Here is a 71,749-nt window from a genome sequence, read left to right on the forward strand (position 1 = left end):
TCCAAGAAGTTGTGCATAAATCCACCCACTGCTCTGAGCTCACTCATGCTCTGCACTAGGGTAGTCTGGCCAGTGTGCGGTGGTTACAAAGGGCTGCATCAGCAGGTGCTATTTCTTACCCAGGCTCCCAGCTGCTGAAGAAGAGTTGGATTTGTGCAATCCTAGCGAACTACTCTTATCCTCAGGCAGACCCGCACAGCCCGGTTGCCTTTGTGTTTCTACCCCTCGCACAGCCAAACATTCTCCTACCAACGAGTTAAGGAATGGGCGAGATTAGCTCTCGCATAACCATTTGCAGATATCAAATACAGGAAAAAGGAGGAAACGAAACATGAAGTTTAGACGACCTCTTGGTGCTCAGCCAAACTTCCTGTCAAGACCTCTCCTTCCTGGAGCGAAGGCTGTTGGGTAGCTCCATGCGGAGGGAGATTGGGTGACTGCAAAAAGCAGCTGAAGGCTGTCTCCGGCAGCCACAGGTCAGGGTGCCATGGCTTCTGGAGACTGCACGCGGCAGAGTTTAGCGTAAAAATACCCTTCAAAGAGTCGATGCTGGGAGTTCAACTTCGGAGCTGATTTTACCTCTGCAACCCGGGAACATACCCAGGTGGGGCTGGGAGGTATGTTTTCTCTGTTCTCTCATTTGCTGCCAACAGATTAAAAAAAGACAAATCCCGGACTTCCCTGGTGCTCCAGTGGTTAAGACACCACGCTCCCAATGCCAGGGGTGGGGCGGGAACTAAGATCCCACATGCTGCGCGTCTAGGCCAAAAAAGAAAAGGAAAAAAAAAATCTCAGCACAAGTTAAGTGATTAGACGTCCTTCCTTGCCTCCGCCTACCGCCTTCTCACCCCTCTCCCAAACAAAGTCTCACTTTATTTCCGTTTGCCCCGGATAAAATCTAGTCCATGTATTATACATCCCCGTTCCACCAGAATGTAGTGCAGCATTTTTTTTTTTTTCTTAATGAAAGATTCCTTAAATTCTGCAGTGCTTTATAAGTTTCGAAAGTAGTCAGCTTGGTATATGACTTCCTTTTAGTGTTTTGGATAGGATACTGAGATGTTTGCAGTTATTACGGTTTTAGGGTCAATTCTCATCCTCAGCTGCTCTGTTAATAAGAGACGATTATTAAAATGAGACTAGCAGTGAGCAGAGGGTTCCTCATGAACCCATCCCCCGAGGGCCAGGCAGAGCTCACAGCTGAGGGTGGCAGGTATACGGGGCTGGCATGGGCCAGAGAGTGGGGCTGGCTCAGCGGCAAAATGGGGCAATGCCAGAAAAAGAGTTTTTATGGAAGAAAATCAGTCCACACCTCACCTTTTGAAAATAAAAGGAAGAGCTAGATATGTTTAGGATTTATGGGGAGAGTTTACGTTTAACTTAGTTTTTTTTTAAAGTTTTGCATTGCTTTTTTAAAAGATATTTTTAAATTTTTATACAATTGCTCAAGGTTACTTTCCATTTACAGCTATTCCAAAATATTGGCTATATATCCCTAGTTGTATAATACATCACTGCGCTTCTCTTACATTCAGTACCTTGTACCCTCTACTCCCCCCTCCCCCGCTCCCCATCGGTACCTATTAGTTTAAGAAGATGTGGTATATATACACAAAAGAATACCAGTCAGCCATAAAAAAAGAATGAAATTTTGCCATTTGCAGTAGCACGGATGAATCTGGAGAGAATTATGCTCAGTGAAATAAGTCAGAGAAAGACAAATACTGTATGATATCACTTGTATGTGGAGTCTAAAATATACATTTCACTTAGTTTGAATATCCCTTTCTTTCAACTGTGAATACAAATCTCCTCTCACATTAGAATTCATTCATCTACAACTCGGCATGGCCAAGAGGAATAGCAACACATGGTAGGAGTTAGTTTATCCAATGAACAAATAATTCATTCACCATCAGGGCTTTTATTCTTTAGGATCCTCTGGGAATATGTGAGTGAAAAACTAAATATGGGAATCAATGTAAAAACTTACCAAGTGTTTATCTCCATAGACACACACATCGGTCATCGTGTGACCCCCTTCCAGGCAAAGTTTTGTGGGGTTGTGAAAAAATGAAGACCCAGTCAAAGTACTTATTTGCTGTCATTTCTTATACATCTTCCACTTCAGATATTTAAACCATTAAGGTATCCTTTGGTCTCTAACTATACAAATAGAGCTTGACCCACCCTTTGCATTAAAAGAGCAAATTATATCCCCAGAAAGAGAATATATATTAGGCAGTACCTGAGATACATTTCATTCTTTCTATAAGATTCCCTGTGGTAGAATGATAATTTTATCAGCTGAAGCAGTGAGTGTTGGTTAAATAAATTGTGGCTCAGTCATGTGATGGACTGTTACCCAGTCACTCAAAATCAGGTTTTTAAAAAGATATTTTTCATGAATTGTAAAAATGCTGATGCTATAATATTATTTTTAAAAACTGGATAATACTGTATATACAAGATAAGTTCCCATTTTGTAATGTGTGTGTATACATATACATATGTAATATAACATATATGTACATATAGATGCAAAAATATAAAAGGAATATGACAAAATACTTAGAGTGGCTGTCTATAAGTTGTAGGATTATGTATGATTTAGAAATTTAGAATATTTTTCCATTCCAACTATCCTACAATGGATATATTTTACTTAAAATTAGGGGAAAAAATCCATGTTTTGAACATTTCAAAGAACTGTAAATCCCAAAGTGTCTAATCTATTTTCTGGAACACTAGTGAAGGTGATTAAAGTAGATGTTGATAAGGCCAGGAAGATAAACTTGATCATTTTTCAAACTATTCCCTTTGGTTTCTCAGCCACATGCTACCCCAAATCTGCAGAGTTGTCTCTAAACAAAAAGCTACTGAAAAGTGCTGGAGAAGCAGCTCGAAGTCTTTTTCCTTTAGTTGGTCAGTGGCATTATCACTGCCAGGAGGTAACTGATGCCCAAGAATAACCTGAAGGTGCTCACTTGCTTACAACTCCATTGAACATCCTCTGTAACTGGTGAACCACCATGTGCTGGCATTGAGGGGATTCCTCCCAGGAAGGCTAGAGATCTCAGACTTGCACTGACAGAGTGGGCTTAGACAGGAACTGCAGGGACCTTGTGGCCCTATGCTCTACTTCAGCTCTACCTGGATCTACACAAAGGATTGCAGAGTGCTGGAAATGGAGACCACAGTGATAAATGTGTGTTAACTCTATGGGAAATAGGAAGACTTTTTTCCCTATGATTTAGATGCCTTTAATAGATAATTAGTCATCTAAAGAAAAACAAGACTGTACTAAATATTCATACTATCTATTTTAACTTTCAAACTGAGGTTTAGAGACCTTAACCATCTTGCCCAAGATCAAACAAAGACATCATTTGTACTCCGTTGCTTTCTGTCATTGACACAAAACACAGTTCCTTTCCTAAAAGTATGTGGAGGGGGAAAAATGTATTGAGTAATTACTCTACTTAGCTGCTTAAACAAATACTTCTTTGTTTAAAAAAAAAGACATTTATTGGGACCCATTACCACATTACCAAGTTACTCATAAATGTAAATATAAAAGTCTACGAAAAAGGATGATGTTGATTCACTTAGAGGGACATGACCTGAGGTCTGATGGACTGGGACAAAGACCACACCAGTTGGGCTTTATGAGAAGTTAGATGGGAAGTGGCTGGCTTTTTATGACAATGGCTTGAGGAGAGAGAACAGTACTACAGGGAAATGTGTGTTTCAAACAGTTATGTGGTTTATGATTTCCATTTGGATTAGGGAAAAAAAATCAATGGACACAGGATAAATAGCTCTAAAAGAGGAAATCAACGGTAACACAATAATACTGGGGACTTTAACACCTCACTTACACCAATGGACAGATCATCCAAACAGAAAATTAATAAGGAAACACAAGCTGTAAATGGCACAATAGACCACGTAGATTTAACTGATATTTATAGGACATTCCATCCAAAAAAAGCAGATTACACTTTCTTCTCAAGTGCATACGGAACATTCTCCAGGATAGATCACATCTTGGGTCACAAATCAAGCCTCAGTAAATTTAAGAAAATTGAAATCATATCAAGCATCTTTTCTGACCACAGTGCTATGAGATTAGAAATCAATTACAGGGGAAAAAACATAAAAAACACAAACACATGAGGTTAAACAATATGTTACTAAATAACCAAGAGATCACTGAAGAAATCAAAGAGGAAATCAAAAAATACTTACAGACAAATGACAATGAAAACATGATGATCCAAAACCTATGGGATGCAGCAAAAGCAGTTCTAAGAGGGAAGTTTGTAGCTATACAAGCCTACCTCAAGAAACAAGAAAAATCTCAAATAAACAATCTAACGTTACACCTAAAGGAATTAGAGAAAGAAGAACAAAGAAAACCCAAAGTTAGCAGAAGGAAAGAAATCATAAAGATCAGAGCAGAAATACATTAAATAGAAACAAAGAAAACAATAGCAAAGATCAATAAAACTAAAAGCTGGTTCTTTGAGAAGATAAACAAAATCGATAAACCCTTAGCCAGACTCATCAAGAAAAAGAGGGAGAGGACTCAAATCAACAAAATTAGAAGTGAAAAAGGAGAAGATACAACAGACACCGCAGAAATACAAAGCATCCTAAGAGACTACTATAAGCAACACTATGCCAATAAAATGGACAACCTGGAAGAAATGGACAAATTCTTACAAAGCTATAACCTTCCAAGACTGAACCTGGAAGGAACACAAAATATGAACAGACCAATCACAAGTAATGAAATTGAAACTGTGATTAAAAATCTTCCAACAAACAAAAGTCCAGGACCAGATGGCTTCACAGGTGAATTCTATCAAACATTTAGAGACGAGCTAACACCCATCCTTCTCAAACTCTTCCAAAAAACTGCAGAGGAAGGAACGCTCCCAAACTCATTCTATGAGGCCACCATCACCCTGATACCAAAACCAGACAAAGATACTACAAAAAAAGAAAATTACAGACCAATATCACTGATGAATATAGATGCAAAAATCCTCAACAAAATACTAGCAAACAGAATCCAACAACATATTAAAAGGATCATACACCATGATCAAGTGGGGTTTATCCCAGGGATGCAAGTATTCTTCAATATAGGCAAATCAATAGATGTGATACACCATATTAACAAATTAAAGAATAAAAACCATATGATCATCTCAATAGATGCAGAAAAAGCTTCTGACAAAATTCAACACCCATGTATGATAAAAACTCTCCAGAAAGTGGGCATAGAGGGAAACTACCTCAACATAATAAAGGCCATATACGACAAACCCACAGCAAACATCATTCTCAATGGTGAAAAACTGAAAGCATTTCCTCTAAGATCAGGAATGAGACAAGGATGTCCACTCTCACCACTATTATTCAACATAGTTATGGAAGTCCTAGCCACGGCAATCAAGGAAGAAAAAGAAATAAAAGGAATACAAATTGGAAAAGAAGTAAAACTGTCACTGTTCGCAGATGATATGATACTATACATAGAGAATCCTAAAGATGCTACCAGAAAACTACTAGAGCTAATCAATGAATTTGGTAAAGTAGCAGGATACAAAATTAATGCACAGAAATCTCTTGCATTCCTATACACTAATGATGAAAAATCTGAAAGAGAAATTAAGGAAACACTCCCATTTACCATTGCAACAAAAAGAATAAAATATCTAGGAATAAACCTACCTAGGGAGACAAAAGACCTGTATGCATAAAACTATGACACTGATGAAAGAAATGAAAGATGATACCAACAGATGGAGAGATATACCATGTTCTTGGATTGGAAGAATCAATATTGTGAAAATGACTATACTACCCAAAGCAATCTTAAGATTCAATGCAATCCCTATCAAATCACCAATGGCATTTTTTACAGAACTAGAACAAAAAATCTTAAAATTTGTATGGAAACACAAAAGACCCCGAATAGGAAAAGTAATCTTGAGGGAAAAAAACGGAGCTGGAGTAATCAGACTCCCTGACTTCAGACTACACTACAAAGCTACAGTAATCAAGACAATATGGTACTGGCACAGAAACAGAAATATAGATCAATGGAACAGGATAGAAAGCCCAGAGATAAACCCATGCACCTATGGTCAACTAATCTATGACAAAGGAGGCAAGGATATACAATGGAGAAAACACAGTCTCTTCAATAAGTGGTGCTGGGAAAACTGGACAGCTACATGTAAAAGAATGGAATTAGAACACTTCCTAACACCATACACAAAAATAGACTCAAAATGAATTCAAGACCTAAATGTAAGACCATGCACTATAAAACTCTTAGAGGAAAACATAGGAAGCACGCTGTTTGACATAAATCACAGCAAGATCTTTTTTGATCCACCTCCTAGAGCCATGGAAATAAAAACAAAAATAAACAAATGGGACCTAATGAAACTTCAAAGCTTTTGCACAGCAAAGGAAACCATAAACAAGACAAAAAGACAACCCTCAGAATGGGAGAATATACTTGCAAATGAATCATTGGACAAAGGATTAATCTCCAAAATATATAAACAGCTCATGCAGCTCAGTATTAAAAAAAAAAAACCCCAATCCAAAAATGGGCAGAAGACCTAAATAGACATTTCTCCAAAGAAGACATACAGATGGCCAAGAAGCACATGAAAAGCTGCTCAACATCACTAATTATTAGAGAAATGCAAATCAAAACTACAATGAGGTATCACCTCACACCAGTTAGAATGGGCATCATCAGAAAATCTACAAACAACAAAAGCTGGAGAGGGTGTAGAGAAAAGGTGACCCTCTTGCACTGTTGGTGGGAATGTAAATTGATACAGCCACTATGGAGAACAGTATGGAGCTTCCTTAAAAAACTAAAAATAGAATTACCACATGACCCAGCAATCCCACTACTGGGCATATACCCAAGAAAACCATAATTCAAAAAGACACATGCACCCCAATGTTCATTGCAGTACTGTTTACAATAGCCAAGTCATGGAAGCAACCTAAATGCCCACTGACAGACGAATTGATAAAGAAGATGTGGTACATATATACAATGGGATATTACTCAGTCATGAAAAGGAATGAAATTGGGTCATTTGTAGTGACATGGAGGGATCTAGAGACTATCATACAGAATGAAGTAAGTCAGAAAGAGAAAGACAAATATCGTATATTAACGCATATATGTGGAACCTAGAAAACTGGTACAGATGAAGCAGTTTGCAGGGCAGAAGTTGAGACACAGATGTAGAGAACAAACGTATGGACACCAAGGGGGGAAAGTGGCTGGGGGTTGGGGGTGGTGGTGTGACGAATTGGGAGATTGGGATTGACATGTATACACTGATGTGTATAAAATGGATGACTAATAAGAAAATAAATAAATAAATAAACATAATAAAAAAAAGAGAAACCATAAAGTGAAAGAAACAATTGCAAAAATGTAAAAAAAAAAAAAAAAGGAGAAACGGCCCTTCCCCACCAAGTATAATATTTTTGTTGGTTCCAGGAATTAATTAATTAATTTGTATTGAAGTATAGTTGATTTACAACGTTGTGTTAGTTTCAGGTGCACAGCAAAGTGATTCAGTTATATATATATATATATATATATTCTTTTTCAGATTCTTTTCCCTTATAGGTTATTACAAAACCCCCAAGTATAATTTTATTCAAGGAAAAGCATACATTAAGAGGAATACTCATTTTTATCTATCCAATAACAAATCGCTATGACTGGACCTGAGCCTTTCCAAAGACCTCAAGCATTACACAGGTTCATGAAACAACGTGCAGATTTTTCCTCCTTGCTCAACAGTATCAATGCTGACCAGGGGAAATGTGCATGTGTGTGTGTGTGTGTGTGTGTGTGTGTGTGTGTGTGTCTACATGGCTAGTGAAGCAAACAACTAACAAAAATTTATTTTAAAAAGCTAACATTTATTAAGTTCTTACAGTGTATCAGAAACTGTACCATGCATATTTTAAAATATTATCTCATCTAATATTCATAAAAACCTATGTAATAGGTATTATTATCCTCTTTTACAGATGGGGAAATTAAGTTATAATGCAATTATCATCATTAGGAATCAATAATGTTTTGAATGTTTATTATATGATAGGCTATACTAAATATTCATATATCTATTTTAATCTTCATAATCACCCTGTTGAAGTAGATACTCTTCTCATGAAGTACGGTTTACAAATAAGCAAGTGGAGGCTTAGAGACCTTAAATGTCATGCCTAATGTCAAATAAACATACATCATTTTTACTATTTATTGCTCTGTCCTTGACATAAAAAATTTAGTCCCCATTAGTCCTAAGCCTATCTCTGAGAAATACATTCCAATACCAGATAGACAAATTTGGGCAAGTTACTTTTCCATTCTTGATAATCAGTGAAAGGCTGGGATAAAGAGGATCCCATGTCTTCAAACTTGCATCTCAGTCTATGTAGGCTGCCCATTTTTCTTTAGTTTCCATAATAATGTGATATACACTATTGTTTGGGACACTGGGAAGTATAGATTCTAGGCGTTAAGGAGAGCCTGATTAAACATGAAGCATTTGGGGGGTTGAATCTTAAGGAGTATGAGTGTAGGGCAAAAATAGAAACATAGCTCTGGTGCACGAAAGAGGTATGATCATCATACGAATAGTTAACTCCCCCTTGCTGGACCCTGTGCTACGGTCTGGATGTCTAATGCTACGTGCTAGACGGTATTAGTATTATGTTCATTTTGCAAAGAAGGGAAGTAAGGCTCAGAGAGAGAGAAGTATCTTGCTCGAGGCACGCAGCTGGTAAGTGGCAAAGAGGATGGGAACATGTAGATGTCTGTCTCTGAGCCCCAGCACTAAACACCCAGCTTAGCATTTCAGAAACTGAACTGAGGGGAAGGCTGCTGGCCGAGGAAGAGAGACTGGGTTTCTATACCAATCCTGTTTCAGCTTCTTCTCATTGTTACCTTCAAAAAGATTTGAGTCAGGAACCAAAAACCATAAGAGGAAGATGAGGATTTATGGAAGAAAATAAAATGGATAAGATGGTAACTGAAGTCAATGAACCATATGTGTGACATAAATTTTTAGCTTGGGAAAAAAGCAGTTCAAGTAATAAAGAATCGGACTTCCCTGGTGGTCTAGTGGTTAAGACTCCACGATTACACTGCAGGGGGCGCAGGTTTGATCCCTGGTGGGGAAGTTCCATATGCCGTGTGGTATGGCCAAAAAAGAAAAAGTCACAGGGCTTTCCGAAATTCTCTACCTTATTATCCTCATTTTCTGATAGAGGAATCCAAAGTACCATTGCACAGATGATGGTCTTGCATTTTATTTAAAGACGTCCCCAGAACTACCAACCTTTAAGGTCAATAAGTTCATCCTTACGGCTGATGGTGAATCACCTGCTGAAAAAAGTTTGAGAAAAACAAGATCATCACTCCGGCAGCTGGGAGGGTCCCATAACTCAAGTTACGCTGACACTTTCATCAAGAGCTCTATGCACTGAGAGCCTGTTTTCTTCCTGTCCTGTGGTCTTTTTAAGGGGATTCCAAAAGCACGACCAATTCCTCTTATTTGTTCTCTCTTGTAAATCATGAGTTGGGAAAGGGTCTGGTATTTTGCAACTGTAACGCAGCCACAAAATCAATGTGAAACGTAAGGTTTTGTGTGTGTGAGCATCTGGGTCCATCTGAGTAGTCGTTCACAATATATTGTGAATCTCTAATAAATACAAACGATAGCTAATATAAAAGACAGCTAAATTGTAGGTATTACTGAATATATTATTTCAAATGCCAATCATATCTTTTATGATTAGTGCTTCTTGTGTCCTGATTATGTAATCTTTGTTCATGTGTTTTTTAAAAGAAGGCTTATTGTTCTACCTTTCCCATGAAGGTCTGTGATCCACCTCAAGCTAATTTTTTGTGTATTGTGTGAGGTGGAGGTCAACGTTCAGTTTTATTCCACATGCAATCAAATTGCCCAGGCACCATTTATATTTATCTGAAAGGACCGTACTTGCCCCACTGAACTGCAGTGGCACCTTTGCTGTCAATCAAGTGACCATAGATCTCTGAGTCTGTGTTTGGACTTTCTCTTTTGTTCCCTTGATCAATTAGTCAATGAAAGCCTTTAGCGTTCACTAGTGAGTTATACTGTTTTTCTGAGGTTGGAAGGAAAAGAAGACCTAAGTTTAACACAGTTTAATATAGTAACTAAATTATAAAGCCACATAAAATTTTAAGAAAAGTTCCTGGGAGGTGAAAACGTATATTGAATACAATAATATCTGATGGACCAAAAAATTATCAGCATGTAAGTATTCTGGTCTTTCCTCACCATATGCACCCTGTAAAACAAATCCTGTATTTGCCTGTTTAGTTTCTCCCACTTTGTCACTTATACAAAGAGTCTTGCTTGTTTGGAAAGTGTCTAAAAAGGTTTATATAATATAAAAGAGAGAAGTCAAAAGTTGTTTGGCTTGTGTGTTGAGAGAGAGTTTAGGTGACCTTTGGAGAGAGAGCGGGCTGCTTGGGAGTAGATTCTGGGTGTAAATGAATTGCGGGTGGTGAAGGAAAGCAATGAAGGGGGCAGATCACCTTTGATGACCCTCAAGAAATGCAAAGAAAGGGTTTTGGTTGCATTACAACTTTTGCTGGTTGTTGAAATGTGTTGAAGTAAATTTGAAGCCATTTAAATTTTATAAGAAAGAAAAAGACAGAGTCACAAGCATATGAGCTGATTTAGGGAATTTGAGCTGCTTTTAGAATTATGCCCATTGACACCTCAACGAAACCCACACGGGCAAGGTAGCCTTGTTTCATGGATATTCCAGACAAGTGCGATTAAATTCTATTGTTTTCCTTACAATAAAAGCAAATTAGTATGTGTTTAAGCAAGTTTAGCTCAATTTTTATAACTTTATGAATTCTATGATTACAAATCAGAAAATGTCGTATATCAGACTGTAACTTGATTTTTGTTACCATCATATTTAAAGGGATTGTAAACCTCTCTTGAACTTCAGAATAAGCTTTTTTCTTCTTTTTTTTTCCAGAAGTGTTATCTAATAGCCTACTATATTTGCCTTAGAGACAAATGCCTCTGAGGATTCTGCTGTTGTAATGCGATCCGCGGAAGCAGTGACAGGAGACTTCTCTCACCAGAATAGCGAGAGTAGGTGTATATGTGTATCTGGGTTGATAGAGGTGAAGAGGAGAGGTTAATTTGCACGGTGGGATTCAATTCCCCTTGGTGAAAACTAGGTCGTGCACTTTTGGGGAAGAACATCTCATTCCGTCCTAAGGAGTTAGGAGAACTCCAGAGCCGGAGAGCACACAGCATGCTGACTTTCATTGAGGTCACTCCCTGGTCACTGTCTTATTGAACTAATCCAGAAGGATGATAGGATGGGGAAGGACTGATGTGTCATTTTGTCAGGGAGGCACCCACGTCCTGTTCCTCGTGCTCTTTTCTGTCTTGGATGGGTGAGAGCGGTGACTGAAGTTGAAGGGTTTATTTTTTATTTTTTGGTAAGAAGTAGCCATTTACTCTAGTACTTTTGGAGTAAGGACTCTGTATTCTGATAAAACTCCATTCAATTTTGCAATTGTTTGCCGAGCCCTCACTGTACGATGCGCTCTGTGTCAAACGGAGGAAGCCACAGTGAGTTGAGTAACTTGACGCAAAAAGTGGCCTTTGGAGAGAGAGAGGGGTGCTTGGGAGTAGATTCTGGGTGTAAATGGATTGGAGCGGAGGGGGAAAAGGAAGGCAATGAAGTGGGGGTGGAGAGTTATGAGTTGGGTCACCTTTGATGATGCTCAAGAAATGCCAAGAAAGGGTTTCGGTCGCGTTGTGATTATTGTTGGCTGTTGAAATGTGTTTAAGCAAATTACCTTACTTCCTTAATCCTCCCAAAATCTCATCCTAGGGAGGTAATTCTACTGACAGAAGAGGGGCCAGAAGCCCATCATCATCATATCCTCTTCCTTCTCGTTATCTTCCTCATCATCACCATCATCATCATCTCATGATTGCTATAGTGTGATCGACATCTACCTTGTGCTGTTCTAAGCGCTTTTCACGTGTTACTTTACTTAACTGTCACGACCTGTCTATCAAGTATATATTTTGATAATAATAGCTACCATAACAGGGAACTCTACCTAATGCACTGTGGCAACCTAAATGGGTGGGAAGTCCAAAAGGGAGGGGATATCTGTGTGAGTATGTTTCACCTTGTTGTGCAGTGGAGGCCAACACAACATTATAAAGCAACCACGCACCAATAAAAATTAATAAAAAAAAATAAACAAGCTCCATTGCCCACTCAGAGAAGAAAAATACTCCAACTCTTATGGTCACTACTCACTCTTAAAAGATTAATTTAGCAAAACTGAATACCCACCACAGCAATGAATGTAATTCAGCGGGAGAGTGGCTTGAGAAAGCTAGCCACGCTGGAAAGCAGGACGTCTTAAATGAATGACAGATCTGAAGATTATTTTCAGATTTGATCAGCATTTTTGAGAAGTAATGATTAGCCAGGGTGGGAAAAATCCAGATCAGTATTAAGTGTTTGCATGTTATAAGGCAGAAGAAGCTAAATCCAAGGCTGGGACTTAATATTCAGCCTCTCACCATCCGCTGTACTCGCCAAAATGGACACACAAGGTCAGACTGTGCTGTAAAACTGGGAGAGTTAATAGTGTTGGTACGTTAAGGCCTCAGTGACGTTGGATCCGTCACAAATAAGAGCATGTATGCCACAACACTATACAATAAAGGAGGTATTATTACTATTCTTCTTCTTCTTCTCACTTTTAAGATGAGTGAGGATATTTAGGAAAAGAGAGGTTGAGTAATTTGCCAATAAACACAGCTGGTACATGTGGATTCAGAATTTGATTCTGAACGATATAGCTACAGAGCCCACACCTTTAAGCACTATTCATTGCTGTGGCAAGGATAACAGTGCACACACCCACACATATACACCTGAAGCTTCTCCTGCATTTGTGCAATGCGACAACTCATTTTCACAGGCGTTATCATAGCTAATCCTCCCCTAATAATAATAATGATGGTCAACCTTTACAGAGCCTGACTTTGTTTCAGCCTCTGCTATAGCATTTCACATCTATTCATTCACTGAATTCTTAAAACAACTCTATGAGATACCTATTCTTATTAGCCCCATTTCACATATGAGGAAACTGAGGCACAGAGACACTAAGTTTCTTGTCCAAGGTCACAGAGCTAAAAGTAGCAGAGCCAGAATTTGAACCCACAAAGTGATATGAACCTGAAGATGCAAGTGTTATTATGCTTATTTTACAGTGGAGGAAACAAATTCGATAAGACTGGATGTGATTTGTTTCCAAAAGGTGGTGTTAATCTATTGTTGCAAAACATTGAATAAACTAGTATGTTATTTTGTAAAAATAATAATAATAGCTACCATATATTGGATGCTTCCTTTGTGCTAGATAGACACTGTGTTGAAATACTTTACATTTATCATTTCATTTATAGTGTGCAATGGTGTGTATACATACTATAGTGACCAAGCAAAGGCTCTAAGAGTCCTGTGTTTCTCTCTGTGATGTCAATTTAAAGGAACCTAATTTATTTATCTGCAACCTTCCTTCACATCCCTCGATTATCCAAACCACAGCACGGTGGTCATTTTTGAAGAATGTGATGTTCTTGGCTTGGTGTCATCCTCAAGAATTTGAGAAACCTTTCCTGCTAAAGACATCAGGAAAAAGGAATTTCAATGCCTATTTGGTAACTAAGCACACAGACGGCAAGATGAGACAGAGAGCCCTGCGCTAAAAGTGCAGAGAGTCTGAGCAATGGTCCAGAACAAGTGAAGCCCTCAGAACGAATGACCAAGGACATTTCCACAATGTTCTCTGCCCGGGCTATTAGGTCACCCCAGGAAAACACACAGGCATTTTGAGGGTGGAAAAGAGCTTTGTGTGTGCCCTCCAGCTGCTCCTTCGCTTTCCTGCAGGCTCTGAAAAAAATCAATGGTGGATGCAGACAAGATATTCTGTTTAGGCCTTTGCTACTGAAAGCGTGGTCCATGGCTCAGCAGCTCTGGCATCACCCACGAGCTTGTTGCAGCATCTGGGGCCCCACCTGAGAGCTACTGGATCCGAATCTGCATTTTATGAAGATTCAAGGTAATTCCTAAGCACATTAAAGTCTGAGAACTTAAGACATATTAGATCACCAAGGAAGGAAAAGGCAAACATCAGTCCCGCCATTCAGAACCCTTTAGTAGCTCTGACTGCCATGAGGATAAGGGTCCAACTCCTTAATGGGGCATTAGACTCAGTCTCCGGGCGCCTCTCCCTCCTCTTCCCTCTTATATTCTCCCCAGACTCAGCTTAGAGCAGCTGTGAGAACCAGCCAGGCTTTCTTTTCGCTCTGTGTGCTGCATATATTTCTGCAAACTGAAATAGGAGCATTCTAAAGCCAAAGGAATATAGTACCACTTAGGAGCAATGAACACACAAAAAAGCTCTCCTGGCCCGTAGGAGCCTGGCGAGTGTGACCGTGGCCAAGTCAGGGTATCAGCTCCGCACACAGCTCAATGTGAGAAGCACTTCTCTTCCCACAAGGGTTCTTGAGTCAGCAACTTTCAACTGATGGCATTTTCCAAGGGACCTTTTTATTTACCCTTGGTTTGACTCTCTGGCAGCAGCTCCAATACCAGAGGATGACAACAGGATGCTCCGGAGCTCTTCTTAGCTCCCCAAAGGTTGTCATGACTCATTGACATGCTGTACTTGCCTTTTCTTCTTCCAATAGGCCTAGTGTTTAGTGTTGGACATGATACGGGTGTCAGCTGTGTTGACAAGAATGTCACAAGCTCTTTCACCAGCCAGCCTGAAGAGCTTCCACATGCCTCAGAATAGAAATGAAGCTTCCTCTTGCAGGAGGGAAGTTACTACCCGAGGCTAAGACTAAGCTTTGATTTTTAAATTGAATTCACATTTTCCCTGTAAGTGGAAAAGAGAGCTGGGTATTCTCATCCCAAATTCTCTGTTACTTCAAGTCCGTATAATTAAACTACCAATTTCCTGATAATAGAGGCATTCACTCACAACTAGTTACAGAGAGAGATGGTTAAGCCTTAAATTTTTCAGACTATCAATAACACACCAGTTATGGCTCACCGTCTCTATATTTTGCCAAAAACTCATTGATTCAACAAATATTTTTAAGGGCCTATATTATGTTCAGAGCACTTTGTTGATCAGAGAGAGGGAAAAAAATTGAGATATTTTCAGGGGAGTGCAGGAACCCATTTGGCACGGATACGAGACTGCAGCTCCAGGAACTGCATTTCATCAGTGCAATCAAAATCACTTAGTCTCGGGCTTCCCTGGTGGCGCAGTGGTTGAGAATCTGCCTGCCAATGCAGGGGACACGGGTTCGAGCCCTGGTCTGGGAAGATCCCACATGCCGCGGAGCAACTAGGCCCGTGTGCCACAACTACTGAGCCTGCGCGTCTGGAGCCTGTGCTCTGCAACAAGAGAGGCCGCGATAGTGAGAGGCCCGCGCACCGCGATGAAGAGTGGCCCCCGCTTGCCGCAACTAGAGAAAGCCCTCGCACAGAAACGAAGACCCAACACCGCCATAAATAAATAAATAAATTTAAAAATAAATAAATAAATCACTCAGTCTCTTGCAGTCTGTACTATAGCAGTAACAATTCCCTATCGTAGAGCTGTAGCAGTCTCCTATTGCTGATTCACAATATTAAGAATTTAGTGGCTTAAAACAATACAAACTTGTTATTGCACAGTTTGGGGGTCAGAAGTCTAAAATGGGTCTCACGGGGTTAAAATCAAGGTGTCAGCTGGGCTACATTCCTTCTGGAGGCCCCAGGGAAGAATTCATTTCCTGTCTCTCCTAGACAGAAAGGCTCTCTTTGGCTCATGGCCTCCTTTCATCTTCAAAGCCTGCGATGGCTAGTTGAATCTTTGTCGCTTGCATCACTTTGACTCTCCTGCCTCCCTTTTTTACTTATAAGGACGCTCGTGATTACAATGGGCCTATGGGGAATCATCCAAGTCAGCTGATCAGCAGCCTTATTTCTTTCTTTTTTTTTTTGTGGTATGCAGGCCTCTCACTCTTGTGGCCTCTCCCGTTGCGGAGCACAGGCTCCGGACGCGCAGGCTCAGCGGCATGTGGGATCTTCCCGGACCAGGGCACAAACTCATGTCCCCTGCATCGGCAGGCAGACTCTCAACCACTGCGCCACCAGGGAAGCCCCAGCAGCCGTATTTCTATCTGCAACCTAAATTGCCCCTCGCTATGCAACATAACATAACTACAGGTTCTGGGCATTAGGATGTGGACATCTTTGGGGGGGGGCACTGTTCTCCCTATCACAGGATCTGATGAAACTCACTGGAGATTTATATATAAGCAAGAACGATAATTTATTACTATCTACTGTGAGAAATGTAACGCTGGGGAAATGGAGTAGGTGGGAATGCCCATATTGGCTGGTGAGCATCTCATTTCCCTGTAGGCAAATTGAGACAGAAAGTCAATTTTTAAATAGAAGATAGCTTGGAGAGCATGAAATCAGAACATCAGATAAAGCTGAATGATTTTAATGGCTGCTGAAATGAATCAGTGAGAGAGAAGCTGTTGGTTGGATCCATCTACGTTATAGAGATGTAACTTCCGTTCATCCATTGGTATTCATTGTACTGGCACGCTAAATGTTTTTAATTTTTAAATTTCATGTGGCAAAATAATTTCTCAAGAAACTCAGTTGTTCTGTTCTTACTGCTTTGCACAAAAATCTGAATGAATGAGACCACTTTTCTCTTACCTCCCTGGAAAGGGCCAGCAGGGCTTTGAATCCCCCGGGTCAGAGATAAGAGATTTTTGTATTTGGCCTAATTGTGGTTTTGTCATACGATAAGCAAAAAGGCAGGAGTTGCCTGAGTGGGAAGTAGCTTCTTCAAGTAGGAGCTAAGGAAAAGAGATTCTTTTTATTTACTTTTGACTTTTATTTTTTTATTTTTGATGGGAAGGACAGAGAGGACCTGTGAGAGAGGGTCAGACTCTCTGAAGGGACGTTTGGATGCTGGGTAAATGCACCCCTAAGAGCTTGGTGAAGGATCCTTGCACCCACGTGTGGCACAGAGTGATGGAACTTCCCAAATTAATAGACTTCAACAGTAAGACTCATGCAGTGACCATGATGGAACAAAAACCAGAAATCTTTCCTCGGACGTTACGTAAGCATCTGGGCTCTTGAGAAAATCTAGGGAGGCAGCAAGGCTCTCTAACACACGACAGATTCTTCTTGCCACTTATTCAGGTAGAGATACCAAGTTAAACTTAATTTAATTTAGAAAAAAATTTAGAAAAATAAGGTAACTTTGTTATGGTAACAGAATTTTGGAGAAAAATTCAATACCAGCCATATAGGATTTTATTTAGGTGTTTTGGCCTTTCCTTATTCAACCGTCCATGTGGAAAAGAAGGCTCCCACAGAAACTAATGAAATGTCAGGCATGAAACACTGAAGGGTCAGCTCTGGGAAGCAGGTGTGAAAAATATAAGACGTGGTTAATGGCTTGAGTTACAAAAGGTAGGAATATATGAAGAATTCTCCCAGAGCAGTTGGTGGGCCATTGTGGATCTCAGAGTAATTGAGGCAGGGGTGAAAGAAGAGACTGAAAATTGGATTGAGACCACAGTAAAGAACACTTTAAATGTTGACTAAGACACTGAACTTTGGACACACTAACTGTCCCCAAACATGGGATAATCTTAGCTGAATGTCTTCCTCTTTTGTAGGATGGCATTCAAATCACACCCCATAAGCCACGTGAACAGTTGGAATTTTAATGAAACACCTAAAACATATGAAGTACAGGACTGGGTCCTGGGGAGGAGGCATCGTGGGGGAAGGAATTCAGAAATAAGTAAGGTCCTCTGGGTCCACAATCTAGTGGGCAAGACAGAATACAAACAACTTAATATTTTTAGTTCTAACGCAGATAACCGTTTACCATTGCACTCATGCGAGACCTCAGATTTTTGTGCAGACCACATTTTTCATCACGAAAAGGGACCAGAGAACAGGTGCAGCTTCCGGTTCTACTCGTCCAGCTGAGAGCATCTTCAGAAAGGAAAAGCAGGAATTGTGTGATAAAGAGAGAGAGGAGGAGGAATAGAGGACAATATTTACTCATTATCTGTCAGGCCAAGGGCACAGGCCCCTCATCCTGACATCTCCGTGGAACAGGCTGACCCTGGGCATCGGGGTTTGCCTGAAGCTGTGGGACTGTCTGTGCCTGGTATTCCTTGAAGCAAAGAGTATTTTCCCCTGGCGCCACAATCCTTTTGTTTTAACTGCCTCTGTCTCTTACAGGTAAAGAGGCTCTTTCAGGGCGTGGTATCTCTGCCACTAACAAACCCCAGGCTACCTATCACAGCAGAAGCAAATAGTAAAATGGCGGGACTCTTCTTCCTTCCCCAAAGCTGGTCTCTGACACCCCTAAAGGAAAGCAAAAGACAGCAAGATTTACTAAAATTTAAGAAACTAATCCCCAGAGGTCGGGGCCCCTCTCTTAGCATCGTGCTTTCACTTGGGCTTTTACTCCAAAGAAGTATCACATCGTGATAGTAGATTTTCAATACGTACATATGTATTTATTATAATAATAAAATACATATATATTTCATTATGGTAAATATACATGACACTATTTTAAACATTTTTTAAGAATATAATTCAGTGGCATTTAGTACTTTTGCAGTAATGTGCAACCGTCACTGCTATCCATATCCAGAACTTTCTCAGCATCCTAAACAGATACTCTGTACACATGAAACAACTCCCCATTTTCCCTCCTCCAGGTACCCTCTATTCTATTTCCTGTCTCCATGAATTTGCCTATTCTAGCTTCCTCATGTAAATGGAATCATACAGATTTGGGGTTTTGTGGGTTAAAAAAAAGTGGGTATCTCTCACATCCCCTGGCGCATGTCCTGGCTTCCCTCCCACACAGGATGGCCCCTTCATCCCTGCACGTCTGCATGGTGACCATACCATTAGGCGCCTTCCTGAAGCTCCTCCTGCTGCTCGTTTCAGCTCAGTTCCTCCCTGCTCTGTACAGAAGCTGATTTCCCCTTTGCTGGCTCTGTCAGCTGAGCTCAAAAGCAGGGTCGCATCTCTGCTCCTGGCACAAATAACTTCTTGTGCAGCCCGGCTGGGTTTGGACGGGCAGCTGCCAGGCTTCTAGTCTCCTACAAGGCTGTCCCGGTCACAAAGGAGCTTTGTGTGTGACCAACGGGTGCCGGGGGGGCCGCTCTGCTGGCTGAAGCGCTAAGTTGTTCCTGGTACTTGCTCTCACTGCCCTTGAGACCTGGGGCCTGGAGGGCACTATGACCTGGCAGATGACCTTCCCCATGAAAAATAAAACTTGCCTCTGCTTCTCCTGCATGGTTCTTGCTTTGTAATTACCTGTGACTTTTTCAGGACTGACCAATCAATAAGGCAGTCTTGGAAAGCCTACCCCTCAGCATTTAGCGACTGGAAAATTCTACTTCCAGATCCCTGAGGGGCCAGGGCAGATTTCCAGTGAGTATTCCTAATTTGAAAAATCTGTCCTCGAATTTTCTTAATTCTAGAGATACTCTTCCAGAACGTGGGCTTCCTTTATCTGTGATTAGATGTGGAATGTGTACATTCAAATTTATAGAATGCCCCACACAACAGTGCATAGGCCGGGCTATTTGCCTCTTCACCTGTTAGTAAAGATGATTTCAAAGTGGCTTCAGAGGGAACTGACCAAACCTTATCGTCCTGGTGCAAAATCTCCTAGTCTCTCTACAAGAATACTTTTCTTGCCTGAGACTCTGTGCAGTCTAGCACCTACTCAGTTTTTCTTCTTGTTGTTTTTCATTTGTTTGTTTGATTTTGACTAATAGACTCTCTGATTTACTTTGCATGACATTTGCCCTTGTTTTAAGATTCTTTCTCTCAGCTTCCTCCTGATTCCTCCTTTAAATATTCCTTAGAAATGCTCTGGCTTGGCCCCTTCTGTGTCATTTCATTCTTCCTCTGTGTCTTGCTAGTGGCACAGTGGCAATTGGACATGGGGTTTTGTGTTAGATACATCTGCTTTCAAAGCCTGACTGTGCTACTTCCTGGCTGTGTGACCTTGGGCAAGTGACTTAACCTCTCTAAGCCACAGATCCCTCCTCTGTGAAATGGGAATAAATGATGTGTTATTCTCGGGGATGTTGAAAATAATCAGGAAAAGTACCTGGCACATAGCAGAGACTCGGCAAACGTTAGCACACATCCCATGCCCTTTCCTTTCTTGATCTAGTTTAGTGTAAGCCCTTCCCAGTCGGCCTTCAGCAGACGTGAATTCCTGAGACAGAACCCCAAATGTCCAGAGCTGTTTCAGGTCTAAGCCAATCTAGGCTCCACACCGGCTGCCCTCAATGGAAGCGGGTGATTGACAGCTACCGTTCACCTGGCTTGTGATCTCGATTCTCACTTAGGTCTTCATCTGAAGAAGCAGCGTCTACGCGGCACCGCCCCTTAACTAACTCCACGCCAGGCTGCGCCAAGGAGGGGGATGTTTCAGAGAGACCCCCGGCAAATAAAGCCAAAAATACCTCTGACATGGTTCCACAATGTCACTTCCATGTTCCTGGAAGTGACAAAGGACAAAGCCAGGGAACCAAAAGGATTGCGGTGCGGGTTTGGTTTTACCGAGCAGAAGGGCCAGGACTGGTTCACCTGCGTGTTGTTACCAGAGCAGGTAACTGGGAGATTCTTTCCCCTAGAGACATTAGGGCGCTGCTGGAGCGCGCTGAAGCTCCCTAGGGGCCGAGGGACGCCGTGCACTCAGCCGTACTGTCAGGGCTTATGTTTCTATTTGTGAAAACTTTCTGTATTGGTTGGCTGCTTCTCGCCAGCCTCCACTGCGATCTGCGTGCTCTGCGCGGCACAGCTGTGATGGGTTTCCAAACCCTTGCTGCAGGCGGACAAGGACGATTAGGTTGAACGGATGCTGGCGGTGGCGTCCTCGGAGTGGGGTTCCGCGGGGAGCAGCCCACTGAGGTCAGAAAGACGCGGCTCGCGCTCCGGGTAAGTTGCAGGTCCCCGCTGGGCCCATTGATTGCAGTGCAGACTTGAATCCAAATTACTAAGGAAGATCATTTCAGGCAATAGCACTGACGCTGAAGACGAATGCTTTGAGCTTTGGGGTTGGACATCTAAGTCCGCCAGGTGTGTGATTATCTCGTTTCGACCCCGGAAAGCGCGGTTCCATCTGGGCCCCCAGCGAGGGGTAGGGTGGGATTTCCGGAGGGAACCGAGGGAGAAGGGAGCACAGCTGCTCCGGCGGTCCCCAGCCCGCATCACCCAGGGCCCGGTGTCGGGGGGAGCGCAGGGGGCCCGAGTGGCTTCCAGCTCGCCTCTTTGGCGTCTCCCCGCGAGCAGCAGGCCGGGGAGTGGCGCTTCGCTTCCCTGGGGAGCTTCTCGGATTGCTGCCGGAGCCCCGGATTTTTTGGTTGGCGCGGGGAGAGGGGGTGGCGGCGTCAGGGCGCCGCTTCCCCCTCCTCGTTCCCTCTTTCGGCCGCTTGGGGGCGCAGTGACCGCGCAACGCGGCTCGGAGCCGCGCCAGAGACGAGACGCCGCGCGGCGCCCACATGGTTTTCCGCCGCTTGGCTAAGCCAGGCGGGGCCGGGGACGCGAGAGCTGCGGGAGGTGCGGGGAGAGGGGGAGGGACGCCAGATAGGCGAGCACAGAGCGGAGACTCGGGGGACCCCAAGGTAGGTCAGGGCAGTGCCGAGTCCCGCCCTCCCCGCCCCGCCCCCGGGAGAAGGTAGGAGGGGGCATCTGGGTAAGGGTGGCGGATTTTTGTGGAGTTGCCTTGCAGGGGGTGGGGGTGGGGACGACCCTGTGCTCGGCTTGGGTCCGAGGGGCGCAGGAGTCGGATCACCAGGCACTTTTGCGCAGGGCGACTCTCAGTAAGCGCGAACCCTGCGCCCTGCGTGGTCCCGGACGCTGGGCTCCGGACTCGGTGGCTTTTCCCGGTTCCACAAAAAGCGCCCACACAGCAGGCGAAGGTCTGCGGAGCAGCACCCGCCTAACACGCCCAAACCTGGTGGCAAGCAACTTTTGGCTGCTTAACTGAACTACGTTAGAGTGCGAAAGCGCCGCGCAAGGTTTCGTCCGGGCGCCAGGTGTGACATCCACCTGCTGAGATTGCAGCGGGGATAGCGCATGCTGCGTTTCACCCTCACCCCGCCTGCCCGTGGCCGCGCGGGAGGTTTGCTACCGACCTCCTGCGAAATTGATGCTGTCGGCTTGGAGAAGGTGGAACACCTTCAGAAGAGGGGTCCTTTAGCCTTAATGGGAACGAAGACTCAAAGGAAAGGGGATATTCAAGAGCTGCCCTGTGTTATGCCAGTGCAATTTGGAAGGATCTTTAAATTGAAGATGTGCAGGCAAAGAGCAAAGGACTGAGGGTCGGCAGACTTGGGTTTCTTAGACCCTGTCCTGAGGCCGAATAGCAGAGGTCTCAGCAAGTCAGGAAACCTCTTTGAACTTCAGTGTGAGAAGCGTGGGGATGGTTCCTGCCCCACCTCACTGGGTGGTTTGGAAGAGAATTGGAAGGAGGGTGGTATTTTGAAAAGTATAAAGTGTGGTTTGTACAAATTAAGCATTGCTGCCCACACCTTTTTCCTGGACACCGACGGAACCTTGCTCATAGCCGAGTTAAGGCAGGAACTTCGCGGCAGTGCGGGCCTTTTCCTTGTTACCTGTCAGAGGGGCGAGATGCGTCTGTTTCTCAATCTCTTGTTGCAGTTCCTCTTCACGGCACAGCCGTCGTGAAACTGCCCAGCACAGTGTGACATCAGGGGAAGGAACTTTGCCTTGTTCATCAGCTCCTTTAGGGCGGGTACAAAGCGGGGGAGGTGCTCGGAGAGTGCACAAAATTTGAAAGTCTTTGTTGCAGCGGCTGGGGGGTCAGATTTGATCGCACGTGTTCTTCAGGAGAACAGGTTTAGCTCCGAAAACATTGTTGGCTTTCTGAAGTCGGAGTTCTTGTTTTCTGACGCGGGGAAAATTCTGTCAGAGCCAAGGATAGACATCCAAGAGTAAGCATTTTAATTCGAATGCTTTTAGAGGAAGCTAGGTAAAGAGCTCCGGAAATGTTTCCCACACAAATCATAGCACATATTAGTAAGGACAAGTTAGAAGAGTTTCTCTTATTACCAAATTTAGATTCATATATCTAATACTGAAAGGAGAGATTCGCTTGGTTGGTTGTGTTACTGTTAAAATTTAAGCAGTCCATTTGAGATAAGCGTGTCCAGCCCTTCCAGAGGCTATAAAAGTGAGCAGTGCTAGAGCCTGTGTGTCATATTTTATCTTTTCATGATACCAAACAAGACCTCTGACTGGCTTTTCCATTTTAACTAAAAGGAGTTGAAAGATGACTCATTTAAGAGCTTGGGAAATAAAACTAGATTGTCTAGGGGCTTCCCTGGTGGCGCAGTGGTTAAGAATCCGCCTGCCAATGCAGGGGACACGGGTTCGAGCCCTGGTCCGGGAGGATCCCACATGCCGCGGAGCAACTAAGCCCGTGCGCTACAACTACTGAGCCTGCGCTCTAGAGCCCGCGAGCCACAACTACTGAAACCCATGTGCCACAACTACTGAAGCCCGTGCGCCTAGAGCCTGTGCTCCGCAACAAGAGAAACCACCGCAATGAGGAGCCTGCGCCCCGCAACAAAGAGTAGCCCCCGCTCACCGCAACTAGAGAAAGCCCGCGTGCAGCAGCGAAGACCCAATGCAGCCAAAAATTAAATAAATGAATAAATAAATAAGTTTATAAAAAAACTAGATTGTCTAATACTTCATAAAATAACACAAAGGATGATAATAAAGCTAACTTTTATAGACTATTGTATGCCAGATTCTGATATGCATGTTACAATCCATTTAGTTCTCACAAAAGTCTGTAAAGAAACTGAAGCACAGAGATGTTGAGTGCCTTGCCCAAGGTCACACAGCTAGTAGTGGAGAATTTCTCTCAGATTGGCATAACAATTACATTTGATTGGTACTCTTGTGTTTGTTTCTTAACTTCTGCGCTGGGTTTTCTCCCACACATACAGGTGGTCAGGAGTGAGACTAAGGGCTCTGGAGCAGGGATTCAGGACCCTGAGCTTGCTGCCAAGTTGCTGTGTGGTCTTTACTTCTTTTTTCTGAGCCTCGGTTTTCTCATCCACAAAATAGTGATAATAATTCCATATTGAGCGAATGCTTTATTTCTCACGTGAACATGGAGCGTGAACTGTGAAAGAAATACTTCTCAGCACATAAAGGAAAGTTTCAGAGTCAAAGTGTTTTTGTCATCGGTTAACAGTAGGCTGGCAGGTGGCAAATGAGTAGAAGCTGGAAGAGACTACACACAATGTGATTTACCCAACAATTATGTTTGAAATTTGTTTTAAAAAATTCTGGAGTTCTGTTTGTGGATCCTTAGCATTACGTTTATTAAAAGAGATAAATGCAGATTAGACCTCAGAGTTTTTCTGGCAAGTAACATTGAATAACACTATTCAGTAATCACAGCCAGCACGTGCTTTTCTCTGGTTGCGTTCAGGTGATGAAAATTGGAGGGTGGAGGGTTGGTTTGTTTGTTTGTTTTTTAATCCTTACATTCTACATCCTTTTATTCCAACAAGCTATAGTGGGTCAGAGAACAACCGAGTCCTGAAAATATATGTAAGTTACTTCCCTATCCTCTCTTTCTTCGTTTGGAAATTGTTCTTAGAAGACAGCTTTTGGGACAGCCAGTTTAAATCTGGTGGGTGAGGAAACTTGAACTTCCGTATATGCTTATATTAAGGGTATTTTAAACAGTACGGTTCAGTTGTCAAATCATTTGAACTGTCCTGTGACCTATGTAAGATCTTTTTGGGGGGAGGTTCTCACTCTTAATTTAGACTGTGGTCTTGTTGGAGATTTGGGCTGAGGGAGGTAACCGTGTCAGTGTTACTGATGTGGCCAGGCTCACAGCAGCCAGTCCGCGCCTGGTGAATTTTGATGATCTGGAGTGATGTTTGGATCCGTGCTATTTAAAGGTCTTCCCTTCACCCCTGTGCTGTTGTAGGTAAGAATGTGGATTTGCAGTGAGACTGCCTGGCTGGGAAACTGGCTCCATTGACTAACCGTGCCTCAATTTCTCATCTGTAAAATAAAGACAGTGTTGTCATATCTACCTCATAGGTTGTTAGGAGGATCAGGTGTGTGTGTGTGTGTGTGTGTGTGTGTGTGTGTGTGTGTGGAAAGCCTAGAACAGTGTCAGGCACATGGTAAATGCCATCTAAGTGTTAGTAATGAACTGATGATGATGAGTGCTATGGAAAAAGAAACAGGGCAGGTACTTCCCTGGTGGTCCAGTGGTTAAGACTCCACGCTTCCACTGCATGGAGCATGGGTTCAATCCCTGGTCAGGGAACTAAGATCCTGCATGCTGTGCAGTGTGGCAAAAAAAAAAAAATGGCAGTAAATGGGGATAGGGTATACTTGTAGGGATGCAGTTTTTAACAGGTTGATAGGGAAATTCTCAACCCAAAGGTAAATTTGAGTAAGACTGGGGGGGTAGGAGGGTGTAGGGGTGTAAAGGGATATAGTGGTGTAAGGTTGCAGAGGGGTATAGAGGGGTAGGGGTACAGAGGTAAATAAGGGGGTCAGAGAGGTAACTTAGGGACACAGACAGATATAGCACATGTTGAAGGTTTTTTTTTTAACTTGGGAATTTTCTTATGGAAAATTTCAACCATTAAGTAGAGAGAACAGTCTATGTGCCCTTCTCCCACCTTCAACAATGATCAAAATGGCCAATTGTGTTTCATCCATATCCCCCCACTGGCACTGTTTTATTTTAAAGCAAATTCAAGAAATTCTATCAATTATTTCTAAATCCTTCTGTATATATTTCTAAAAGATAGGCACTTAACCAAACATGACCATGATACTTAATCTCTTTGACTTTGTTTTCCCATCTCTAAATTGGGACCAGCAGAACCTCCCCTGCAGAGCTTGTGTAAAGATAAGGGTGGACGCTTGGAGCCCTCAGTGTAGACAATCGGTTCCCCATTATTCAGCCATCATGCTGATGGTATTGTCCTTACTCTCCCTTGGGTTTTTTTTCCTACATAGTTCAGTCATGGCATTTTCACTTCTACTTACTCTCTCCCTTCTCCATGCCTACTTTAGGCACATTTATTCCGTACTCCCTTTATCTACTCTCTTTTTCCCCTTTTAGCTTTCAGTGCTTTTGTTCTCAGCCTGACTTACAGCTTGTGCTCCTTTGATCCCTGTGGCACACGAAATACCAGGGCTCTGTAGTCTTCTCAGACCTTTTTGAAGGGAGATGCGTACTTGGCCCATTTCATTTTTTCAACAGCATTATTGAGATTGAGATAGAATTGACATAACATAGAATTCACCCAATTAAAGTGTACAATCCAGTGGTTTTAGTGTCTTCGCAGGTATGTGCCAGGATTCCCACAGTTGGTGTGAGAACATTTAGAACCTCAAAAAGTTACCTTTGACCTGTTACCCCCTATCTTCCCATCCCCCAAAGCAACTGCTAATCCGCTTTCTGTCCTATGGATTTGCCTATCTGGACATTTCATTCATTCATAAATAAATAAATACATAAGAAATATTTTTGTCACTGGCTTCTTTCACTTAGTAGGATGTTTTCAGGGCTCATCCATGCTGTAGCATGCATTAGTACTTCCCTTCTTAGGATGGCTGAATAATTTTACATTATATGGCTGTCATGTACTTTGTTTATCCATTTTTCCATCGATGAACATTTGGGTTGTTTCCACTTTTTAGCTATTATGAATAATACTGCCATTAACATTCATGTAGGTATAGAAACATCAAATCACTGTTTTGTAACGGGAACTAACATAGTGTTGTAGGTCAATTATACTTCAAAAACAAACAAATTTATAGAGAAAGAGATCAGACTTGTGGTTGCCAGTGATGAGGTTGGAGGGGGAGGGGAGGGGGATTGGATGAAGCTAGTCAAAAGGTACAAACTTCCAGCTATAACACAAATAAGTGCTAGCGATGTAATGTACAACATGATTATAATAGAATTAACACGTCTGTATGTTATATATGAACATTGTTAAGAGAGGAAATTCGAAGAGTTCTCATCAGAAGAAAAAACGTTTTTTTCTATTTCTTTGATTTTGTACCTATACGAGAGTATGGATGTTCCCTAAACATACTGTGATCATTGCTTCACAGTGTATGTAAATCAAATCATTATGCTGTAAACCTTAAACTTATACAGGGCTGTGTGTCAATTACATCTCGATTTTTAAAATTCACGTAGAAGTTTTTGTGGTGACATATACTTTCATTTCTCTTGGGTATATAGCCAGGAGCGGAATTGCTTGTTCAAATGGTAACTGGATGTTGAACCATCTGAGGAACTGTCAGACTGTTTTCTTTCAATAATATAGCTCCCCAGTTTATTTTGCCCAAATATGGGAATCTAGCTATCTTTCAAGTGCAGGTACCCACCCTTACTTTGGGTAAATTTTTGTATTAATATTTTTCTAAGCCTTATTTAGTTATCTAATTATATTCATGTATAAGCCTTTTTGTTATTGATGTTTTTTGTTGTTTCTTTTTTTAAAATTATATTTTGGCTGCGTTGGGTCTTCGCTGCTGCGCGCGGGCTTCCTCTAGTTGCGGCGAGAAGGGGCTACTCTTTGTTACAGTGCGTGGGCTTCTCAATGCAGTGGCTTCTCTTGTTGCAGAGCACGGGCTCTAGGTGCGTGGGCTTCAGTAGTTGTGGTGCACGGGCTCAGTAGTTGTGGCTTGCGGACTCTAGAGCACAGGCTCAGTAGTTGTGGTGCATGGCCTCAGTTGCTCAGTGGCACATGGGATCTTCCAGGACCACGGCTTGACCGCGTGTCCCCTGCATTGGCGGAAGGATTCTTAACCACTGCGCCACCAGGGAAGCCCCTGTTATTGATTTTTGAGTAAAGCATTACTTGAGCAGTGGTCCCCAAAGTGGAAGTTATGTACCTTTAGGGTACAAGATGATTCATTGGAAAACAAGAACAAAATGCTGTGTTCTTGCATCTTTTCAATGATGCTTTATAATTATACAATGTATTAGAATATCTATGTATATGTAAGGTTTATAAGTAAATAGTCCTATATTGGAGATGTAAATGCAAAGGTTTTTTTTTTTCCAAGCAGGAAGTCATATAAAGTTCTGGGGACAACTGTTCTAAAGGCATAGGATCAAATATATGGAGCTGTGTGGTTATTAATCCCATGCTTTGTGACAATTTTGATGGGGAAATTCTTAAAATTACTTTGCTAAAGAAATTGAAAATATCCTGCTAATTTCAGCCCAAAGGGAACATGTAAATACCAGTGGAAGGAGCTTTGGATCAGGTGTTGGACTTTTATTTCTATTCTACTCCTGCTGATTACTAATGGTGAGACTTTGGGCAAGTCCCCTAAAGGTCTGCATTTCAGTTCCCAAATTGGCCTAATAACACGCGAAATATCATAAATTTTCATTGTGCAGAACGAGAGTGGTAAGTATGACAGATGCAGTGACCACAGAAAGTTAGTCATCTGCGCATCTTGTGCAACCCTGCAGTTTTCTTAGGCAAATATCTGGGTTTCCTTGAACTTTTCCCTGGCTGGGTCTTCCCCTTCCCACCCCACCCTGCTTTCTGTCCTTCCTCTGTGTTCTTCTGACAACAGACCTTCAAAATGAAGGGTCATTGCCAAAGGTTGACCTGGACGGAGAGGAGTCCTGTGATGCCACCAGCCACCATTGCGGTGTGGCACTGTTTCCTTCCTGGTGCTTTTCGTATGAGAACACAGCGTTCAGCACATGTGCAGTGAAGGTGCAGCTGTTTCAAAACTGCAGTTTACTCTGATTCCTGGCCACTGTCAGGGAAGCTATGGAGTTGCATTATTGGGCATCTTAAAGGTTTCTGTGTGATCCGTGATCGCTTGAGTCTGTAGACATCCTTGGGGGATATTAGCCTTTGCTTAAAGTCAAAGCATGAAGGGAATAGATACAGAAAGATGGGAAGAGGTCCTGGGAACTGTGTTAACCAAAGAGCTCACATGCTGTGGTTAAAGGTCATTTCATTCTCTGCTTGCTTTTGTCTCTCACCTGGCATATGCTCAGTAAGACACCATGAAACTGAGAGAAATGAATTTGACCTCTCACCCTCAACTCTCGTTTGTGATTTCTCTAGCACCCTTTATTCTAAGGAAATGGTTGGCAAGTGTTTTAGGTCGTGATCTCCAGTTTCTTCTACAGGGTGACGTCTGTTCTTGGCTTCCTTTCTTGGGCAACAGAAATAACCAATATAACAACACTTAGGTACTGTTGGTTAGTTTGTTCATTCTTTTATTCATATACTCAATATATTTATTGAGTACCTATGATATGCCCCTGTTCTAGATACTAGGGACAGATCATTGAAGAAAATTAAAAGTTTTTAAAATGCCCTCAAAGATTTTACATTCTAGTGGGTGTTAGTCACTGAGGTTAAATGAAATGAGGGGTTGTGCTGAGGAGTAAGGAGAGAAAGATAGTTGCGAAGGGGGAGAGGAACTACGGGGGAGGGGCAGTTGCCATTATTTTTAGGGTGACCAGGGAGGCCTCACAGAGAAGGTCACATTTAAGATGAGTCTTTGATGCTCCCAGTTATGTATTTAGGTACTAGTGCGGAGGCAGAGAAAATCCTAAATCCTAAACCTGACATGCTTGCTCCTAGCCCTGGAGTACCTTTAAGATTCTTAGGGGTATTAGGAGCTAAAGCCGTCTCCTCGCTACCGTCAAAATGCTGGCTGCTTAAGGTCTGCAAGACTTTTGTCTTGCAGGTCTCTATAGAGGTTCACGGTGAGTCATCCGCCCGTCTTGCAAAGGTTGCATCTTTGCAGCGGCCACTGTACCTCAGCAGTAGCCCTAGTCATGCAGTCATTCTCAATGGGACCAATGACTCCAGTGCTCAGGGACCTTCCAGAATGACTTGGGGTGTTGCGAGTCGAGTCCTGGAGTCTTTCCTTTGTCTCGGACCTTTGCTGCTGCACATGTGTTAACTAGTAATCTGTGTTTACGTTCAGTAGGAAAATCTCAATAGAACTGACAGTAAGCTTCGCAACTGGCTTTCTCCTCCTTTGAAATGTGTTTGGAAATTGATTTTATCTTTGCGCCCCAGCATCTCTGATTCAAGGGAGCTCATTTGTGACAGCGGGAAGGACTTTGAGAAGATGCCAAGCATTCCTTAGATCCATGTTACCTGCTGTCAGTCAGTGCCTGAAATTTATGAATGTGTTTAGTCCCTGTCTCCCCTCCACCAGAATGTAAGCTACTGGAGGTCAGGAAACTTATTTCAGTCACCACTGTTACCCCAGTGCTACCAGAACAAAAACACTGCCAGTCATGTAATAGACGCTCAATGAATATTGGTTTAATTGAATAACAGACTAGAAGCAATGTGGCAATAAGCAACACAACCAGCAACAATATCTTGGTATCTCCTGATTTATCTGCTGCCCCAAAGATCAAGAAATGGAGATGATCTTTCATCTCCAGGGCCTGGACTTTATCTCCAGTCATTGCTCTCTCCTCTGTGTCAGTCTGCATGTCAGAGAAACGCACGCTTCCTAATGAGTGTCCAACCTGGCTTGTCATCCTTTCTCTGCCACTACCCAGCTGTGACCTTAGATATGGCTTTGACTTTCTGTGGGCCTATTCCAGCTCTACAATGTTCTTATTCTATAACCTGGCAAAACCAGCACCTGCCGGCTATTTGTGTGAAGCAAGAACATCTTTCTAGAAGGAAGTAGAACAAGCACCTGCTTATGAAAATTACTTTTTATAAGGAAGTCTGTTTTTGCTCAGTGCAGTTGATTCCATATCTGGGAGGCTCAAAAATAACATCATTCTCTTGAATTGTTAACTTTAAACTGTTTATAAAAACACAGGTATCACTACTGCTTACCATTTGTTTGAGGTTGTGTGTTTTTCATATGATTTCATATCTGTAATCATCTCTCACACACAAAACCAGATATGATGTGCAGAAAATTGAGAATAAAACATGACTGACATAGCTTCATTCTCTTGGAAATAGTGAGATTATCATGGGCTATGGACTCAGAACTAAAATTGGCACTAGTGAAAGAAAAGATCTAGTAAAAGAAAGTCAATCAAAAGCAACATGATTGAAGATGTTCATTGCTGTATATTTTATAATAGTGAAAAACTGAAAAGTTTCATCAATAGGAGTCTGGCTAAGAACTTATGATACATTTGTACCATAAAAAGTGGTAAAATAGTTAAGGTAAAGAATATACACCCTCAATGGGACTTCCCTGGTGGTGCAGTGGTTAAGAATCTGCCTGCAGTGCAGGGGACATGGGTTCGAACCCTGGTCCGGGAAGATCCCACATGCCGCAGAGCAACTAAGCCTGTGCGCCACAACTACTGAGCCTGTGCTCTAGAGCCCGTGAGCCACAACTACTGAGCCTGCACTCTAGAGCTCACGAGCCACAACTACTGAGCCTGTGTGCTGCAACTACTGAAGCCTGCATGCCTAGAGCCCGTGCTCCGCAACAAGAGAAGCCACCTCCCGCGCACCGCAACGAAGAGTAGCCTCCGCTTGCTACAAATAGAGAAAGCCCTCACGCAGCAATGAAGACCCAACACAGCCATAAATAATTTAAAAAAAGAATATATACCCTCAAGACATGTTGATGAGAGAAAAAGAAGGTATGTTTAGAGTGCGTTTAGTATGATCTCGTGTGTATATAAAAAAGAAAATAAGACATATCTTCTGATCTGACATATGTATGTTAACTCATAGGAAAAGGTCTGGATGGAATAAAATGGTTGACGATGTTATTTCTGGGAAAGAAGTAGGATTGGTGGGGGCTTGGTGCAGTGACATTGCTTCACTTTTTACTCCAGGCTTCTGTGTTTTTGGCATTTTATAAAACCATAGTCATGAGTGGGGTTTTTGGTAATTATAACACTCGAAATTACTGGAGAGGAAAAGATGTGCGACAAAGAGAAATTGGGGCACAAAGTGAGATTTGAGGTCGGGAGAAGGAAGATGAAACGCTTCAGGTAGTGAGCGCTGGCCGTTCTCACCAAATCCTGTGATATTTTGTGACTGGTGAGTTGGAGCTTGTGCCGTGTTCTGAGGATGATAGATATACATAGATGTCCTACATCACTCCAAAAACTATGACCTGCAATGGAGGACCCACAAATCAAGAAAACCCAGTTTCCACATTACCTTCTTTTGGTCTCTTTGTAAGCATTGGGTGAGAAAAATTTTGTATCTTTAGGAAACATTGATTCACTTCCATCCCTGGATGAGTAAATCTGCTACCATAATAGAGCAGTTGTATCGACCACAGACGTCTTTCCTCTACCCGTGACTTTATTTCCACTTTGTTGGATTTATTCATTCAGTCTGTAACTTTTATTGAGCCCCCATCTGCCACTCTTAGACAAGGCCCCTGCTCTCCCGGAGCTTCTAGTCAGGGGGCTGGACAGAGATGACAGGAAGTATCAGGAAGTGAGAACTACTGTGATGAAAATTAAGCAAAGTGATGTGAGAAGGCATAACCAGGAAACTACGTTAAGAGAGGTAGTTAGGAAAGACTCCTTTGAGGAAGTCATTCATAAACCCAGGCACGCATAAGAAAGGAAGGAGCCAGATGTGTGATCATTTGAGGGAAGAGTCGTCCAAGCAGAGAGATTACAACGGGGCCCAGAGAGTGGGCAAGAGCGTGTGGGACTCAAGAGTTTGCTGCGTGGTTGGGACTTCCGGAGGTTGGACAGGCGAGAGAGGTCTGCAGGACAGGATCATGTCATGACTGGAGGACAAGGTAAGGATTTTGGATTTTATTCCAGATTTGATGGGAAGCTATGGGGGTGGTCGATTAAGGGAATGATTTAGGTTTATAAAAGATATCTCTGAATAACTTGATTATAAATAGGTGAGAGTGGAAGCACAGAGACCATTGGGAAGATGGCGGGAGATCCAGTGGGAGAAGATGCTGACTTACACTAGGGTGGTGGCTGTAGATATAAGCTTGCTGGTAGGTTAAAGATGGAGAGCCTGGGAAGGTAGGGTCAGTACTGACTCCTACATTCGGGGCTTCAGCAACTAGGGGGTTGCTGAGATGGGGAAAACCAGGCAGGAGCAGATTTGGGGGGGGAAAAATCAGTGTCTATTTTGAATATATCAGGTTGTGATGCCTTCTTGACAAACGTCAAATAAGCAGTAAGATACGCTAGCCCAGAGTTCAGGGGAGGTCAGGAATAGAGATCCATGTGGGAGCCGCCTATATATACTGATGGTGTTTAAAGCCCTGGAACTTTTTTTTTTTTTTTTTGCGATATGCGGGCCTCTCACTGCTGTGGCCTCTCCCGCTGCAGAGCACAGGCTCCGGACGCGCAGGCTCACGGGCCCAGCCGCTCCGCTGCATGTGGGATCTTCCCCGACCGGGGCACGAACCTGTGTCCTCTGCATCAGCAGGCGGACTCTCATCCACTGCGCCACCAGGGAAGCCCAAAGCCCTGGAACGTTATGAGGACCAAAGTCGGAGGCTCAGGGCAGTGTGCCCATGGATTTCACCCTTCCTTTAGGGTCACTGCCCAAGTAGACACCTCCATCTCTAAACCTTCCCCCTGCCAACCTTGCTTTGGCTGTTGAAGGCTGTTTGGAGCTTTACAACGTGAAGGACAGTGGGAGAACATTAGGAAGACACATGTGCTGGGCCTGTAATTAGTGACGAGAGCGCTTCTCATCTGTGTGGCTCTCAACATTGTAATCGCTGCCTAATTTACTAAAGCTAAAGACGGGGCTGAAAAGTGAGTGGACCATTTTAAAGACAGAGTCTAGGTTTGCAGTGCGGTCTTTAGATATTATAAGCCAATCATAAATTCGTATTGCTGTTATAATCTAAGTAAGTATTACAGGCTCATGTAAAGTTATACAAAACAGAAGTTTTTGGTGCTATTGGTTGTTCTCAGTTTCACATGCCACTTGCCTACTTTGTTGAAATACAAACACAAACTAAATAGAAATAAGAAACTATGAACGTGTGTCTTTACTTCCAGATGGCATTCCCATTTTGAGTTGACATTTAATGCATGGGTGTTTTACATTTTTACCTGTTTTTTTATCAGCAGTATCCTTACACGACTTTATCCTGGTATAAAAATAATATTTTTATGCTTTGAAATCCCTTTCCTATCCCAATGTCATATCCCTTACGTTTGCTTCTAGTTTTATGGCTGATTCATTTATTAATTTTTTCCTTTTAAATCCAAGCGGAATTTACTGTGTTGTATAGGACGAAGTAGAAACTTTATTTCTTGTTTCTTTGCTTCCTTAAAAGAATTTGGAGTTAAAAATATGATCGAGCCCTTGTTTATCGTGAATGACTCTTGCTCATTGCAGGTAAGCTCCCCAAGCCCTCTAGCTGACCAGGTGGTGAGTTCAAGGTCCTAATCCAACAGCACAAGGGAATTCACACCAGCCCTGAGCCTCGAAGATGGTGTCACAGTCTGCGGGCCGGCAGGACTCTCCTGTGGACCCCTGGGAAGGAATCAGCAATGACCCTGGCGACATTGATGGTTCGCCCAGCCTCCTGGACACGGACCACCTCTCTTGCACATCAAACATCAGGTTTACGAGGCACAGAGCTGCCTGGATTAACCCCCAGTGTGTGCAGCAACAGCTGCAGGACTCGCCCCCCCAGGTGCCAGCAGTGGGGAACAAAGAGAGCCGTGTTGCCTGGGACGCTGCCTCTCCCTTGGGCCCTTCACCGTTATCTCTTGGGGACTCCGTGGCGGAGACATCATTGTCGAAGGGCACTGTGGACTCCATGGGCAGCTCCTCTGCCCGGGGCTCAGCTGAAAAAGGCGGTGACTTCTCTCTTACTTCAAAGGAAGAACGGGCAGTGCTCCCAGGACGCTGTCCTTGGACGCCTCTGTTCACAAGCTCCAAAACTGACTTGGCTGCCTCCCCGTGTCGTGAGGCTGACGATACTCTTTTCAAGCCTTCCCAGCTGACAGCTTCCACTGATGCAGGTAACTCTGGGGGGGACTGCCCTCCTTCCTGTCTGTTCTCACACCAGCTCTGCCCGGGGCCGAGGCCAGGTGTTCCTCACGAGGGAAAAGCTCCTGGCTTTCCACTTTGCCCACGATCCAGGGCATGGGCTCAGTTCATGCTGTCTTTGGCCCAGCACCATGGGTCACGATGGGTGGAGTCAAGGATACCCCTTCTCCTTAGACTGCAGGGAAATGTCATCTTAGCTCAACTTAGTTGATAATCAGTGTCACCTGCCATCTTGGAGCAGGTATGTGCCCTGCAGGAGAGCGCCAGAAGTGCTCTGCATTCAGTGTGGTGATGGAAGGTGGTCCGGACAGAGTGGGCTCCGGTTCACACCAGTGCTGAGGTAGGAGAGGAACTCGCCTCCCCTGTTAGATTTACCTGGACAGGGTGTGGCTAGAAAAAAAGTAAGACTTAAACACAGTAACCGCAATTCCTCCAAACTGGAGAAAACCTTTTCCTGTTAAAACCAGGGCTATGAGGTGACACACATATTCCTAAAATACTGAAATTCCTAAAATGAGATAATCCATTCCAAACGCCACTCAAGAGGCAATAAATTAGCAATTCTTGTTAAAATGTGTGGCATGCTTAGTTTATTTTAAAATATTCATTATGCTATATTCACACTTTTTTTTTTTATGGTACGCGGGCCTCTCACTGCTGTGGCCCCTCCCATCGTGGAGCACAGGCTCCGGATGCGCAGGCTCAGCGGCCATGGCTCACGGGCCCAGCCGCTCCGCGGCATGTGGGATCTTCCCGGACCGGGGCACGGACCCGTGTCCCCTGCATCGGCAGGCGGACTCTCAACCACTGCGCCACCAGGGAAGCCCTATATTCACACTTTGCATTAACGTGTATTTCTGTTGGAATCCTAGTTCAAAAAGTCAATGAAGTTTTTTCTTTCAAAACAGTTTTAAAAGCTGCCTGCCTTTGTGTGTGTGTGTGTGTGTGTGTGTGTGTGTGTGTGTGTGTGTGTGTGTGTGTGTGTGTGTGTGTGTGTGTGTGTGTGTATTTATTTCTCACTAGCAGGAACCAATCCTCCCCCTTTCCTAAAATACGGGGTTTATTTGTTCTATTGAAACTTTTGAAAAGTCAAAGATGGTGACAATCTTTAACATATTATTAATACTTTAAGAAGGGCAGATTTTGGACAGGGGTTCAGTGGGCTAACTTTGAGTTAAGAACCAAATTTGAGCAAAATGGCATAGTCTGATTATAGGCCTTTTTTCTCTTTTCGCTCACCTGGCCGGATAGCTCTCAGGAAAAGAGTGACCTGTAAATCCACTGGTTGAAAAGTGAGAAATTAGTTTCCTGCTAGGTTGTCTCAGGGGAGAGTGAGGAAAAAACAGAGAAAATTGAAAGGCCTCTCTCCCGCAGGCCACCACCACGACAACTTATAAAGTGACGGAAGATGACCTGTAGGGCCTAGTGTACCCCTGCCCAAAATCATTTTTTGTATTCCTCTACAGGAAGTGGTTCTGCAATTTCAAGTTATCCTTTCTCCAAGAAAGAAAACAGGCACCCCAGCCGCTTTGTCCAAAAACAATGATTCCCAGCAATCTAAGTACCTTTAAAAACCACTCTGTCTTTTGAGAGTATCTCTTAAACTTGGTAAGGGGATTCATTCCATGGGCTTAAGAAAAAGAAGTCCCGAGTGAGACGGTTCTTTCTTTCTTTGATGTGGGGAGTGCAGGCATTTGCCACAAGGCCTGGAATTTTCCTGGATCTGCTGCCTCTCAAAAATGAAAGCAGCAGGGTTTTCCTTTTTTAGATTATTTGGGAGGGAAAGACACCTGAGCCTGTCAGCATTTCCTGGAGCTGTAAGAAACAATTCCTTTTGTCTGCATAGGATCTACACGTTTACAAAGTGGTTTCACATTCCTTATCTCCTTCAGTTTCCTAATAGTAAGTATCCCAATAATAATAATTATCCCAATTCCAGGGATGAGGAAATTTTACTGCAGAGGCATAGCTGGTGAACGGGGGTGGGCCTGGAACCGGAATCCACTGTCTGATTTTTCTCTGCGCTTTTTCCTCTATCCTCAGGGTCCCCAAACTATGACCTGTAGCCAAACCCCGCCAGACTCCTGATTTTACAAATACAGTTGTGTTTGTTTTGTCTGTAGCTGTTTTCTCAGGACAGTGGCAGAACTGAGTAGTAATTGCAGCGAATGCTGTGTGGCCCTCAGATCCTACAATATTTACTACCTAGTCCTTTTCAGAAAAAGGTTGCCCACCCCAGATGGCTTCTGAAGCTAAGAGGTCCAGAGTTTTCCATGCAACAGTGGAGTTCTTGAAGACGAGGCAGAGGGCTTGGAGGGATTCTGCTTGTCTCTCTGTTTGCCACCCCGAGAGCTGTAAAGCCTTCAAAACATCTGTAGCATTTTGTTCTGATTCACCAGGTTGGGACAACAGCGCTTATGGCTCTCACAGAAATGTTTTGCCTTGCAAGCTACAATAAGATGTCACACGACAGGCCTCATTTTTGTCTTGGTGGTGTTCATTGCCAGTAATGGAGTGGCTTCATAAGGACGCAGAATGGATGAGTCAGCCGAATATATCCTCTGCAGCTTCTTCTTGTTTTTGACTGGAGGAAGAACATTTTAGAGAAGCAGTGCTGACCTTTTTCAGATAGATTTTGTTTCTGTAAACAGGAAGTTTTAGGTCAAATGCAGTGAGTTGGAGGAATGATCCCACAATTCTTAAGGCCCTGCTTCTAGACTGCTCCTTCTCACCCTCCATCTCCTGTAGGTAGATTCCATGATCCTCTTCTCTTTCTACCCTCTTTCCTCATTGGTCTCCTCCATTCCCATGGCTCTCTGGGAATCCTTCTCTGAGGATTCCTCCCAAGTTACTCCAGAAGCTTCTTGCAGAAATGATGACCCTCTGCCATCTGCAAGGTCTACCATCAGAAGGGTCTTTCTTCTTCTGTCGTCCTAATTTATTCTAGAAGTGTGCTGATTTTTATTTTTTATATTTATTTATTTTATTTTTGGTTTTATTTATTTACTTATTTGGCTGCATCGGGTCTTAGTTGCGGCATGCAGGATCTTTCCTTGCGGTACACATGCTCTTTGTTGCAGCGCGAGGGCTTCTCTCTAGTCGTGGCGTGTGGGTTTTCTCTCTCTAGTGGTGGCGCATGGCGCACAGGCTCCAGAGCGTGTGGGCCCCGTAGTTTGCGGCACGCGGGCTCTCTCGTTGAAGCGCGCGAGCTCAGTAGTTGTGGTGCTCGGGCTTAGTTGCCCCGCGGCATATGGGATCTTAGTTCCCTGACCAGGGATCGAACCTGCGTCCCCTGCGTTGCAAGGCAGATTCTTTACCATTGGACCACCAGGGAAGACCCTGTGCTGATTTTTAAAACAGCATTTAAAAGCCACTCCCTAGAATTGTTCTTAGATCACCTTTGAACTTCTTTTTCTCTATTTTTAATAACTTGCTGTATTGGCAGGTGCTATTCAAGTCGGTGGAAGAACCGTTTCTTCAAATTCCTTCTCACCAGAGGCATTCGTGCTCCCTGTGGATGTAGAAAAGGTGAACACAGCTTCTTTTTTCTTTTTAAAACCACCGAGAGTGTTAATCCCTTAGAACGTGCTGTTCTGATTTCAGTCTGGAAGCTTCACTGGATGAGACATGGCAAATAAGTTTCATTTCAGCATTTGAGTGGTAGTGTGTGCACTCAGCTGGGAAGTTTTCCATGACTGATGAATGATGTCTCCCACTGAGGCACCACCAGTCTAGGGTTTCATATCACAAGAAATTCAACTTGGGTCATCTTTTGGTTGCAGTGGGCTAAATCTTCTGTCTCTGGAAGATATGGGCTGTACTTGAGGTAATGACCTATGATAACGCAGTTAAATAAACATTTATATGTCTATGCATTAACTCCACTTAAATACAACTTCTTGATTTGTCAATCTAATACCCCCTCAGTGGAAAAAAGAGTTGATTATGCTTGTGAGAATTTTAACTGATCATCTTTTCTCCTGCAGGAAAATGCCCACTTTTACATCGCAGATATGATTATCTCAGTCATGGAGAATATGAAGTGTAGTATTCTGAGTCAACAGCACACAGAGACCTGGAGTACAGGAGAGGCCGGCGGGTCGCTCGGGCATGAGCCGGCAGACTTGGAAGGGATGTTTTATAACCACATAAAGCAGGAATCCGGCTCTTCCACTTCGTCCGACAGTGGCTCTGAAGGCAAGTGGGGCAACTACGAGAACGCTTCCAGCTGTATTTGCCACGTGCATCCCCTCTGTCTGAAGCTTCTGGAGTAACCTGTGCAATGCCCACCATTTCTGCCGCTTGGCTTGGGATTGGTCACTGTGCTCCATTCAGTTATGAAATCGATGTGCTTTTTTCTTGGGTGCCATCCTGCTTTCCCTCTTCCTCTGTCCCGTCACTCAGCATCCCTCTGCTTACACAGGCTTCCTTCCCACACCCCCCCCCACCCCCCCGTAGACCTCTTTCATTCATCCCAATATCAAGGAGCCCATGACGCGCTGGGTGCTGGGAATCTGCAGGCAACAGGATGTGCTCCTTTCCCCAGGGAGCTGTCACGCCGGAGCAGAGGCTGAGAAAGGGATGCGTGATCGCTGGGCTAACAGAAGCAAGGGCCCAGCGTGGCGAGTCACGGGCTCAGGGCATCTCTCTTTATTCTGGGATCCAGGGAGCCTTCCTGGACCGGAGGGGACCTAAGCTGAGAACTGAAGTTAGGACTTAACCATTTTCTTCCCATTTCCTAAGTCTGAGTCCTGCTTCAGTCCTAGATTCTTTCTCTGTATTTACTTCCTGGGAGATTCCATCCACTGCAATGCTTTTCCATTATTCCTTCTCCCTTGATCTCTCCCCAGTTTCTTCCCAGCCTTTCACCTCTCTTCTAAGGGCTTGCTTCACAAGTCTGGGAGCTGTTGAACGCGTTTACCTGGTGGGCAGGTAACTAACTTAACTTGTCTAAGCTAGTCATCTGTCACTCCCTTACAACCCCCCGCCTTTCAAAAAAAAATGAAAACTAAAGCCTCCTTTTCGCTGGGACTGCCTTTACTTAGCATCTTAATCAGGAACCTTCCAGTGACGAGGGAGGCACCAGCTCCGTGTGTAGCACAATGCAGGTGCACGATCAATAGATCTCGAATAGACTACCTCGCTCAAATTTACAGGGATTTTTTAATAAAAAGTTTACAAAGCATCCTCATCGAACCCAGTGGTGGCCAGTACAGAACTGACCAGTAGAGAGGCAGCTCTGGCATCTGTCTTTTCTGGGGTTTTGTGGCTTCTCATTACTTCTCTTCGTGCAGTTGTTTCCTTCTCCTTTTTCTGCGGCTAGACTTCTACCCTCCCCCTAGCATCTGGTTTCAGCTCGGCAGTCCCCCTGATGGCTCAGTCAGGGTCTCACAGCTCAACCTAGCCTTTCAGGACCCCAAGTCCACATTCCCAGGGAACAGCACCTGGCTGGGCGTGCTTTGACGGGGTGTCCACAACTGGTCAGCCAGCGGTGGCCAGGGGAGCCGGGGAATGTGCTATGGACCATGGTCCCCCTTGAGGCCACCCGTGGGGAGAAAAGAAGGGATTCGTATTCCTGTACACGGGGCTCTACCTGTGCCTCTTCTTCCTCATGCCCATGCTCCGTCCTGTTTCTACAAGGGGAAAAAATCAGTCCTGACTTAACAGTAATACAACATCCTGCCACCTGTGCCCCAGTCCCACCTTTCACCTGGACCATCACAGCAGCCTCTGGCCAGTCATTCTGTAACAGCTGCATCTAGGTCCTCCGTGTACGTTTGCTGTCTTTGATTTTCTCTCTTTACTTTCAGCCTCTTTCCCCTCGTTGATTCTACACACATCTGTTCTCCTAGAACACAGCTTCTAATCCTCTAAAATGGCCTGCTGAGTTTGTTCCACACTTTACCCTGGGATTTCAGCCTTTGGTGTCCACCTGCTCCCTGCCTCTCCAACAGGCATCTCCCGCCATTTGCTTCCCTGTGCTGTACCGTGGGCTCCGGTTTTACTAGCCTGTTCTACTCGCTGGCAGACATTTTTCATAAGCCCCTGCCTCCCTCCCTTTGCTTCCCTGGGCTCCCCTGGATTGCCGGTTCCCCAGGAACAGCACACTAGTTCCTTCCTCCTTCCCATTCTTCAAAAGCAATCTCCCGCTACGAGCTCTGTGGCATGCTCCCTGATTTGTGTCACAGGGCAGAGGACCATTCATGGAAAATGAATCACAAGCTGTGCTCCAGGATGCTCTGTGATTATCTATGTGCATGGCTCCCCCGACCTCTGAACTTCTGAAGGCCCACGACATACACCTTGCTTTCTTGTGGTTAAGTGTGTCGGTGTCTCAGCCCCCTCATGAGGTCTTAAGCTCTTTGAGAGATTAGAATTTGTCTTACTTATATTTGCATTCAATATATGCCTGGCCTGAAATATTTTATAAATATTTGTTGAATGGTTGACTGGAAGCTCATGCTTAGCTGAAATTTTGTTTTTGTTTTTGTTTTTCCGGTGCGCGGGCCTCTCACTGTTGTGGCCTCTCCCATTGCGGAGCACAGGCTCCGGACGCGCAGGCTCAGCGGCCATGGCCCACGGGCCCAGCCGCTCCGCGGCATGTGGGATCTTCCCGGACCGGGGCACGAACCCGTGTCCCCTGCATCGGCAGGCAGACTCTCAACCACTGCGCCACCAGGGAAGCCCTTAGCTGAAATTTTTTAAAAATGTGAAATGAAATTTTAAAATATTTCTACCACACAGATAAAAATATTTATCTTTTATCACTCTTGTGACATTTATGGTCATAGGGGTTACTCCATGAGGTAAGGCAAGCGTTCAACAAATTGCAGGTTGATCAAGAGAGTATTAAAAACAAAAAACGAAAAACTAGACAGTATCAGCATGCACCTCACATAGGGGGAGTGATGCTTCCTGGAACTTTATCAGTTAAGTCTATTTTTGTGCCTGTACTAGGTTGCTATGTAAATTGTATGTTACTGCTGACCATGATCGAAAGAGTGTGAGAAACACAGAGGTGGGTGAAATTGTCCCCATTTAACCCATGAGGAAAGCAAGCTGAGAAGTTGATTGTCTCCCAGCTAGAACGGTTTTTCAATGATCACATTTTTCAGTGAGGGTGTTTCTTGAGGTAATAGCATGATTTGCAAAACCATTTCCCAATTCTTTGGCATTTAGGTAGCTTTCAATATTTTAACACTTTAAAAGGACTGCAGATAGCTCCTTGGTGATCAAAACCTTCCTCTTTCACTTTTTTTCTCTGTTTAATGACATTCTTGGGATAATTCCCCAAACTGGTATTAGGGATAGAAAAGCATAAACGTGTTTGTATTCGTTTCCTGGGACTCCTGTAGCCAAATATGACAAACTGGGTGATGTAAGACAACAGAAATTTAGCCTCTCACACTCGTGGAGGCCAGAGGTCAGCCATGAAGTTGTTGGAAAGGTTGGTTCCTTCCAGAGGCTCTGGGCCACGCCTGTCTCCTGGCTTCTGTCAGTTGCTGGGGATCCTTGATGTTCCTTGGTGTGAGGACACATCCCTCCAGTCTCTGCCTCCATCTTCACAGGATGTTCTTTCTCCGAATATCTGTGTCTGTGTCCACATCTCCCTCTTTTTATGACACCAGTCGTATTGGATCTAGGGCTTGCCCTGATCCAGTCCGACCTCAGCTTAACTTGATTACCATGCAATGACCCTATTTCCAAAGCAGGTCACATTCACAGGTTCTGGGTGGACATGATTTTGGGGGACATGTTCAACCCGGTACAATGTTTGTCACCTATACTTTTTGCCTCACTGTGAAAAGAGTGCTTTTCCCCCCTTTCATTTTGTAAAACTTTGTATTATGGACATTTTCAAACTTACATAAAAGTAGGCAGAATACTCCTGTGGACCCCAATAGACTCAGCAGTCTGTTTCACTTAATCATGTAAATATAAGAACAACACAAAAAGAGCTCCCTGTACTTTTTAATTCTTACAGCTGAATTTTAAAATTAAAAAAAAATCAACTAGCCCTTTCATTCCCCAATTTCGATTTAGCTGGGTGTTGCAGGTTGGGCAGTCCTTTTTCTTCTTGTTGGTGAAATCTCCTTCCTTTCTTCTTCTAGGTTGTGCTGTGTTACAGGTCAGCCCAGTGGTTGAAACACCTACTTACTGTGATGCGATGAAGGATGACTGCAAATGTGACTTGGATGAATTCGTTATCGTAGGTAAGATTCGGAAACTCATGATCTGTGACTAGGTACCCTCCTCCCCACATACGTACTGGCACTCTTCACACACAGTACCACCTTACGTGGCATTCAGAGAAGCTCCTCCCAAGATCAGACAATGTCCCTGATATAAAAAATAAGATGTCTCGATATTAATCTCTCATCTCATTTGTAGATTTGAATGCAAAAGCAGGTGCTCGTTATGGTCCGATATCTGTTTGGCGCCTCAGTTATATTTTGATGAAATTTCAGATGGGCATATTTTGAAATCCCATCTTTGGTCATTAGCTGTAGTCTCATAGTAGAAACACAAAAGAATGTGAAGTATGGAGATGCTGAATAATCGGTCCCTTCTCAGATGCAGGCAGCTCTTTCTGTGTTCTCATAACTTGACTACGATGAGGTGAAACAGATTAAAAGACCTCACTACCCTTTCTTTGATTTTCCCACAGAACTTGGAGATTTCAGCAATACCACAGAGACCTATGGATGTTCCTGCAGCTCCTCTAAGAGGTATCATCTGCACGCAGACCCCCGGGCCATCACCTCTGAGGCACTGTAGACCCCAGGCCTCTGACATCTTGGGCCCAATCCAGCCAGTTCCAATAACAAGGATTACTGCTTAGAAATGAAGCCATCACTACTAAAGTTCCTACAGTGTTTTTAGAGTGTTTCAAATACTTTTTTTTTTTAAGTGTTTGTTTTTTTTTTTTTTTTTTGCGGTACGCGGGCCTCTCACTGCTGTGGCCTCTCCCGTTGAGGAGCACAGGCTCCGGACGCGCAGGCTCAGCGGCCATGGCTCACGGGCCCAGCTGCTCCACGGCATGTGGGATCTTCCCGGACCGGGGCACGAACCCGTGTCCCCTGCATCGGCAGGCGGACTCCCAACCACTGCGCCACCAGGGAAGCCCCTTTCAAAGACTCTTGTACACATTCTCATTAATCCTCATGGGTGGGATGGGCGGGTTTTCTTAAACCCCATTTTATGGATGCAGAAACTGAGGTTCGGACGAGATGTGCCTCAGGACGCTGTGCTGTTAAAGAGCAGAGGTAGGGCTTGCGCTCAGGTCTTCTGACTCTACATCTGGTGCTCTTTTCACCACCCCTCCCCTTGGTACCCTCAAAAAACACAAGCTGCCCTGTTGAGCGTGGAGGCATTGAGTCGAGTAAGATAACCGTCGGTGGTCACGGTAAGATGCACGGTCTGTTGTATGACACCTCCTCTGGTTTTTGGAGAAGGAAGGAGAGTTGAAAACCTGAAGCACAAGACCGTAAAATATACGGTCGTGAATATAGTGTTCCATTTTTGCATCTCTTCCATTTTAGTGTCGTTTATGAGCCAAACTTCAATTCGGCTGAGCTAATAGCCAAAGAGTTATACCACCTCTTCAGGAAGTGCTGGATGTCAGAAGTTAATTATCAGCTGGCAGGCTCCCTGAACGCAGCTGGCTCCATAGTAAGTATCAACAGAAGTTGACCTTGAATCAAAGGTTCCTAAATTCTCATTTTGCCTGCTGTTCACATCAGATGTTTCTGTCTTTGTTGCTGGGTGCTGATGGATCTGATGTTTATTGAGCGCTTGTGATGCACCAGGGTCTGTGCTCAGCAATTCATGTTTTAATCCTCACAAGTCTCCTATTAGGTAGATGCTACTGTTATTTTAAAGTGTTAGTTCCAGACCCTCAGTGGGGCTGGTCAGTGGTAGAGCGGCGGGAGTCGAGCCTCAGGCTGCCTCGTTTGAAAGCCCAGGCTGGTTCCCTTCCACACTGCCCACCGAGCAGGCCACCCACCGCGGCAGAGGACTCTGTGGCAGAGGCTAAAGTCGGGGTGGGAGAAAAGCACTCTGGAAGTGCAGGGAAGGCAGTGTTCCATTTCATCAGGGGAACTTGGGAAGGCTGATAGGCGATCTCAGAATTCAAGGTAAGCGTCAGGCCAGGCAGAACTGTAGCAGGTAGGGGCACGTGAAGGGCACTCTTGGCAAAGGGCAGCTGGAGCAAAAGTGACAGGGAGGTGCGGGGTGTGTTTCCCTTTTTATTTTTTTGGCCACACCACAGGGCATGCGAGATCTTAGTTCCCCAGCCAGGGATCAAACCTGCGCCCCCTGCAGTGGAAGCTCAGAGTCTTAACCACTGGACCGCCAGGGAAGTCTGCATGGTGTGTTTCTTTTTTTTCTTAATATTTTTAAAAATTAATTAATTTAGTTATCTTTGGCTGCATTGGGTCTTTGTTTCTTCTGGCGGGCTTTTCTCTGGTTGCAGTGAGCGGGGGCTGCTCTTTGTTGCGGTGCGTGGGCTTCTCATTGCGGTGGCTTCTCTTGTTGCAGAGCACAGGCTCTAGGCGCGCGGGCTACAGTAGTTGTGACACGTGGGCTCAGTAGTTGTGACTCGCGGGCTCTGGAGTGCAGGCTCAGTAGTTGTGGCGCACGGGCTTAGTTGCTCCGCGGCGTGTGGGACCTTCCCGGACCAGGCATTGAACCTGTGTCCCCCACATTGGCAGGCGGATTCTTAACTGCTGCTCCACCAGGGAAGTCCACATGGTGTGTTTCTTGAGCAGAGTGATTCGGTGTGGTTGGAAAACGTGTGTTTGTGTGTAGCTGGGTGTGTTTTGGGGACAGTTAATCTTAATCTTCCTTGGAAATTAAGCTCAAAAGTGACCAAGCTATGGAGGGCATAGATGCTAAGTTCAGGAGTTTGGATTTTAGATGCTAAGAGGAAAGTATAATGGTTGGGAGAGGTGCCTCTGCACCTGTATAAGCCGGCAAGTGTCTGCAGAGAGCTGCTTCTGGAAAAGTCTGACTACAACAGGGGATTCTGATCCGCACCGTTTGTCAGCCTATTGACTAAGCAGGGTGAGGTTCTGCTGTGCAGGAAAGCATTCCAGGTCACACTGACCTACTTACAGCAATCTGAAGTCTGGAAACAAAAGAACTAACTGAAAATACCAAGCAAAGTGATCTCAGCTGCGTGATGTCTTAAGCAATTCTCCTGCAGAGGGTTTTAAGTACAGGGAGGGCTCTGCCCAGGTCCTTTAGTTCAGATGAAAGCAGTTTTCATTTCTCAAGGTAAATTTTAATGTTGCAAACACATTTGAATGTTCTTTTTTTTTGCGGTACGCGGGCCTCTCACTGTTGTGGCCTCTCCCGTTGCGGAGCACAGGCCCCAGACGTGCAGGCCCAGCGGCCATGGCTCACGGGCCCAGCCGCTCCACGGCATGCAGGATCTTCCCAGACCGGGGCTCGAACCTGTGTCCCCTGCATCGGCAGGCGGACTCTCAACCACCGCGCCACCAGGGAAGCCCTGAATGTTCTTTTATTTCAGTTCCTGGAATATGCCTGTTGCTCCTAAATCCTCTTCTGGGTTATTTATGCAGGTTGTAAATGAAGAATGTGTCCAGAAAGACTTTGAATCCAGCACGGATGTAGTACAGGAAATTAAATTGAAGTCGAGGATCAGAGGGACTGGAGACTGGGCGCCCCCTAGGTTTCAAATCATATTTAATGTTCATCCACCACTCAAGTAAGTCTGGGTTGCTGCTTGGACCCTCCAGTCCAGTTAAAGCAAGTTGTGATGGGTCCCGCCTGACTCGTTCTGAAAATAGGTGAAGGCAAAAAATAATATACCAAGGGACAAAGAAAAATTTGTTTTAGGAAGAGTAAAGTTGGGCATATTTTTCTGAGCTAGCTTTCTTGGCACCCTGTTTATCATGGGCTTTTGGGTTCTGTAAGTTTTGACAACTTGAGAATTTAACTGTGTGTCCTTAATTATGAACATTACATAACAATTGAAAAGTAAATAGGCTCATATTAAGTGGCTAATAGTGAGCTTTAAAAATTACATACAGTAATTTTAAGACTAGCCCACTATTTTCCAGTGCAATGTGAAGTAAAAATCAATGAATTACTTTTTTTAAAGGAAAATTTAATCTTGAAAAGCGCACCTCTAGTTAAGAAACATAACAGAATGCAAATAAAAATATCTTTGTTCTCTATGAAGTAACGAAATCCTAAAAGACAAAAAAACTAAGATGGTGCAAAAAAAGGAAATAAATACATTGTATATAAATATATATAATAATTTAAAGTAGTGTTTATTGTGAGACTAGATGACATTGTAGACAAAGGGACATTGTAACGAAATACAGTTTTTTTCATTCCTCTTGGTTGGTATTTAATACAGTGTACAAACTGCAGTGTTATGAAGGGACTGGTAAGGGTCATTGCCTTCCCTGTGGAGGTGCCTTATAGACTGACTTTATTTTTTTCTTTCAAGAGAATGCCAGGAAGTTCTCTGGGGCTGCTTGGGCAGAAGAGCCCCCTCTCCGAGCCTTGTTGAGGGGTCATTTCCCTTGGTGTGGGATGTCTTTCCTCTGGGATTTCCCTGGGTCCTCTCAAACGCACATGAGTAGGGTTCCACGTATTTTTACCGTGGCCACTTTTGCTGACCCTAATCTGTATTAAAAATTTACAACTTTCTCCATATTTCCAAATCCCATGTGGAACTGTGACGCTCACAGTTCAATAGCAAACACTTCAGTAGGCTATCTTTCACCAAAAATGTTTGATAGCATTGTCTTATATTACCTCTTATTCATCTAAATGTCTTTGGGTCCATCTGTAAACTGCCCGAGTGCATCATCTCTTGGTGTCTCGTACCCCTGAACTTTCTCCTGTATATTACGTGCCTCTAGTTCTCCGTGGAGAGAGAATCCTGTGTATGCCCAGTGAGACGTCTCTAAGGACCCCTCGGTGGAATAGTTACTCGTGATACCGACTTCTGCTTTGGTGGTAGCAGAGGCTTTTAAAAGACCGAGAGATTTCAACTAGAAAACTCTACTGAATAATTCTATTTCTTTCCCAAATGAAAAATGATAAAATTAAGCCAAGAAAAGTACGATGATGTCAATTTCTCTTCCAATCAGTGAAAAATGCCCCCTTGGCCTTTTCTGAAATGTAACTCTTATCATTTTCTGCCCTCAGGAGGGATCTCATGGTAGCAGCCCAAAATTTTTTCTGTGCTGGCTGTGGAACTCCGATAGAACCTAGTAAGTATGGATAATGGCTTGCCCGCTTATTAGGTGATAACATTGTTTTCTTAAAACATAAGTATGGGTATATTTTTCTCTCAAATGCATACAAGCAATAATTACACAGCAACAAATCTTCTGTTCAACAATGGTTTGATTCATAAGCATGTGAATGAAATTTACATAATTTCATATCCATACCCTTGCATTTTTAAATACTGTAAGTTAAAAAGCACCCCCAAATAACCAATTCTTATATTTCCTGTTTATCCCTCTATACATCAGAGTTGGGCGGTGCATTGTTTTTGTCAGAGATGCCTTTGATGAGAAGTTATAGGCGCTTCATGATGCTGCCCTCTCTTTCGTGAAGAGGCCACCGTGACCTACAAGGCTCTGTGACTGCCCATTACCTCTCCGACTCTTATCTCCTAGCTTTCTCCCTATCGGGCATTGAGCTCCAGCCACAGGGCCTCCCTGTTGGTCCTTGAAGGCGGCAGGCTCTCTCCTGACTCAGGGATTTGCATTTGTGCTTCTCTCTCCCTGGAATGCCCTCCCTACAGCATCCCCCTGACTGGTTCTCTTCCTTCCGTCCCATCTTCATTCACAGATCTTCCCTGGCTACCCTATCGAAACTGTCCACCTCACCACCCTCCTGGCCACAAACACACACATACACACTTTATATTCCCCTTCCTTTCTAATTTTTATTCAACCACTTATCTCCCTAAAATATTCTTTCCTATTTTACTGATTTTTCTTATTATTGTCTGTCTCCGTCAGAAGACTCTAGTTCCATGAGGACAGATATGTGGTCTGTTTTATCCATTGCTTTATCTATTGCTCCTACAAGCGTACCTGGCACACAGTTGGGACTCAGAAGATATTTGTTGAATGACTGAATGACTTATGCAGGAGGTAGCCAGACTCCTCTAAGAGGGTTTCAGGGAGTGGCCCCAGGGCCTAGAAAATTAGGTTTCACCCCGTCAGAAAGGCGAGTTGCTCTCTTGAGACTGGGAATCACTTGTTTTGCTGTGAACGCATCCATAGGTCTAACCTGAGAAGGCTGGGGAAGGAGCTTTGTGGGAAAGGCTTCCTTTGATAGGCAATCTTGGAAGGAAAAAGACTTTGAGCATCTCCACCTCAAGAAATAAAAATAGAAAGCAGAAATCTATCCGAACTTCCTTCTGCCATGCTGAATGGTAATGCCTGCCATGCATCACAGTCGTAACTAATTTTCTCTGAATGACCCTCTTCCCCGCTAGTCTAGTGGGGACCATGTCTCCTTGGTTAACCACTGTATCCTGGTGCCTCAGTAAATATTGAATGCATGACTCAGAAAGTGTGAATGCGTGCCTATGATTCCACCAACTTTTAAAGTACTTCCCAGAGTTTGTTCACATGTGGGGACGTAGGCCTGCACCACTGATAACAGCATGGTCCTTCCCTCATGAAGCTTGCTGACAGGAAGTCATCAGCCAAGTAAATAACAGGGCGATGCCTGCGACAAAAGAGAAAGGCAAGTGTGCTGTGGGATTTACAGCCAGGGAACTTAATCTGGGCTCGGGGGGCTGGGAGTGAAAGGTTTCATAAGGAAGTGATTGTCCCCAAAGGAGAGAGAGAGGGAGGGGGAGGGGGAGGGGGAGAGAGAGTGTGTGTGTGTGTGTGTGTATGTACGGGTTGGGGGGGTCACCATATGTAAAGGGCCCAAGGCTACTGCAAAGAAGTCCTATATGACTGGAGAGTAGGAACAAGATCAGACAACATGCCGCAGAGGTAGGCAGAGCACAGACGGCAGGAGCGTTAGCAACCGTGGAAATCATTTTGGACTTTTCCCGCGAACTTCCTATAGTTCTTAGGATAATTTTAACTTTTCATTTTGAGATATTTTTAGACTTACAGAGGAGTTGCAAAAATAGTACAGGCACAACCCATATACCCTTCACCCACCCTTCACCTTATAATAATCATAGTATAATTATTAAAACTGATACATTAGCATTGATACAATCCTAGTAACTAACCTACAGTGTTTATTTGGGTTTCACTAATGACCGCTATCCATTCCGGGGTCCAATCCAGAATTCCACACTCAATTTGGTTGTCGTGTCTTCTTACTCTCCTCCAATCTCACACAAACTGAATCATTTGAAACGTAAGCAGCAGAAAGGATGGTATTTTACCCTTTAGCAGGTCCTAAAAATAAGGACGACGAACAGTTATCCCACCAAAGAAAATTAATAACGATTCTCTAATATTGTCTAATACTAGTCCAGATGCATTCGTGGTCCTCAAGATGATGTTTATAGCTAATTTGTGCACCAAGTTTCATACATTGCATTTCGTCATTATTTCTCTTTAGTCAGCTTTATTCTAGAACTGAACTGTCCAGTATGGTAGCCACTAGCCCCTGTGGCTACTGAAAATTAAAATTAATTAAAATTAAAAATCCAGTTCCTCAAGCACACGGGTCACATTTCAAGTGCCTAGCAGCCACCTCTGGCCAGTAGTGACTGTATCAGGACAGCACAGATCAAGAACGTTTCTGTCCTCACAGAAAGCTCTGTTGGACAGCGCTGTTCTAGAGCTTTTCCCTCTTATTTTTTTTCTATGACCCTGACTTTTCCTGAGATGAGGACAACTGTGGCTTAGAGCAGAGTTTCTCAACCTCAGTGCTGCTGACTTTGTTATGTGTGGGGGATGGGGTGGGAGAGGCTATGCTGTGCGTTGTTGTGAGGGGCATGGGGGAGACTACCCCGTGAGTTGTAGGCAGTTGGGCAGCATCCCTAGATGCCTCTAGCAGCTCCCCAGTGGTGACAACCAAAATTGTCTCTAGACATTTCCATATGTCCCTTAGGGGGAAAATCACTCCTGGTCGAGAACCGCTGGTTTAGCGTGCTCTGTTTTGTTCTGTTTTAATTCAAGGACTGAGGAAACCAAAAGAGATGGACGTAATTCGTTCTGTATTGATAGTATAATGCTTAGTATGCATTCAATGAAATTTGGTGAATGAGTGGCTGGATGTTGAAACGTTAGGATTTTAGATGTTAGAGAAAGATGCATTCTAACAGGAAAATGCACTGGCCCCTTCTGTCCTCCTCTGTCTTCACGTCTTGCTAAGTTCGATCAGAAAAATAGAGTTCAGGGGCCAGGATATGCCTGTGTTTTTCCCGTTTAATATAAAACGTGTTGAGGCCCTATCATACGCAAAATAATGCTCATTATTCTTCATATCAGAGATCCTAATCCAAGGTGGGAAATAGACACAGTACAGTAGACTTTTCAAAGTTTCAAATTTGAGAGCTCAGACATGAATCATTAAGCACTTACTAAGTTCTTCACAAATAATTTGTCAACCCTAGAGGAGTGTCATATGTTAATTTAGAGTTTGATAATAGCGTGTGTACATATGTACTTACTGTTGACCCTCATCACTGATGAATTCCGTATTTGCAAATTTGCCTACTCCCTAAAATTTACTTGTGACTCCAAAATCAGTGCTCACGGTGTTTGCACAGGCATTCACAGGTATGTGCAAAGCACCGAAAAATTTATCGCCAGAAATGTGAGTTGCCCGGTGCACTTGCTCTCAGCTGAAATTGAACAAGGCAGCTCTGCCTCCTTGTTTCAGCTCTCATGCTGTAAACAAGTCCTTTTCACAGTTTATTTAGTGCCATGTGTTTTTACATTTTTGCATTTTGGGGTGGTTTCAGCTGTTTAAAATGGCCCCCAAGCATAGTGCTGAAATGCTGTCCAGTGTTCCTAAGCACAGGAAGGCTGTGATGTGCCTTAAGGAGAAAATCAGCTTGCTTCATGAACGATAAACGTCAACCTCGGCTCATCTTAGACCCTAGGCTTGAGGGAGGAGCGCGTAGGAGGCTTAGCTGAACTGCCATTTTCTTTCTTAAGCCGGGTGGTGGGCACCCAGGTATTGGTTGCATTAATTTCTATACTTATTGTTTGTCAATATGTTTTATTAACAATATCTCCAAAAGCAATGCATGTTCATTTTAGCAAATTAACAAGTGCAAAGAGCAAAACTCCTTTCTTTCCCCCACCCTCTAGAAGTATTCAGTGATGGCTTTTTGGTGGGCACTTTTTTGGACCGTGTGTGGTTATTTTTAAAAACAAGATACAGATCACATAACACACACCTATACCTGCACGGCCACTGCCCACACTCTTCCCTGTATTTCATAGACCCCCGGGCATCTCACTGTTGAGTGCGCCACGCTTATCTAACCAGTTGCTTCTTAATGGATATTTAGATCGCCCCCCCCATCTATTATAAATGTGCTGTAATGAACGCTTTTCTCTCTTGCCACACGTGCCAGTTAGCATTTCTGTCTAACGCTGCAGAATTAAGATGACTGCCTCATGTTTAAGAATTGAACTGTATCACGGAAATGTCCTAAAAGGCAGGCTCTCCTGTCAGCCCTGTGGGTGAGTGCCCACCACGCTGCACCTCACCAGCTCTGGATCTCTTAAATGTGTGACAGTCTGAGTCAAAGCCAAGTAGTTCACTCATTTTATATGCATGTCTTTGTTACCGAGTGTCTTTTACATCTTTACTGGCTGTGTCTCCTCTTCCTATGTATTCCCAGCCCTTGTGCGTGTTTTTAGTTTTTTCCTCACCGATTTATTCAAGAACTCTTTGGGGTGCTACTTCCTAACAGTCTACGTAGAGTGCGTTATCATTTCCAAAGCATGTTTCATATGTGTGATATCACGGGATCCAGTTCTGAGTCGTTTTCGTGGCTTCAGGACCGTTAGCACGAAGAGATTCGGGCTTATAAGAGTCTTCCTGCCAGTAAGGGGTTGAGACTGGACTCCCACCAAATCCCCGGACCCTGAATCTCATATTCTTTTGACCACACGTCAGTTTAAAAGGCCCATCTTCCAAATCCCAGAGTGTTTCGGGAGGGTTCTATTTCCCGACATCTGTTACACGAAAGCAAAGCTCATGAACGGCCATGACTCGAGGCCTCCCGTGTCTGCCGGAGCTTCCCCAGCACGGCTTCAGCGTCGTGAAAACAGCGAGCGGAGTCTTGCCCTTGGGAGGGAATTGGAGGTGGGGACAGGCAAGGGTGGGTTTCCAGCATCAGGTGATCAGTGCTCATCCTTCCGTGTGTCCCGCAGAATTTGTGAAGCGGCTCCGGTACTGCGAATACCTGGGCAAGTATTTCTGTGACTGCTGCCACTCGTACGCGGAGTCGTGCATCCCGGCCCGTATCCTCAGGATGTGGGACTTCAGGAGGTACTACGTCAGCAATTTCTCCAAACGGCTGCTGGATAGCATATGGTACCAGCCCATCTTCAACTTGCTACACGTGGGCCACGGCCTGTATACGAAGGCCAAGGAGCTGGACAGAGTGAGGGTGAGCAACTGCCTTTCCGGGGAAGGGAGTCCAGTGGCTGAAAGGGTCCTGTGGCAGCAGATGGACATCTCCCCCAGCTCAGGGCATCCAGACAGACCCTCAAAGGGGCGGATTTACCATCCAGCGGATGGAGTTTACGCTTCAGAGACCCTCGCCTGCTTGGGCACTTTCCGTGGTCCCAAACCAAATTTCACATTTATGCGTAGTTTTCATTTATACCTAGCTTTTGAATTTTATTCTCTTTTGAATAAAAATTGTATGTGTTTAAGGGGTACAACATGACGATTTGGTATACGTATACGTGGTGAAATGATTGCTAGTCAAGCTAATGAACGTATCCATCCCCCCACACAGTTACCTGTTGGGTGTGTGTGGTAAGAACACCTGAAATTTACTCTCAGCAGATTTCCAGTATTTAATATAGTCTCGTGAACTGTAGTCATCATGCTATACATGAGGTCTCTAGACTTTTCCTATGCAACTGAAACTCTGTACCCTGGACCAGCATCTCCCCATTTCCCTTACTTCTTTCTCCCTAGGAACCACCCTTCTAGTCTCTGCTTTTATATACCTGACTTTTTTAGATTCCGCATATAAGTGAGATCATGCAGTTTTCGTCTTTCTGTGTCTGGTTTATCTCACTTAGCATAATGTCCTCCAGGTTCATCCATGGTGTCTCAAACGCAGGACCTCCTCCTTTTGTATATAGTTTGGTGTTTTTCTTAAAGAAGGCCCCCAACATTGTATAAGCTTCAGGTTCCCCGAGACCTGGGTCCCTCCTGGACCCTCTGTAGATCTCTGGACTCAGTAATGAACCCCTGCTATAAAGACTGTGTATTTCAAAAGCTTATTTTCTAGAGTTGTAGCATTTCAAGTTTAGAAATAACATTTAATTTTGACTTGTACCTTTCCAGTGTTTTTTTTAAACATCTTTAATGGAGTAGAATTGCTTTACAATGGTGTGTTAGTTTCTGCTGTATCACAAAGTGAATCAGCTACACGTATACATATACCCTCCAGTGTTATTTTATCACACTTACTTTTCCCCCTGTTTGGTTCCTCACATCAGGAAGTCCAGGAGCAGCTATTTCACATCAGGAAGCTGTTGAAGACCTGCAGGTTTGCTGAAAGGTGCTACTGCTGGCTGGGCGGGCGGGCAGGCCTGCGAATGGGAGGTCTGATAACCCCACGCACTTGCTGATCTTTTGTGCCTCCAGGCCCAGCTCCTCCAGTACATAGCAGTCACCTTGTGACTCTCCTTGGGGATGCGGACCCCCTCTTGAGTGTTGCTAAGCCTTCTAACTCACTAGCAGGGAATTTAAAATGTTAAGAAGAATGGACCAGTATAAGGATGAAACAGCTCTAGCCAGTGGGCTATTATTATCATTATTTTAAATTGCGATAAAATACACATAACATAAAATTTACCATCCTAACCCTTTGTAAGTGTCCAGTTAAGGGGTTAAGTTCACATTGCTGGCCAACCATCACCACAGAACTCTTTTCATCTTGTAAAATGGAAGCTCTGTACCCATTCAACACCATCTCCCCAGCCTCCATTCCCCCAGCCCATGGGAACCACCCTTCTCTTTTCTGCCTCTATGATTTTGACTATTCCAAGTACCTCATATGAGTGGAATCAAACAGTATTTGTCATTTTGTGACTGGCTTATTTCATGTAGTATCATGTCTTTAAGCTTCACCCCACGCTGTGGCCTGTGTCAGGATGTCCTTCCTTTGTAAGGCTGAATGACACTGCACTGTATGTATATTCCACCTGTTGTGGACCCATCCACCCTTCTTGGGTTGCTTTCTTTTGCTTATTGTGACTAGTGTTGCTATGCTGATAGAGAGGCATGTCAACTTTTATTGGCTGTGTAATAGTCTGTACTATGATGTGGTATTAAGTATTGTCCTATTACTGAACACCTCATACATTTTAAATATCTTTTGTTATTAAAAAAAAAAAGCACTAAGCTTTAGCTGAATCTCTGACCACATCCATAGGTATAGCCTGAGGATGAACTTCTGAAGGCCATGTCCATAAAGGCACAGGCATGAATTTAGCAGAGATTTTTGCAGTACGCGGGCCTCTCACTGTTGTGGCCTCTCCCGTTGCGGAGCACAGGCTCCGGACACGCAGGCTCAGCGGCCATGGCTCACGGGCCCAGCTGCTCCGCGGCATGTGGGATCTTCCCGAACCGGGGCACGAACCCACGTCCCCTGCATCGGCAGGCGGATTCTCAACCACTGCGCCACCAGGGAAGCACTGGATGCCTGAATCTTAAGCTCAGTGCTGGACCAGTGGTTTGGGAGTCATAGTAACTCTCCTGAGGCATCACTCAGTGATGCTGATGGACATGAAATTTAGTGGAAATGAATCAAGTGGTAATTTTTATCTCAGTACATGTTTTCAGGACTGGAAAAACAAATTTTCAGTTTTCTTTTGCTCAACGTGCACATGGGCAGGCTGCCAGAGACACTTTTCTTGTTCAGCTTTTTGAAATTCGGTGTTTATGGAATTTTAACTTCCTGGCTTCCAAGCAGATTGGCAAAATGTAAAGTGGAGAGTAAAGTTAACTTGTTCCTGGGGCTATTTTTTTAAAAGTTGAATCCAAAATATTCAGTGTGAGTGCCAGGAAAAAGCACCCCCCTGTTTCTGCCCTTGCCTGTGTCAGGTGGGTTTGATTTCCCCTTGGTTTCCTTTCCGGCAGCACATTAAAGGAGTTTGAACAGGTGCCAGGACACTTGACTGATAAGCTTAACCTGTTCTCCCTGGAGGACCTGGTCCGGGTCAAGAAAGGGCTGCTGGCGCCCTTGCTCAAGGACATTCTGAAAGTTTCCCTCGCGCACGTGGCCAGCTGTGAGGTGAGGTTTGTCTGCCCTGGTGGGTGCATCCCTGAACTGTTCTTTCTGTGGCCAGGCCTGGGCAGGTTGTTCTGCACTTGCCTCGTTTAACCCTCACAAACTCTGAGGAAAGTACCAGGAACACTATTTGCAGATGAGAAAAAATGAGGTTCAGAGCTGTTAAGTACCAGACCAAGAGCATCCTACTGGGATGCAAGCCTGGGCCAAGCGACTTGTCGTCTGGACGCCCAGCGCTGTGTGGGGCCTCCCTTGACTCCCATCTGCCCTGACGCGCCAAATGCAGCTGTGTAGACTCAGGATCCAGTGGATCAGGACCTCTGTGTCTTCAGAGCCTGACAAGTTGCAGGGGAGCTATCAGAAACAAAATGAGATCCTTTAAGGACACCTATTTAAAATCATGATCTTTCTCTGGTGCCTCAAACTGCCCTGATGTGCAATTTCTCCAGACAAAACAAATGCACATTTATTGTTCTGATTCTTCCATTGTGGCAGGATATAGCATCCCGTTCCTTCTAGAGGCTAGAATCATAGACATTTCAACATTGGTGTTTACAGAACTCTGTATGTCATTAGAACTCTTGTATAGTGAGAGCAGTTTACAGTCTTGGCTTATAGAATACCAAACTGAAATCTTTACATCATCTGCCGTAGACAAGCTTTTTAATTGTTACGTATATCCACGACATTCAGTGGCCTTGTGCAAATATGATATGTTGCTTAGGCATATCTTTTGTCCTATGCAGAATGTTTCATTGGACTTCTATGAAAATTGCAATTCACGAATTTATATAAACGTTTTAAATGCAGAAACTTGTTACTTCCACAGTCAATCTGGGGGATGCTGGAATAAAAGATTTCAATACCTGGGGAAAAAAACTGGTGTTTATGAAGTTCTGTGAAAGTGGTAACTCAGCTTCTGCGTCAGGAGAAACATTACCAACGAGGACTCTCACTTTTTGACTCCTATTCTTACAGCTGTGTCAAGGAAAGGGTTTCATTTGTGAATTTTGCCGGAGTACAGCTGTCATCTTCCCATTTCAGACTGCAACGTGTAGAAGATGTTCAGGTATCATAATGCGATAATACCTTAAGCTTTATAGTGGCTTAATAACTTAAGCGCAACGTTAAGTTTGATGACTTAAGCACAAAATTAACCTTAGCTTAAAAACAGCTTAATAACTAAAGCACTGTGTTATTTCTTTAAAGTATAATAATGCTGGTGTGTGCTTCTATGTTGAATTGGAGCCAATAAAGGTTTGGGTGCACAGTGGGGAGAATTTGAGTGGGGCAGAACTAAAGGATGATGTCTTATGGAACAGGGTTTGGCGAGAGGAGGTGGTCCCTGTTTGGCCTGTCCCCCAATTCTTCTACATCAGGGCAAGTTACAGCTGCCCCTGTTTTTTTTTGTTTGTTTGTTTGTTTTTTTTGCGGTACGCGGGCCTCTCACTGCTTTGGCCTCTCCCGTTGCGGAGCACAGGCTCCGGACGCGCAGGCTCAGCAGCCATGGCTCACGGGCCCAGCCGCTCCGCGGCATGTGGGATCTTCCCGAACCGGGGCACGAACCCACGTCCCCTGCCTCGGCAGGTGGACTCTCAACCACTGCACCACCAGGGAAGCCCCAGCTGCCCCCCTGTTTTGTAATTGAATCACAGCCAATCCCAAGTTCACTAGGGCACTTCTCAGGTTCAACACCTGCGAGAGTATGAAGGCAGCAGGGTTGGGCAGAGGGAGAAGTTGAACTGTGGTGGGGTTGCCATGAAGACTCAGTGCATCTCAGGGGAGCTGGGATGGTTTTGCGGCTTTTTGCCAAACTGGAGACAAGAGAGCCAGCCAGGCCTTTAAACATCATATTGACCAGTCACTAGATGCGGGCTGGGGCCAGCGAGGGGGCATGACCTTGATCAAGCCATTTCCCGAGAAGGGATGCTTCCTCCTGAGCCATCAGCCATTGGTGTGGTGATGCACTCTTAGCACCCTGGGGGGCGGTCTTTGGACAGATCTGGGAGGTGCTGCAGCCTCCACGACATCAAGCTCTCTGAGCCTCATGTTCTACTGGCCCTCATGACCTACTGGGGACTTTACAGTCCCTCTGAGTTTCAACCTGCCTGACTTCTCTTTGGAAGACTCTGGTTTCTGGGTTCAGATCCCCTCTCTCCCTGGGATGGGATGAGCGTCTGTACATATTTGAGAAAACCAGCTACCTGTCAGCTGACGGCTGTCCTCCTTGCTTGCAGCGTGCAGGGCTTGCTTTCACAAGCAGTGCTTCCAGGCCTCCGAGTGCCCCCGGTGTGCGAGGATCGCAGCGAGGAGAAGACTTTTGGAAAGTTTGCCCTCTGTGGCGACGTCATGCCCTTGACTGTCGTGAGAAAGACTGTGAAACACTTGTTATGATCACGTCTCCTATTGATAAGATTGTTTTATTATTATAATTTTTTTTTTTTTTTTTTTGCGGTTCTCTCACCGCTGTGGCTTCTCCCGTTGCGGAGCACAGGCTCCGGACGCGCAGGCTCAGCGGCCATGGCTCATGGGCCCAGCCGCTCCGCGGCACGTGGGATCTTCCCGGACCGGGGCACGAACCCGCGTCCCCTGCATCGGCACGCGGACTCTCAACCACTGCGCCACCAGGGAAGCCCAAGATTGTTTTATTATTGACTGTTGTCTATTAAGAAAAAAGATGGCCAATATTCTCTTCATTATATATATTTAATATTTTACAAGAATGCAGATCCTTTGTTATTAAGCCTAGGGTTGTTACTGGTGATTTTGTTTACAGATGTTCAATGTTTTTGCTGCTACTGTTTTTTTAAGGTTTTTTTCTTTTGATACTTCTTAAATTGTATTTGAATAGTTGTATTTAGCTAATGGTGGAGCCTATTTTTTATGAATTGTAACTGACAAGGCAAATGACTCAGTTCCTCTTCCCGTGAAGCTTGTTTTGTGAAAGGGATTGGTACTTCCAAGGAACAAAAAGGCAACCAAAACTCTGTTTGCTCAGGCATTTTTTTCCAACTTAAATTCCATTTTGTAATTGTATCAGTCTTACAGATTTACTTATTCCGGGGTTTGTACAGAGGGTACGTATTACTTTTGCAGTTACATCTGTGTCAAAATGAGTTTATGCTTAGCGGTGTACGCAGGTGCCGTTTGAAGTAGTTGCCTCTAGATGGCGCTCTTTCAGGTGGCACAAATCAAACCTGTATTTGTCACCTCTGTTCCACAAAGTCAAGGGACGCATGGATGGGTAGAACTTTGAGGGTTTTGTCTCATAGACATAAAATTGACCATAAGATATTTGAAGACTTAAATACGCTGTGGGGAAATGCTGTTAATGAACACAATGTGATTATAGGAATAACTTTAAAATCATAGACATTCCATTAACAAGGTTAAGTGAATCACTAAACCTTTATAAATTTCTTTTTCCTAATATTTCTTATATTTACATGCTTTTCTTCCACCTCCTATATACTTTCTCCTGCTTGAGAAAGGGCCCTGGGGCTGGGTCCCTTCTCGGCACATCTTTAGTCTGGAACGTGGTGTCATGTCCCCAGGATTCTCACACCCTAAGTAAACCTACTCAGAATGAACTTGTCAAACAGCACAGGCAAACAATAAAGTGGGACAGGTCGTTCCCTCAGCTCATCCAGTGGGGTGTGTGTGTGTGTGTGTGTGTGTGTGTTTCATTCAGTGGGATGATATTGAGTACTTGCAAGAAATGAGTGTCTACTATAAATCTGGTGTCTTCTCATCCTATCAATTGTTTTCCCGTCCCAGATGCTTCTGCTGGAGCTGGGCCCCCATTCATTATTTAAGCTAGGTCTCTTTTATTTTATTTTTTTTAATTAAAAAAAAATCTCAGTGTGTTTTAATTAATTAATTAATTTGGCTGTGCTGGGTCTTAGTTGCAGCACGCGGGATCTTTGTTGCCACGTGTGGGGTCTTTAGCTGTGGCATGCGGGCTCTTAGTTGTGGCATGCATGCGGGATCTAGTTCCCCGACCAGGCATCAAACCCGGCCCCCCCCTGCATTGGGAGCGGGGAGTCTTAACCCCTGGGTACCGGGGAAGTCCAAGCTAGGTCTCTTTTAATTAGAAATTCAGGCACATAGGATAAGATAAATGAGATGAAATTTAAGACACTGTTTCATTTTTACCCATAGCTTATATTCTGTCTTAGGAATCTAGGATCCGAGGGGCATGTTGATATTCCTTATAACAGTCCTACGAGGTTCACGTCAATATCTCCATTTTACAGGGAGGGGCACTGAGGCTTAGAGAAGAGAAGTAACTTACCTAGGTTCCCACAAGTTATGCATGCTGCCTGCCTCCAAAGACCATGTTCCAACTCCCACTTCTTCCGTGGCATCTTTCTTAGATTATACAAAAAAACCCACTTTAACTTCTAAGTGCTGGTCAAACCTCAGCTGGTGGCATTGGCTGAGTGTTCTCTCACATTCTTCCCTTGCGTTGATTTGAGGGAGTTGCTGTGGCTTATGCATTGTTTGAAGGGCTTTGTGTTCAGGCTGCCAGGTCTGTAAGGCACTGGTGAGTGTGTGTGTGTGTGTGTGTGTGTGCGTGTGCGTGTGTGTATGGGTGTGAGACACATTTTTGATGTTGAGGAAGAGTGCACAGGAGCTACCAGGAAGTGATGCTTTTGGTTTTTTTATTTTGAGGAAGAATGAGGCCATTTAAATCACCAGTCTACAGGTTTGACTTGGCTGTGGTTCCTCCCTGCCCTGGTAACAGAGGCTCCTTCCCAGTAAGGTACCTGTTGGAACAGAGAAGTGTCCTCAGCCCCCCCCCCGGAGGGAAGTAATTAGTTGTGACATATTTTGCTCTTTAATGGGATTTACTCCTTGCCTGGTTTTCCCATGGCTGCTGGAAGGTAGACAAAGACCTAGCGTTTCTCATCAGGCCATCGCCCACCGTGAGGCACTGAGGTTCAGTCCCAGGATCTCAGGGATCAATCTTCTGCCTTTATACTCTTTACTTGGAAAATCCCAATAACATGTCTTTACAGTCGTGATTCTCAGCTGCACGTAGGGAGTTATACCAGGGGACATGGGGCAAGGAGGCTGAGCCATCCCAAAGTCGTCCTGGTGTGATGACTTGGGTAAGAATCTTTGGCCAGAACTATGGACCGAATCCCAGATCTGCCACTTCCTACCTGTGTGACTCTGACCACGCTACTTAAATTATCAGCACCTGAGCTTCCGTTTGAAAACTGGGGGATAATAACGATATGTAGTGGATATGAGGATTTGACATGAAAATGCAGCATCCAGCAGAGGCAAGGAGCATGGAGGCAGGAACGCAGCAAGATGAAGGCCAGGAGGGGCCCTGGGAGGAGAGATGCCTGGAGGTGCAGGCAGGAGCCTGACAAAATGCAGAGAGAAGCACAGGATTTGCCTCAACTCTGGGGTTAATCTCTCAGATCCTTAGTCCTGTCGGCCAGGAGAGCTGGCCCTACGTGTGGGAGGAAGCGGAGAAGCGTGTTTTCTCAGTTTTAGGCTGAGGTTTTCCAGTTGTGTTTGCAGTCTGCCATCTGTGACATCACTCATGAAAGCACTATTTTAGTTTCTGGTGAAGTGAAAAAGAGAACTCTGATTCCTCTTTCCAAACCAGTTGGGGGATTATTTAAAGATAGAGATCCTTATAAGGAAGCACCTTATAAAGGATGTTGACGGTGAGACACTGAGATTCTCTCCCACGTCCCCCTTCGGAAATGACCTTGAGAAGTCTTGTGACGGAGGCTTCGTGTATGTGATATCTGCTTGGCGTGAAACCAGCTGAGCCGTGGCGGCAGGGACTGAGGTTCCCAACTCCTCGATCACATGTCTACACTGTTCCTTTCAGCGAGAAGAGGAAGGCGGCTGCAGGGAGGCCGCCAGGATGCATTAGGTCCAGTCTTGGCGTCCAGAGCCATGAGCCCGCAAAGCAGCCTTCCGCCCACAGAGCCCTCCTGCCACACCTAGGCAGAGGCTCATTTGGGAAGTGTCCCCTTCTGCCACCGCCCTATCCCCACTCTGTTGTTCTTGCCCTCGGTCCCGTTCACTTGAAACAAATTTCAACATTGAAAACAAATTAACGATGCTATTCCATAGGCCATCTGTTGGGGGGGTGCTTTTCCAGGCACATAAAGGTACCTTTGGGAAAGGACTAGAGCCCAGACTCTAGTTACCAGGATCTGAACTCCTTCCCCTGAACTCTTCTCATTATGGACCCCACAAGTGGCAGATAAGAGCACCGTGCCTTCCCACTGAAGGGGGAGGCCTCTGGGGACAGCTTCTCTATTAATATTGAACAGAAGATGGCTTATTAGTAGCTGGTGGGCAATCTTTATTACATCAAGTTAATGGACAGTGGCTCCCGTGAACCGTGAGTCTATTAAAAAAAACAGGAAGAAAGATGTGTCTCCAGCTTGTAGCATGTCCATCAGGATTGCTCTTCTCTTCCTGGGCACATGGTCCTAGCCCCATGCATCTGGCTCAGCCCGTGTAGCAACAGAGGGACCGGTGAAATTCAAGTGGAGGTGATGACCATGACTTCCGGTCTGGCCTTGAAACATCCTCTTTCCTTCCACTCTCTCGTTTCTCTCTGCCCCAAGACCCCTCTCTGATGTTCAGCCTGAGAGGAGAGACCTAATCTGGAGGTGTTTGTTTTTATAAATGTGGATTGGTGGTAGCAGTAGGGGACCCAGGGTGTGGGTAACTGTAAGGGTGAACAGGCAGGTGTGTAGGGGGAGGATGGCTATGGACCCTGGCCTTCCCTTAGTTTAGTCCAGTTCCTTCAACGAGGTCCTCTTATGCTCCAACTAGACCTCCGTGTCCTGAGGGCCTCAGCCTCACATCAACACAAGCCAAACTCACCTACGTATGACTGTCCCCTCAGCCTTCCCAGCTACACTAACTTATGCTTACAGGTTATTGTGTTCTCCCAGTTTTGTACCAACTTCAGAGCTGGGGGCAGGTAAGAACTTCAAACGATAAATCTTTTGCCCCCAGCTTTGTCTGTGTTAACAGCACCAGAGCCTGGGATGTCTGGAAAAAGGGAGAAAATGAATATTTACTGTGCATCTGTTATGTGGTAGAGACTGAGGTTTTCTATCTTAAAAATAAATGGCCGGAGAAATTCTCTCTGGGGCAATGACATTGATTCTGAGCCTTAAATAACAAAGAGCAGAAGGACATGCAAAGATCCGTGGCCTGAGCATTCTTTGGCAGGAAAAATGGCAAAGGCTGAAGACCCAAAGTGCCGAGAAGCCTGCTGTGTCCAAAAACCAGAAGATCAAGGCTAGAGCAACCCAGGCAGCAATCAGAGAGCAGGCAGGAGCTGGATCACGTGAGGCTGCCGAGGCCATGGGGAGGAGTCTGGATTTCGTTCTGTGTGAAGCAGAAGCCCATTGGACGATTGCGTGAAGGGGAGTAGCATGGTCTGCTCTACATTTAAAAGTGATCATCGTGGGCTTCCCTGGTGGCGCAGTGGTTGAGAGTCCGCGTGCCGATGCAGGGGACAAGGGTTCGTGACCCGGTCCGGGAAGATCCTACATGCCGCGGAGCGGCTGGGCCCGTGAGCCATGGCCGCTGAGCCTGCGCGTCCGGAGCCTGTGCTCCGCAACGGGAGAGGCCACAAAGGTGAGAGGCCCGCGTACCGCAAAAAAAAAAAAAAAAAAAAAAAGTGATCATCGATGTTACGTGGCAGCCTGGATGGGAGGGGAGTCTGGGGGAGAATGGGTACATGTACATGTATGGCTGAGTCCCTTCGCTTTGCTTCTGAAACTATCACAGCATTGTTAATCGGCTATACTCCAGTATAAAATAAAAAGTTAAATAAATAAATAAAGTGATCACCCCGGAGAAGGGCATGTTTAGGGGAAGAAGCGGTGGCTGGCTGGTCAGCTGGAGGCAACCCAGGTCCAGGCAAGAGATAATGGTGCCGCAGACTGCAATGGCAGCAGTGGAGTCGAGAGAAGTTGATGGTCTGTTGTCCAGGCGTCAATGTTGTGATAAAGACCTCGAAGTATACTTAGGCTCCATTGTGAGAAGAAAGCAGTAACAAAATTACATCTTTGGCCATGACCGCAGCTAGGCACCCACTCAGCACTTGGGGAGATCGGTTGAGACTGATCATTTCCCCTCTCCCTCCTTTGTTTCTATGACTGTTAACGTTGTTGAGGAAAGAGAAAAAAAGAAGAAAATATATCATCCATCTCTACAGCAGGTGGCAGCACGGCTTTGAGTTTGAGCCTCAAGCAGTGACGCGTGCACATCAAAGCTACCAAAATCGACAGCATTTCAAGCTCACTTTGGTGTCTCCACAGGCAAAGAAGCAGCGAATCAATCATTATTATCACCTAGAAAATCACCCTTTAGGAAGGTGGTCGATCAGATTGTAATTTAAACACGTCGTGTTCCCATAAGGACAACATATCACCTTTTTATAAGGAAGAGTTGGTTTATCCTATCTTTCCAGCCATTACAAAGCACCGCACTGCACCCGGAGTGATTTCCTGGTTAAATCTACAGTGTCTTTACCTCTTTAAAGGTGGAACTCCCAGGGCTGCTCTTAGACCTGGGGCTGGGGTGGGGGCGTGGAGAAGGGGCGATGGGCAGAGCAAAGCTTAGGAGCCTCAGAATCCAGACCACTTGAGTTTCAAAGCTGTCTCATACTTACTAGTTCTATGACCTTGTGCAAGTTATGTAATGCTTGTGTCTCAGTTTCCTCATCTGTAAAATGTACATAACAGCAGCGTCTGCCATACGGGGTTGTGAAGATTAAATGGGTTGTAAGTGTAAAGCATCAGAGCAGTACTGGCTGCATTGGGAAGCACGATACAACTGATGGTGAATATTGTCGCTATTGCGTGTGTGCGTTTTAAGGGTGAGAACAGCTTTGCAGAGCACCAAGCACTCATCACCCCAAGCCAGGGGCAACTGGTCACAGAACACCTCCTTATTTTCCCAAGGATAGAATCCAGGTGGTCAAAACCCCAAGTTGAAGTGGACAGAGAGGCATCAGGTGTGTCCCTGCTTCTAGAATGGGCTACACGTCAAGCCCATGGAGAGGCAGAGTGGAACCTAAATTTGCACCTGGTCCAACCTCCCGCTCCTGTGGCGTCCTGGCCTCAGAAAGCACAGCGTGTGCTCTCCCAAAGTCAACTGACCCCCTGTCATTTACACCCCGATCCTAATTCCACATTCAAATCGGCCTCAATAAATGGAAATCTGCCCCCATTCCAAAGGTTCTTGAGGGAAAGAAGGTGTGAGATGCCCACTTTGGCCCCAACACTACCACTGTTAGGAAATCCACAAAGAAAAGTGACTACTGGAGAATCCAGTATGGAAAAGGGACTCTTTCTGAACTTAGCCTTTTTCTTCCTGTTGGTTGAAAACCAGAAATTCATTACAGCAGGACCACAGGGTCAGCCATGAGCTGGTCTGTCCTTCAGTGAGTGTCTAAGTGCCCTGGGTCCATGAGCTGCCTCAATAAGAGAAGAAAAAAAAATGTGTACAGTATTTGAATATCTCTGACGCAGCACCAGTGACAAAGATAGGGCTTCACAGAGCTGAGTGAGGGCTGTCTCCTGATCCCACCCCCAGCCCACGTCGTGAGGATCACCTAAGAGAGGCTAGGATAGGCCTGAAGCCCAAAGGGCCAGGCTTTATTTGGAAACATAGGTCTTCCCTGCATCGCTTAAGTTATACGACTGACATAAACACGTCACCTCACCTCTCTGGGCCTTCATCTCCTTGCCTTGAAACTGAGCAGAAATGAACGAAATCAGTGTTTCCAGCAGTGAGTTCCCTGGAACATTAGTCCTTTGAGTTGCTCCATGAAGAAAAGAGTTCTGTGGTCTAAAGCAGTCGTTTTGATCTTGCCCCTCAGGGGACATCTGGCCATGTCTGGGGACATTTTTGATTGTCACAGCTTAGGAAAGGGGGGCGGCCCTGGCTTCTAGTGGGTGGAAGGCAGGGGCGCTGCTAACTACCCTACAATGCATAGGACAGTCCCCAAGACAAAGGATTATCCCTCCCCGAGTGTTATAAGGTTGAGGAACTAAGATACAATGAGAAACCCTGGTCTAACGAGCGTATCCCATCACCTTCTTTGTCCACACACATTAGCATGATGAAGACAGGAGCATCCCCATAAGTGCTCTTTGACCCGGCGTTTCTCAGCCTCGTTTGATCATGGAACACTCTGCCACCCTGTTCCCACCATCACAGACCCATAACTTTATTTTCCTCATGCAGAACGACCTCCAGACCGTGGGCCATTTGGGGAGATGCTGGCAAGATGATCTCCAACGTGGTTTTTGCATTTAAAAAAACATTTAAAGGCATTTTCCTCTGATGAGGCAGCATAATGTCGAGTTCTGAAATACAGCTTGGAATCCTGCTTCTTGAGTAGGGATCGCTCTGTGAGCTGTGACTTTGGACAGGTGGCTTCAGCCTGGGGTTCCTAAGTTTCATCTAAAGTGGAAGTAGTAGCATCACCACCAGGCAGGGGTGCCACAGGGTTAATGGAGATAACGGCCAGCAGGCACATTTACTAAGCCCTCGATTCAACGTTAACCATTATCATCTAAGTGTTTTGCTGGTGCTCTGATTTTGTGATTTCCTCAAGGCTCTGTGGCTGTTCGAGGTGTCAGATGTGCCCACAAGAGGGCGCCAGCCACACAGTTTTGCCTCCAAGCATTTTCAAATCCGGTTGGAAAGCCCTGCAGGCAGTTTTGCCCGCCTCCTCCGTCGGATTTCCCCTGAGCTGCTGAACCACAGATGTGAGAACCGATAGAGACCCTGCAGATGACGGAATCCGACAACCGGATTTTGCAGTTATAGCCACAGGAGGCTAGCTGTGGAGCTGGTGAGCATGACTTACAAAACCAGCATAGTGGCAGGAAATCTACTCCAGGAACATTCTCTGTGGAGTTGGACGGCAGGACGGAAACAATCTTTCTGGAAGGAAGAACGGCATCAAATGGGTTAACAGCAGTGCCGAGCTGAAATGAGAGGCAGCTGCTGGTGTGTGTGTGTGTGTGTGTGTGTGTGTGTGTGTGTGAGAGAGAGAGAGAGAGAGAGAGAGAGAGAGAGAGAGAGATTGGAAAAAAAAAAAAGGAAACACCGGATTCTGTACTGGTCCTTTCCTCCGGACGATCTCGGAGGACTGACGTATTCAAGACGGCATTTGACAGGCTGAGCCTGAGAGCATTTTTCACACCCAGGGCCCCTGTAAGGGAACCTGCTCCACCCACAGTCCCTGGGGCTCAGACACCCATATTTTGTCCTCCTCCCTCCTCTTCCAGTCACACCTGAGCCCAGGGTGTCCAGTCCTTCAACTGGCTGGGTCCCCTGTTCCCTGAGATCTAAGTTATCAAAAGACAGAGGTGATGAGCAGTGGGGGTTCAGCTGACAAATCATGAGGCAGAAAGGGGCAAGGGAGGCCTGGGTGACCACTCCGAGCCAGCAGGTGAGGGGACGGGGCTGAGGTGTCACAGAGGAGCACACACACCGCAGGAGGCGCAAGGGCCATGAGCCGGACGGGACCGTGTGCCAGGGAAGGGCTGAAGGAGATGGAGGGTTTCTGCAGCAGCCTGTCCCCCACTTTTTTCCAAAGCAATTTGTTTGGATCTCTAGTTTCCTACAACTAAATTGCTTAATGAAGATACAGTTTTGAAGGCGGTGTCAGACTACAGACCTCATGGCAAAGGCAAACTTGATGGTGTGTGTTTATGGAGAGGAATCATATTGCAGGAGAGCCTGTGGGTATGTATGTGCTCAGAGGGAATAGTCCTCCCCCCTCCTCCCTCTCTCCCTCCTTCTCCCCCTCCCCCTCCTCCCTCTCCCCCTCCTCCTCCTCCTCCCCCTCCTCCTTCTCCTCCAAGGTCTCCTCCTCTTCTCCCTTCACTTTCTCTTTCTCTCCCTACTTCTCTTTCTCTTCCTTAGCTCTAATACCTTAATTTTTAAAACGTTTTTATTTTGAAATAGTTTCCAAATTACAGAAAGTTGCATTTTGCTGATCACCTGCCCTGATAGCTACAGGGCTGGTTCCCTTTGGTCATTAAAATTTGAGCTTAAACATCACCACTTTGAGACACCTGTCACTCTTAACTACTTCACCTTATTTTAATTCTTACTATCTGATATTTTCCTTTCTCACTTAAAAAAATACGTTTATGGTCTATTTTATTCTGTCCTATACAGGGCTTGTACATAGTAGCTGTTCAATAGAGATTTAATGAATTTTGTTAAGTGAATGAGTGTGCTGACTTCAATTCTGTTCAGGTCAGTATTTGCTGGTTAATGGTCCTAGCTTTCTTCTTGTTTGGTGTGTGTCTTGTCTTTCATATTGCTTTCAGTTTTCCCTTATATATTCTCCACTGTCTTTCTCTCCATTACTGTCCACTTATCTCTTTGTTCTCATTCTCACTAACTTCTTTCTTCTTGATGGGGTCTCTCTCATGCTTCCATGCTTGTTGCCAGTCTTCAACCTTCAGGAGACCTTACTCATATCTTTCAAAGCCAACTTTTCAATGAATAACCCCTGTACTCAGCCCCCTCCCACCCTGTTTGACATCCCCTTGGGCCATGGTCAGTCAGAAGCAGTGTGGATTCTATAAGACAAAGAAGAGCAGACAAAATCATCATTCATTCAAGTCATCCGCCAAGAACCCAAAGAAAGAGTCCTGTGGGTCCGTGTCTTTCGTTAGAGGTAATTAACTCCGGAGACAAAAGGTTCCTACTGTCTGGAGCTCATTTAAACTTAGCCCTCCTCACATATCCTGGCAAATTTCACAACACTGATAATGCAATAGCAGCAAAGGGGGGTAAATATATGTGGAAGATAGAGCTGTATATCACTCAACAAAGTTTTAAAGGCAAATGAGGAAAAAATATTACTTCTGTCCTGAAGCTGTGGAAGGAATCGTCATCTTTTTTTGTAATGCCTTGTCTGAACTAAACTCCCATGTTACATCTATATTGAAAATGCACTCAGAGAAAAATTTGGTTTTCATCGTATATTTCAAATATTGTTTTTAAAAAAATGATTGTTGTGTGCTGCATAAGCATGGCAGATTAACTACATGCTCCTTCCCACCTTCCCTCCTAGAATCTTATTAAAATGACTGTAAAGGTAGTAAAATATAAATAAATAAAAAAATCCAAGAGGACAAGGTGAATCGGATACAAAACAGCATCGGATGAGAGAGATTTCAACACAGTTTTGGGTGATGGAGGATTTGCAAAGAAGGCGGCAGGATGGGAAGCCAAGGGTTCCTCTTCGGACCCACAGAAAGGCTTCCCAAGGTATGCAGTCCCACAAGGCAACACGCTGAGAATGGGGATGTTCTGGAAGTCTGTCTATGGAGCAGTTTGCCGTCCTTCCCATCCTCATGAAGTCTGGCAACTGTCCTCCCCACCCCTCAGAGTCTGGAGGCTTATTCTCTAGAGAAACTGACCTTAAGAAACTTGGGAGAATCATAGCGAAGTGGGGTGGGGAGAGATGGGATACAAGTTGAAAACAAGGGACTTAAGTGAAAATCTGCCCATTGAACAGTAGGCTCTCATCCCCCACCCCACACTCCGAGGATTCTTCTCTGAAGCCTGTGAATAAACCAAGCAAAAAGATCCCAGGCACCAGCACTGGAGGACCTCCCTCCCCCCAAGTGAAAAACGGGAACTTGCCAATTGATCTCCCTGGGGTGACGCCCCACAAATACTCACAACTGAACTTGCAATTAGCTTCGTGCTTAAATATGAAAGAATAGGCAAGATCACCAGACATTTTGTGGGTAGCTACAAAATGGAAAAGAGAGAGAGAGAGAGAAAGAGAAAGAGAAAGAAAAAGGAAGGAAGAAAGGGAGGGAGGGAGGGAGGGAGGAAGGAAAGAACAAATATAGAGGAAACAGATCATGCTGAAAACAGAAAAAAATAAATTAACATTCTATGGTGGAGGAGGGAAGGTAAGATTTTAAAGGGATAGCACAGGCTGATCTTGGTGGTGATGTATCTTATGTGATAAAATAACAGAATTATACACACACATAGTACCAATGTCAGTTTCCTGGTTTTGATATTGTGTTACAAGTAAGTAAACGTAAGATATAACCATTTGGGGAAACTGGGTAAAGGGTACTTGGGACCTCCTGGTGTTACATCTTTATACATCTTTGCAACTTCCCAACCATCTATAATTATTTCAAAATAAAAAGTTAAAAAACGAATATCCTCAGTGTGTTAAGAGAAGGTATTGCATCCCAAAGAAGAATGAGATACTATAAAAATAATCAAATGAAGACAAATTTCTTTGAGGTTAAAAATGATAGTTCCAAAAAAGTAAAGGGCTGAAAAATAATACTGAAAAAGTCTCACATAAAACAGAAGTGGGGCTTCCCTGGTGGCGCAGTGGTTGAGAGTCCGCCTGCCGATGCAGGGGACACGGGTTCGTGCCCTGGTCCGGGAAGATCCCACATGCTGCGGAGCGGCTGGGCCCGTGAGCCATGGCTGCTGAGCCTGCGCGTCCGGAGCCTGTGCTCCGCAGCGGGAGAGGCCACAACAGTGAGAGGCCCACATTAAAAAAAAAAAAAAAAGAAAAAAGAAAAAAAAAAAAAAACAGAAGTGAAGGTAAAGCAATGAGAAAAGTTAAAGAGAAAAAAAAAAAAAAAACTCTTGGCCGTAGGACAAGAATAAAGGGACCCACAGAGTATAGATAAGTCATATTCAAACCACAGCCCAAGAGTGAAGGAATGCCACAGCTGCTACTCAGACCCCTAGGGTGTCTGTGGATCCAGATCCAGTCCTGGTAAGAGGACGTGCTTTCAAGTTTGAAAGACAGCCCACCTTCCCTATTACTTTATTCGTGTCCTGTATGAAGTCCCTTTATTTGAGTTAGCTTTAAGTTTTGTGTTGCTTGCAAGCAAATGAGTCTCACCAGAAGAAACATGAAATACGCCGCTGAGACTTCGTTGTTTCG

At 44.6% G+C, this 71,749-nt stretch overlaps 1 protein-coding gene across 8 annotated transcripts; it reads left to right on the forward strand.

The window, feature by feature from the left end:
- Nucleotides 1-476: 476 nt before the first annotated feature.
- RUBCNL (rubicon like autophagy enhancer) lies at nt 477-59,762 on the forward strand. 8 transcript variants are annotated; one of them, XM_060287873.2, is made up of 14 exons: nt 477-604; nt 34,638-35,269; nt 38,743-38,825; nt 39,284-39,494; nt 43,409-43,510; nt 43,966-44,026; nt 44,840-44,969; nt 46,883-47,028; nt 48,489-48,553; nt 53,672-53,910; nt 54,980-55,041; nt 56,625-56,778; nt 57,754-57,844; nt 59,013-59,762. In XM_060287873.2, exons 2-14 carry the CDS (start codon nt 34,732-34,734, stop codon nt 59,132-59,134), a joined length of 2,004 nt encoding a protein of 667 aa, XP_060143856.1. In that variant the 5' UTR covers nt 477-604; nt 34,638-34,731; the 3' UTR covers nt 59,135-59,762. The 8 variants fall into 8 exon arrangements, with proteins under 8 accessions (XP_060143856.1, XP_060143853.1, XP_060143858.1 ...); XM_060287870.2 differs by having other exon boundaries at nt 479-617; XM_060287874.2 differs by lacking the exon at nt 477-604 and adding an exon at nt 21,044-21,210 and having other exon boundaries at nt 54,980-55,029.
- Nucleotides 59,763-71,749: the final 11,987 nt, after the last annotated feature.

This window comes from Globicephala melas, chromosome 18, assembly GCF_963455315.2.
Source record: "Globicephala melas chromosome 18, mGloMel1.2, whole genome shotgun sequence".
Classification (NCBI taxonomy): domain Eukaryota; kingdom Metazoa; phylum Chordata; class Mammalia; order Artiodactyla; family Delphinidae; genus Globicephala; species Globicephala melas.

What these genes read in the sequence shown, in the direction of transcription:
- RUBCNL (XM_060287873.2), top strand. Translation starts at nt 34,732, where the DNA reads ATGGTGTCACAGTCTGCGGGCCGGCAGGACTCTCCTGTGGACCCCTGG. An exon ending in GGATGAATTCGTTATCGTAG is followed by an intron (nt 43,511 to 43,965) that starts GTAAGATTCGGA and finishes ATTTTCCCACAG; the next exon opens with AACTTGGAGATTTCAGCAAT. An exon ending in TGGAACTCCGATAGAACCTA is followed by an intron (nt 48,554 to 53,671) that starts GTAAGTATGGAT and finishes TGTGTCCCGCAG; the next exon opens with AATTTGTGAAGCGGCTCCGG.